The sequence below is a fragment of the Phoca vitulina genome, unplaced genomic scaffold, assembly GCF_004348235.1.
Source record: "Phoca vitulina isolate PV1807 unplaced genomic scaffold, GSC_HSeal_1.0 scaffold16, whole genome shotgun sequence".
NCBI classification, from domain to species: domain Eukaryota; kingdom Metazoa; phylum Chordata; class Mammalia; order Carnivora; family Phocidae; genus Phoca; species Phoca vitulina.
Genome location: NW_022589719.1, coordinates 4,636,573 through 4,708,661, shown reverse-complemented (window position 1 = coordinate 4,708,661; position 72,089 = coordinate 4,636,573). Strand labels below are relative to the sequence as shown.

Sequence of the window (72,089 nt, the reverse complement as noted above, 5' to 3'; positions counted from 1 at the left end):
AAAATAAGTTTCTGTATGCTAGGATCCTGTCATCTGTTACTTCTTAGAATGGGGGGCTTGACACATTACGGTTTGAGCATGAAAATCCTCTTCTTTAAAATACCTTCCCAGTGCCACTCTGTCTGGTTATGCTCAGTTCTCAGCCCCCCAGTTTGGATTATATAAGCAAATTGGAACATATTTAGAGGAGAGAAAAATAGAATGGTGAGGGAAGCATGTTTTAAGACAAGCCCTGTAAGGAAGGTTAATATTAACTAAGCAGAAAGTCTTTTACTATTTGAAGTACTGCCATGCAGAAGAGGCATTAGTCTTTATGACTCTCATACTAAGGGATAAAATAGAAAAAAAATGGATTAAAAATATAGGTTTTTATCTCCTGTATCTAATATATATCTCAACCTTACAATTTCAAAACTGAATCCTTGATTCCCTCCTGAATTAAACCTCATCTGATAGTAAAACTCCATTTTAGTAAATCGAATCAACATTCTCTTACTCAAGTAAAAAACTTGAGGCAACCAACCACTTACTGCCTTTTATTTTTCTTTCCCTTCTACATGCAATCTATGAGCAAGACCTATGAGTTCTACCTCCAAAACTGAGCCCAAGATCTAACATCTAACAACAAGATCTAACATCTAACAACAGCCTCCTACCTGGTCTCTCTATTCCATTCTGGCCTCTTATCGTTGTCTCAAAACCCAACATTGCAAAGTTGCTGCTTTAAACAACAGAAAGAAGTTAATGTCCCTTCCTTGCTTAAAACCATCTTCTTTTAGAAAGAAACTCTATCTCCTCAACAGGATATGCAATGCCCCTTAAGTCCCAGCACCCCTCCCGCCCTTCACATACAGCCACTCTGACTGGCTGCTTTCTTTACATACAGACCTGCTTTCCTTTTCTAGAATAGGTCATGCTTGTTTCCCACTTTAGGATATCTGCATGAGTTTATTTTTTCCCCCCTGCATGGAACATTCTTCTCCTTATCTTCACATATTACGAGTTTCCTGTCATTCTGGTTTTAGCTTAAATGTTTTTAGAAAGGCCTATAACCATTCAATTTTAAAGTACACTCCCACTCTTCATCCTATTAACTTGTTTTGGACTCTTCAAAGCCATTATTATTATCTATGTTTTCTGGTTTATTTATTTGTTTTTTATTATCTCATCCATTAATATGTAAGTTCCATGAGACTGATAAGCTTGCCTTCCAGCTTGTGGTTGACTCTTAAGAGCATGGAATGGAGCCTTGTCTGACACTAGTATAAAGTCAGAGGAAGGTCGCCCAATGACAAAAAGAGCTGGGATGAATTATTTGTCTTTGGAATTATTTATCCATAGGTGGACCTTAGGTGTTGTGGAGTGGAATTCAAGTGTGTGTTTGGGAACATTGTATGAGATGAACATTAAGGGTATTTGTAAGTATGTGACACTATGGTCCTGTGCATGGACAATAAAGGATATTTTTCATGTGAGGCTCTTTGGCAGTTCATATGAGCTGAAGAGAAATAAAGACTTCGGAGATAGACTGACCATTTATTTACTGTGTTTCTTGGTACTATTAATTTAATTTCTCCATATCCCAGAATCCTTATCAGTAAAATGGTATGACAATAGTAACATTTATCTTTTAGAGCTTCTGGGTGCACTAAACAGATATAATGAATACAATACAATTATAGAAAGACTGTCATAGTGCCTAGCATGTAGCTAATGCTTAAGGAATATATCGGTTTTCTTAGATTTATAGTGAAGTCATGGACAAAAGAATTCTCAAAAATGGCTTTATGTTATCATAATGGTTATATGGCCCCTGTGACTTTGAATATAAATAATTGTATCAACATTATCCCAAAGCCCTATTTCCACATTTGGTTGCCACATTTTTTTTTCCTTCCTTGGGCCCCATAGCATCCAGTTCTATATACTGTGGAGCTTGGAAAGTGTATTGGAAAATAAAGTATTTTTTTGTTTGTTTGTAATAGCAAAGACTCATAATATCTTCCAAATATTTATAAAGCTGAAAAAAACTTACTGATACTATTCTTCTAATAGTTTGGATATTAGTGGATATGTTTCTGGGGGCGCCTGGGTGGCTCAGTCAGTTAAGCGTCTGCCTTTGGCTCAGGTCATGATCCCAGGGTCCTGGGATCGAGCCCCACATCGGGCTCTCTCTCAGCGGGGAGCCTGCTTCTCCCTCTCCCTCTGCCTGCCACTCCCCCTGCTTGTGCCCTCTCTCTCTTTCTCTGTCAAATAAATAAATAAAATCATAAAAAAAAGAGGAAAATGTTTCTGATAAACACTAGCCCACAGGCAAAGGGGTAATAATTTATCAAGTCATTTTTTAACAGTAAATTGTAAAGACTCATTTGCAGAGGGAGAAAGAAAAATGATATGAATAGCCTGTATTCACAGGAGGGTTTGTTTGTTTGTTTTAATGGCTTCATTGTTTTCTAGATGAGATAGTGGATTCACTCTGGAATAAGATTCTGAGGTCTATTCTCAGTGAATGCTTCCATTCAGTTAAGGTCCAAGAGAAAGAAGGCATGACAGTTTACCCTTATGTTAATATTTGCATAATCTCCAGATGGTTTTGTGTTTAACATTCCAAAAGTAGAAAACCAAAATAAATAAATAAATAAATATACACATTTGAAATTACACACTTATATAACAGTATGAAATGAGTGTAAAGGGAAAAGAAGTTAAGAAAAATTAAAATTAAATATAAGAGCATCACTGTTGCTAGTGGGACATGCTGTTAAAATTCAAATAAATTTTGATAAGCTGTAGAGAGAGATTTTCAATGATAGGTCTTACATACTGATAGAATTAAAGTCTTCAGTTATATTTAAGTCTTCAGTTATATTTTAGAAACCAAAATATTCTGGGATGCTTGAATTCTACAAAGGGAAAATGGTTTTATTAAATGATGTTGAAAATTAGTTCATTTCAGTGATAATAAAAGGGATGGCCTATAAAATTTAAAATATACAAATAAAAGCAAAAAAAAAAGTCTTTGTGTATACTCAAATATCTTACTTATTTACTTGAGCCAAAAAAATTAAGTGTAAAACATTTAAAAATATAAAATATATTATTGTCAGATTATTACTTTTGTTACTTTAGGGTGCAGGATTACTGACTCTATTCTTTGGATTTATTATTATTTTTTAACAATTTTACTTCACTCAAAACAATGCTAGTCCCTGAGAATGCATCTGCGAATAATAATGTGTTAGTGTTTGTTTTCTCCAAAAGTTAAAAGGACACCAGTGTTGATCTAGTATTTTGGTGTGAACCCATAGAACCCAAATGTGTGGTTTTAAGAAAAAGGGAAACAAAATGATTGAGGACAATGAGGTGACACAAGAAACCATGTAAACTCTGAATACTTACCAAAAAATGTAATTGTTTGTTGGGCATTAATGCTCTGGTAAGGGTTTGAAGGCACTGAAAGAAGGTGATTATAACTGTTTTTATTTCTGGGGCGCCTAGGTGGCTCAGTCAGTTAAGTGCCAGAGTCTTGATTTGGGCTCAGGTCATGATCTCTGGGTGGAGAGATTGAGCCCCATGTCGGGGCCCCGCTCTGGCAGGGAGTCTGCTTCAGGTTCTCTCTCTCCCTCTTCCTCTGCCCCTCCCTCCCTCTCTAAAATAATAAATAATTAAAATAATGTTTTTATTTCTCAGTTTCAGAACCTCTTTTTATAGATCTGCTTGTGGCTATAATGCTAGAAATCTTTTATTTTAAATAAAGTAGCACCATGGTTAATTAAAACCCTATAAAATGATACCGCTGTACTAAACTTGGAAATTTTTTCTAGTATGTATTTTGGGGCTCCTGGGTAGCATAGTCAGTTGAGCATCTGGCTCTTGGTTTGGCTCAGGTCATGATCTCAGGGTTCTGGAATCAAGCCCTAAGTTGTGCTCCACACTCAGCATGGAGTCTGCTCCAGATTCTATCTCCCTCTGCCCCTCCCACCTCATGCTCTCTCTCTCTCAAATAAATAAATCTTTAAAAAAATATCATTTCGTGCTCGCTTCGGCAGCACATATAATAAAAAAAAAAATCATTTAAAAAAATTTTAAAAATTAAAAAATATTATTTTGTCTAAAGATCTGAGCTAGTTTTGTAACTAAAATGATTAAGCCATTTTTCTTCAATTTTGTGAGATATCAAATGAGATTTGTGAGATATCAAATGAGATGGTGTGAGATATCAAATGAGATTTGTATAAAGGGAAGTTTTACCTCAACCAATAAATGATACAACTTATTTATACAATGGAAAACAAATAGGTGAAATTATTTCTATAATAACCTCCAACTCCATTTTTTCATGTGATCAAAAAGAAAAAGCAAGGACTCTAAGATTTTTCCACATTACTAAGTTTATGAATTTTTGTCATCCTTTAAAAGAGTACAGTGTGCTGCTGTATTTGCCATTCTTCTTATTTTGCCATGTTTATGATCAGAATTTCTATTTATCATTTAAAATTAAACATTTATTTGACTTCTCTTAAATTAAAATAATTATACAGTACAAAGTACCCTAAATTATTAACTGAATTCTCCCTTAGATGTTCTGATTAAGTTTAATGCACACAAGAGAAATCTCCTCAAATATGAACAGTTATATAGATTCTATCGAAACTTGCTTTATCTGTTTAATTAAAGAAAAGCTGAATTATGTGGAAACAAACTAACATCATATGCCCCAGATTCTACTGGGAAACTAAGGTGCTTATCTTTAGAATAATAAATGTCAAAGTGAGAATTCAGTTAAAAATAAATTTATACTAAAAGTTCAGATGTGGCAGATGTGAGAGATGAGTGAATAGAAAAATACTCAACTATATGTAGACGAGCTCCAAAGCTTAATTGCCACCGTACTATTATATTTAAAACAAGTAGAAGAGTTTTAGAACCTGCCATTTTAGAACACTTTGTTCTGATTGAAGTTGGTTCAGTGCATATACATTTATTGAGAAGAGTTCATGATTCTTTTCTGCAGAATAGAGAAATTCTGATCAATAAGCAGTGAAAAATAAGCAGAATGGCACACGTAACAGCAACACCAAACTCTGTTAAAGGATAGCAAAAATGCATAAATTTAGTAATATGGAAAAAGCCCCCCACTTAGCCTTTTTGTGGGTAGCAGATCACAGAAAAAAAAAAAAACGGAATTGGAATTACCTATTGAAATAATTTCACCTTTATACTTTCTGTAATGGATGAGTTTACCAAAGCTCCTATACCAATGGGTCCATCAGGATGGTGGCATTATAGGGATAAACTCAGAGTTCTTTCCCATTAAACATTCTATGCATGTCGCCTACTTTCAGGAAACATTTATTACATTTTAAAGTACTTTGATGTTCTGTTTTAATGAAATTTTATGACATCTTTTAGATTCTTTGGACTGGTTCTAATTAGGAAGAAAAATTCAGTTAAATGTGAATATAATTCCCATAAAGGACAATGCCAAATATTGTCATCTCAATTATAGAGCAAAGTCAGCAGAGATGAAGAATGTTCTTTCTTTTTTCCTTTTCTTTTTCTTCCTTTCTTTCTTTCTTTCTTTTTCTTTCTTTCTTTCTTTCTTTCTTCATAGAATAAATACCTATCCTCTACTAATCTTCAAACAATTCCTCTTTTTTTCCCCTTCTCTTTTATGTATGTATGTATGTATGTATGTATGTATATATGTGACCATGGGTAGGCTATTTAGCTTATTAGAGTCATGCCTACCCAATTAGGAATGTTGAGAGAATTAAATGAGATAAACACACCAAAGTAGTTTGCATAGGACCTGGAAATAATAACCTTCAAGATTTACCTAGTAAAGTCATTTTATTATCATTTCTAAGGTAGAACTGGGCATATATATCTGAAAGATGGTAAGTAGACAAATTTGGTTGTAGAAAGTGCTCATAGTGGTGAGAAGACACTTACCTGATAAAGAAACAAGCTATTCTCCTGCTTTAAGTAAATAAATATTTGGGGAAGGAGGGGGAGAGTTGCATATAAGTGATAAGAAATGAATTCAGTCAGATTTCCAAAACTAATAATTAAATGGTTAGTTTATTTTTTCAAGGGTCTGATCCTCCTCCTAGATCATAACCATCTCTTTAAATCAGTAATAAATGATGTCTATATGAAATGTTCCTGATATATTTAAATAAATTAAGGTGACACCAATCATTTACAATTTTGTTTAGCATGATACAATGTTTAAGTATGTATTTTATGGATACTTATTAGAAAGTCAAAGAACTTTTAGGAGGGGTAGGAAATGATTTTTTTGGCTAGACTTTGCTATTTTTAAGAAAATTTCATGGAAACATTGAATAATTTAATGGTGTTTGAAAAGAAAAATATGTTTACTGTTCTTTATTCTCATTAATTTTTCTATAGTAAAAAGCTGCTGAAGATTACATTATTGATGTTTCTGGTTTTGAAAGATAAACGTACAAAAATAAAAAGGAAAATGAAATATCCCCGCCACCAACAAAATTACTTTTATTTTTTTCTATCTTCCTGTTGTCTCAATCTTGTAAGAAATGTATTTGTTTGCATTTGCTCTGATAATACCTTTAAAATAAAAGAAGCAAGCCTCATTTACACCAAATTTCTAATCTTTTATCTCCTAACCTATGATTACTTGACAATCTCAAAAAAAAAAAAAAAAAAAAAAAAAAAGGTAAGAAAGAAAACATCAAAAGCTTTGCTATGGATAATGACTAAACTCAAAGTCACAGAGCATTGGCTTTGATCTTGAATTCATAAGATCTGACTATTTCAATCACATCCTACACATTGCCTTATATTATAGCAACAGGCAACCATCTTATTCCTCAGAACACTATTTTCTCTTTAATCAGTTATCTTTAAAGGATTAAATTACACATACGCATGTTCTCAAATTTCAGAATTCCAAAAGTAGAAGAAACAAGGCAAAGTCCATCAGGAAGCTGATAGTCCCTTGGTGGTACTTACTGTCCTGTAATTGGGAACTACATGACTTTTGCTTTGCCATAGAGGGGTTACTTGTATTGGGTGGGTATTTAGGGTGGGGCCATATTGCAAAGGGTTTTGAATGTCAAGCTGAATTCTTTATGTGGCTGTCTTTTGGTAATGAGGAGATTTGAAATATCCTAATGAGGAAAATGCAGAATAAAAAAAAAGGAAACTTATTCTTTCAATCAACATCTTTGAAGAACCCACCACTTACTAGACCCTGTGCTTGGTCCTAGAGGAACAAAAATAAGACTGAATCTCTGTTATTTTGAGTACTCACTCTTGTCTGGAAGAAATCATATAATTGCATAATTTGGGAGAAGATGTGGTAAATGTTATAATATAGATATGGATCAAGAATATGATACACTGTAAGACACAACTAATTAATTCTAGAGGATTGGCGAATGATGTCCCATATTCAAGAATAATTTGTAAGTGATACAAAGAGTGGATTTAGAGGGAAAATAAAACAATAGTTAATTGCAATTATATAGATATGAGTTGATAGCTGTGTAGGGTTGTGGTGGTGGTACAATTATTTGATGAGAAATATGAGAAATTCTATTACTATTCTATTATGATTCCATCTTAATCTGAAGATGAAATTTACAATTCTTACTCTTCTTTACTCCATAAAATATTATCTTTATTAAAATGTCTTTAGTCTCATTGTGGTTATTAATTAAAAATCAGGAGTCATCCGTATGGGAAGTTACAGTATGGCTAGGTGAACCATACCACTCCATTTTCTGTGCTTGATTTGCTTAAAGGTTAGAGTAATGTGTTATTAGGATAAGGCCTGATTCACCTTTAAAATTCCAGCATAGAGGAACCATATTTCGTAATTACCCTTGCTGTGTTAGCCGTATCTTCCCCAGGGATCCAATCAACACTTTGTACTCCTCATTCATTATCTGATGTTTGCTGAGGGTCCAGGATGTGTCGGACATCCTGTTTAGGGGTGGGGATACAAGATATAGTCCCTATCTTCAATTGGTTGTAATACATCATATTAGAGGAGAGAAAAATTAACATTAATTAATTAAGCATCATTCTATAAAAGATGCATACAAGTATCTAAGATCATTATTTTGAGTGGAAAGATGTCTATCAGATGGGCCATTCAGGAAAGAAAACTATGAAGAGGTCACTTAAAAGCATGTGAAAAAAGAGAGAAAAAATGCCAGGAAGAGAAAGTAATTTGAGACTTTTTTTTTTTTTTTTCTGTTTGAAAAACTGAAAAATATCCACCCCAGTGGGAGCAGGATAAGAGGAGGGGAACAAGATAAAGGTTTTAAGATCTAGGTATAGATCAGGTGATGCAGACTCTTACAGGTAGAGTGATCATATGACCCAGATTGTCATGAAGAGTATTTATATCTGCTTTATATCTGTTTTTCTGGTGTAATTATTAATAGTGTCCTTTATTAGTTTCAAAGGTGGTCTAATTTGGAAAAAGTTTATATGGTCATTTTACATATTGGCCAAGATAACTTTGAAGTGTGTTTGAGGTACAGTGGAAAGACACGGAAGGTTTCAATATAACTTTTAAAAAAGATTACTCTAAAAATTATGTAGAGTTAGATTAAAAGGATAAATAGTGAAGATGGGTACAACCATATAGTAGGAGTGTGTTGACAGGCGAGGGATAATGATGACCTAGACGAGGAAATAACAGCAAATATGGAGGATATCTGGATATATTTGGAATACAATTTAGGAGGCAGAATTAATAGGCCTCGCTGTTGGATTGAATGTAGATAATTGACACAAAGATTTTTTTTTTTTTAAATTCTGAGTGCTTTTGTTTGTTCCCCGAACTAATCACCTCTGTGGAGATAAACAAAGATCACCCACATGAGAACAGGAATCATTTCTTGAGGGCAAGAGAGTCTGCGGGCGGCCACCCCCGCCTGGGTCTGGCAGAGACGCCAAGCAAATGCAGGCCAGGCAGAGGAGTAGAAAAGCTTTCTGGTGATTTTTAAGTATAATGATACTGACTCTTAGGACACCCTTTTGTAGGGCATTTTCCATTATCAGGTCACGGGGAGAAGTCCCAGAAGGAAAACATATTAGTCTTAAGTACCAAATCCTTGTGTGCCAGACCGGAAAGTCCAAGTCAGCATGGGTTCTCCAAGGGGAATGAGAGTCCTTCTTCAGGGAGCATGTTTTACTTATTGTCTGAGGAGCGAATTCAGAACACCAGAGAATTATTTAAATATGAAGAAAATGTGGCTCAAGAAAAAGATTGTCTGTCCATTCCTGTCATAATAGAGGTATGGGAGAACATTTTAATCAAGTCATCATTTTCCATTTGCACGTTTCTCTTTCTTCGCAGGCAGCAAGGACTTGCTCTGCAGCACCTGCTCTACTCCTCTGATTCCTCTGCACTCACGGTAAGCGGCTCTTCATACCTTCTTAGTCCCAGTGTGTTCAGGTGACTGGTTTCACCAGGATGCATTTACTTTTGCTGGGCCCGAGGCCCGTTTTCCTTATATAGGGTTTGGTAAATCTTGGTTGACGACTACCAGATGCTTGTTTACGTAACATCTTATCTTCTTGATCAGGGCCTCTTGGTCTATGAAATACCTTTTATTCGTAATGCATGTGCAAGAGAAATGATTTGCTGAGCTGAATACTGTGACCATGAATTTTACAAATCTGAGATTAATCATTTTTAGGCAAAGGCAGATGACAAGATAGGAATCCATAAGACATGTATTTTTCCCCCAATAATTATAAAGTTTTTGTTTGTTTTGAGTTTTTATTTAAATTCTAGTTAGTTAACATACAGTGTAGTATTGGTTTCAGGAGTAGAATTTAGTGGCTCATCACTTAACATGCAACACTCAGTGCTCGTCACAAGTGCCCTCCTTAATACCCATCACCCATTTAGTCCATCCCACCATCCACCTCTCCTCGATCCAACCCTCATTTTGTTCTCTATAGTTAAGTCTCTTACGGTTTACCTCCCTCTCTATTCCCCCCTCCCCCTACATTCATCTGTTTTGTTTGTTAAATTCCACGTATCAGTGAAATCATATGGTATTAGAAGACACGTATTTTTGAACCAATAGTCACCTTACTTGTCTTACCACTTTCTGATACTCAAGTTTTTTCTGGATCAAATAGGGAAAAATAACATCATTCCTCACCTTAGAGGTCTTTTTGACAACAATGTTATAAAAATAATATGAAAAGGTACTTTAAAACTGCATTGGACAGTTGCCCCAAAGTGTTTAGAGTGTTTTCATGCTGTACATGTATGAGGTTTAGCACATTTAGATGTTGAAGCTAAAGTGTCAGATTTGACTCACTATTCTACACAGTATTATTGCTCAGGATTAAAAAGTGAGATACAAACTACTGTTTCATAAAAATCATCTCATTGTACTGTGCAGGAAGTATTATGGCAGTATCTCATTTAATTTTTCATTTCAAGCAGGAAAGCCCTTTAATGTAACTGGGACTTTTATTCAATTTTCCATCCCTTTTATGTATCAAGGGGGGAAAAAGCTGGTATAAGTCTGCCCACGAAGCAGCAAATGGAGTTTTTTAAAGTAATGCCTCACAATTAGAAGTGAATGTCAGAATTACTCTGAAAGCTTCTTAGGCTTCACATGCCATGGACTCAACTGCTGGAATATAGTGAAAAGCAGGATCATCGGTCATTAAGAGCATGTGCTCTCAATTGGTGTATTCTTGGTGACTTTGTTGAACATTAATTGACCATAGGTGTATGGGCTTACTTCTGTTCCATTGATCTATGTCTGTTTTGTTGCTAATGCCATACTACTGTGATTATTATAGTTTTATAATATAGATTGAAGTCAGGAAGTGTGATGCTTCTTCCAGCTTTGTCATGATTGCTTTGGCTATTGTCATGTGTAGTTCCACATGCATTTTAGAATTGCTTTTACTCTTTCTGTGGAAAGTACCATTGGATTTTTGATGGGGATTGTACTGAATCCATAGACCACCTTGGTAGTATGTACATTTTAACAGTATTAATTCTTCTGACCTGAGAACAAGGAATATATTTCTATTTATTTGTGATACCTTCAATATCTTTTATCATTGTCTTAGAGTTTTAAGTGTACAGATCTTTCACCTCCTTGGTTAATTTATTCCTAAGTATTGTTTTCTATCCTATTGTGATTATTTTCTTAATTTCTCTTTCTGATAATTCAGCATTAGTGTATAGAAACAAAACTTACTTTTTAACACTGATTTTGTATCCTACAACTTTGTTTGAATTTATTAGTTTTAATAGTCTTTTTTGGTGGAGTCTTTAGGGGTTTCTGTAGATAATATGTCATCTGTAAACACACAGTTTTATTCTTCTTTTCAGATTTGGATGCCTTTTATTTTTTTTCTTACTTAATTGTTCTAGCTATTACTTCCAGTACTATGTTGAATAGAAGTGGTGAGAATGAGAATCAAATCCTTAATACACAATGAGGAAAGGATAGTCACTTTTTTTTTAAAATTTTATTTTATTATGTTATGTTACTCATCATACATTACATCATTAGTTTTTGATGTAGTGTTCCATGATTCATTGTTTGCGTATAACACCCAATGCTCCATTCAGTACGTGCCCAAGGATAGTCACTTCAATAAATGGTTTTGGGAAAACTGGGTATCCACATGCAAAATAATCAAGTTGGACCCATATCTTATATCATATACAAAAATTAACTCAAAATGGATTAAAGACTTGAACATAAGACCTGAAACCATAAAACTAGAAGAAAACATAGAAGGTAAACTTCTTGACATCAGTCCTGGTAATGACTTTTTTAGATTTGATCCAAAAGGAAAGACAATGAAAGCAAAATGAATAAGTGGGACTACATTAAACTAAAAAGCTTCTGCATAGCAAAATAAACTGTTAACAAAATGAAGAGGCAATCTATGCAATGGGAGAAAATATTTGCAAACTACACATCTGATAAGGGATTAATATCCAAAATATACAAGGAACTCAACTCAATAGCAAACAAATAGATAACCCAATTAAAAAACAGGCAAAGACCTTCAACATCATTGATCATCAGGAAAATACAAATCAAAGCTACAATGAGATATCACTTCATACCTGTCAGAATGGCTAAAATTAACAACACGAAAACAACAGGTGTTGGCAAGGATGTGGAGAAAAGGGAACCCTCTTGCACTGTTGGTGGGAATGCAAACTGGTGCAGCCACTATGGAAAACAGTATGGAGGTTCCTCAAAAAGTTAAAAATAGAAGTACCCTATGATCCAGTAATCACAGTACTGGTTATTTACCCAAAGAATACAAAAACACTTAATTCAAAAGGATACATGCACTGCTGTGTTTATAGCAGCTTTATTTACAATAGCCAAATTATGGAAGTAGCCCAAGTGTCCATCAATAAGTGAATGGATAAAGAAGTGGTATATATATATATATATATATATACACACACACACACACACACACACACGCACACACACACACAATGGGATATTACTGAGCCATAAAAAAGAATGAAATCTTGCCATTTGCAAAAACATGGATGGAGCTAGAGAGTATAATGCTAAGTGAAATAAGTCAGAGAAGGACAAATGCCATATGATTTTACTCATATGTGGAATTTAAGAAACACAACATGAACATGGGGGAAAAAGAGAGGCAAACCAGAAAACAGACTCTCAGCTATATAGAACAAACTGAGTGTTACTGGACGGGAAGTGGGCAGGGGGACGGGTTAAATGGTGATGGGTATTAAGGAGGGCACTTGTGATGAGCACTGGGTGTTGTAAGTAAGTGATGAATCACTAGATTCTATACCTGAAAAAAGGAAAAAACCATATAATTAGTAACTTAATAATCAACTAAATGCACTGCTGGTTCATAATAATATATTGAAATGAAGATATGCAAAATATTTATACTTGCATTATCCTATTTTTTTTAAAGATTTTATTTATTTATTTGAGAGAGAGAATGAGAGAGAGAGAGAGAGCATGAGAGGGGGGAGGGTCAGAGGGAGAAGCAAACTCCCCGCCGAGCAGGGAGCCCGATGTGGGACTCGATCCCAGAACTCCAGGGTCATGACCTGAGCCAAAGGCAGTCACTTAACCAACTGAGCCACCCATGCGCCTTGCATTATCCTATTATAAAATTTAATTATATGTTTATTTAAAGTCTGCTAACTTTATGGCCTTTTACTATTCAGAAATAATCCAGTTGTAATGTTATTTAAATCTCAGTTTTATGCTGTCATGGCCTATCTTTTAGGACTTTATTAAAGCAATAGTGAGACAAACAAACAAACAAAAATAACCCAAAAAACAAAAAACAGGCAAAGACTTAAATAGACTTTTCCCCAAACACACAAATGGCCAATAGGTGTATGAAAAGATGCTCAACATTGCTAATCATCAGGAAAATGAAAATCAAAACCACAGTGAGATATCACCTCACACCTATTAGAATGGCTATTAGAGTGGCTATCAGAATGGCTGTCATGAAGAAAAGAGATAACAAGTTTTGGCAAGGATGTAGAGAAAAGGGAACCCCTGTGCACTGTTGGGAATGTAAATTGGTACAGCTGTTATGAAAAGAGGATGAAGATTTCTCAAAAGATTAAAAATAGGACTCCCACATAATCCAGCATTCCCACTTTTGAGTATATGTCCAAAGGAAAGAAAATCACAATCTCAAAGAGACTATCTGTACTCCTCATGTTTATGCCATTGTTACTCACGATAGGTATGGAAGATATGGAGACAATCTGTGTGTCTGCCAGTGGGTGAATAAATAAAGAAAATGTGATATGCACAGACATGTACAATACACACTGGGAGATTATTCAGTCTTAAAAAAGGAGAAAACCCTGCCATTTGTGACAACATGGGTGAAACTGGAGGGTGTTATGCTAACTGAAGTAAACCAGACAGAGGTATAGATGCTGCATGGTGTCACTTATATGTGGAATCTTAAAAAAAAAAATGAAACTCACAGAAACAGACAAGAAGAGTGGTTGCCTAGGGGGGAAATGGCTAGAGTTTGGTAAAGGGTACCAATTTTCAGTTAAAAAATGAATAATTTCTGAGGAACTAATTTATACTGTGGTGACTATAGCTGATAATACTGTAATGTGTAATTGCGGTTTGCTAGGAGCGTAGATTTTGAGCATTTTCACCTCCCCACCCCGCCAAAAAAAGAAAGTGACCAGATGGGATGATGGATGCGTTAACTAACTTGACTCCGGGAGACCTTTCACACTGTATATGTATGTCAAATCATGTTCTAAAATTAAAATATTTTACCATTTTATTTGTTACTTATAAAAACTTTCCATCATCTTTTACATTAAAAAAAAAAAAAAAGCAACACAGTATGTGCTCTTAAGTGGGTTCACCCAGTTTGATTCCTTGTTTCCACATATATTAACTCTATGACCTAGGACAATTACTTAAATTCACAATGCCTTCATTTTTCAGTCTGTAAAATGAGTATCATCTACATCACTAGATAATTTTTGAGAACTAATCGTTAATTAATTTATTTCTTCCAAACTAGACATGAAGATATCTTTCAGTGAAACATTTTTCAAACCATCTTTTTAGACTTTATTTATCTGACAGAGAGAGAGAGAGAGAAAGAGAGAACAAGGAGAGGGAGAGGGAGAAGCCTGATGTGGGGCTCCATCCCAGGACCCTGGGATCATGACCTGAGCCAAAGGCAGATGCTTAACCAACTGAGCCACCCAGTGCCCCCTCTTTCAGTGAAGCATTTTTTAAAAAGAGATAAAAGAAAACCATTTTGGGGATGTACATGTGATTCTTTATTATATATTTATTTAATAATACATATTAGTATACATATGATAATTATAGTATATTTATAATATTTAACATATACTATATTAATACTATATATTATTATGAGTATATGCTATATAATTATAATAGTATGCTTATATAATATATACTATATTAATGCTATGTATTATATATGATTGTATATTAATATACAGTTACATGTAATAATATTTTACATATTATGATTATATTATATAATAATATGTTATATTAAATATATATATACAGTAGCTTTTTATTGGTATTCAGTTTGCTGTAACAAATTGTCACAAAGTTAGAGGCTTAAACAACACAGATTATTATTTTACTGTTCTGTAGGCCAGAAGTCCAACATGGATTTTAAGGGGCTAAAATCAAGGTGTTTGTGAAGCTATAGTCTCACTTGGAAGCTTTATGTGAGATTCCATTTCCTGGCCTTTCCAAGTTTCTAAAGGCCCACTTCTTCCATCTTCAAAGCCAGTACCATCACATCTCTCAGTATCTTTCTTCTGTGCTCATATCTCCCATTGACTCTGACTCCTATACTTTGAGTACTCTCTGATTGCACTGGCCCATGTGGATAATTCAGGATAATCTCTCTATCTTTACATCAGCTGATTAGCACCCTTAATTCCATCTGCAGCCTTAATTCCCCTTTGCCTTATATACCAGAACAGATTCATCAGTTCTGGAGATTAGGGTGTGAACTTCTTTGGAGAACCATGACTCTGCCTACTCTACTTTCTAATACAGGGCAAATCTTGGCACCCTAAGTAAGTTCTCAGCAGTTAGAAAGCATAGCATTTTTCTTTGGCAGAACACACAGAAAGCCAACACTAGCAGTTTTTTGAGAATTTGAGTGATCACAGTTTTCCAAAAGAAGGTCTTAGTGAACATCCAACTGAAACTTATGCAAAGGTTATATAACATGGGAGATTCTCATCAGCTTCTGTCCTCATATCTGCTTCATAAAGATCCTTACAATTTGCACACAGTCATTTCAGAATTCGTTGCTCTTAAGTATGTATAAGAAGTTGTGTGAAGTCCTCATCATAGGATTCTTCTATTTCATTGACTTGCTAACGCTAACCTTGATCTTCTCACATTCATGACATTGCCAGCACTTTGGTATATCAAGAAAACCAGTAAGGGTAAGAGGTAACACTTGTTTGGGGTTTACTATAAGACAGGCACTGCTCTAAGTGATTTGCATTTATTACCTAATTAAATTCTCACAACTCTAGATAAAGGTTATATATATATTTTTATATAGGTTATATTTTTATCACCATTTAATATGAAAACTGATGCACAGAAAATTTCCATAAATTAACCAAAGTCTCACAGCTTGTTCACTGCTAGCTGGGTTCCAAATCCTGGCATTGTGGATTCTGAGCCTATTCTTTCCATCATTACATTATAAACCATGTCAGTAGACTGTTGGACATCCTATTATAATTTCCCATAACTTAGAATATAAAATTTTCTAGCATAAATACAAGACTTTCCAAATCATGGCCCCTGCTTACTTCTTTGACCACATCTCCTAGAACAACAACAAACAGCATCCCCCTCCCTTACTTCAATTCTATTTCAATAACACATATCTTAGTTTCTTTATCATGCCAGGCTCTCTTCCTGACTCTGCACCTTTATACAGAAGAACACACACCCAACAAAGACATCTCCTTCAAAAATAGTTCTCCTGTTGAATAGAATTAACCAATCTTCTGAATTGCTATTTCTTCATTTTTTACCAAGTATTGGAATTTATTTGTTTGCATATTGATTTTGGCTAACAGATTAATAAAAAAATATGTCTTTATAATCCATCTTTGTATCTCAGTTGTCTACTCTGCAGCCATGCAAATAGTAGGAACACTGTAAGTACTTTAGTATATTAAAAGTGAATGAACATAACAGGAATTTTTAAGATTGCATCATTACCTTGGATATTAAGGTGCTGCCTTGATATGTGTATCTGTTTAAATGCAGATGGCTCCCTAGGAAAATAGATTGATTCCTAGAATATGCATTTGCTATATTCATTCTATTATTCATTTATTCTTTTAAAATATTTTTGAAATATTTACATTGTTCCACATAGAGTGACATGTAATTAGGAAGGTTTAAAATAAAGTCAAAAGCATTCCTTTCTCTTTGGGAATGCTGCAACACAGAAGACAATGTAGGCTATATGGAATGCTCAGTTTACATTCTATGGAATTTCTGAGAGGAGAGTGTTTTCTTCTAACAGAATGGGGTCACCTCTTTAACTATAATTTATTCTACAAAATGTACTGAAAGCTCAGGTCAATGCCTGGCATATTGGCATATTGTAGGTTCTCAATTAGTGTAAGTAAATGATTTAGAGACACAGTTATGCGGAAGAAAAACATTCAGTTCAGAAACAAAAACATTTAGAAAAATAAACTTCAGAAGCAAAACTATTGAGGCTTATATGGGAAACGAGGTTCATCTGGGGTGCATGTGCCTGTGTGTGTCTGTGTGTGTGTGTGTGTTGGGGGTGATGTTGTGGTGAAAGAGAGCAAGTAAGATGCAGAAGGAAGGAAATGCCCCTACAACAACTACTGATTTTCTGCCTAGATGTGCAAGTGAGAACACATTTATATGAGGTTTGAATCCTTATTTTGAATTTTGCAGCACTGTTGTCCAGTCCTACTCTTCAGTACAGAGTTTGAATAGATGTTCTTTAAGGGCTTCCTAATTCCAGAAGTTGTTTAATTCTCCATCTTAGATGTTCAACAGCCACAGCAGGTACATGAATACATATCACAAATGAGAGTCACCCACACACACATGTCCTCATGTGCACGCACACACACACACACAATGCAGCTTTCAAATGAGTTATAAGCAATAACAACAAAAGAGACACTTGAAATCTTGGCCCTCCTTTGCACTCAGAGTTTACAATTTGTGAACTCTAAACAGGATTTCAAAAACAGTTTGGGTCCTCAAGCCACTGTAATGCACTGTTGCACTTGTCTCCTTTTATATCTGAAATTCAAAGACCATGGAGCTTTGCTGAGAAAGAGCACAGGGGAAAGCTTTTATCGCTGGCATGTGACATGACAGGACAGCAGGGGAACTTGCAATATTAGGAAGCTATAGGAGGCCCTGGGAGGCTGTCTCATCTGTGACCTCCACTGAGTTTTGAAATGCAGGAGCAAAGATTCCTGGCAGCAGGCATTAACCTGGCTCTTTCTCCTTGGGAATGCTGTCAATTTAGCTAGTTCCTTAGGTTTCGTAGCTGACTTCCACAGCCCCACGTTTTGAAGATCTTTCAGAACTTGAGTTATTGTTAGGATATTTTCTGAAATTATTGGTGACATGTCCCTAGCACTGCTCCAAGTATCACAAACGTAGCAGTTAGAGTTTGAATAACACTGCAGGGAAAGTTCAGAGACTTTCTCCCTTGTTAGCTGTCTTTTATAATTAGTTGAATAACAGCACACGGCTTATACATAGCTAACCTTTACTGAACAATATTTAAAAGGAGCTAGATGCCGTGCTGAGTCACTTGTGGGCATGCCGTTTAATAATCACAGCGAGTCTGAGATATTGCTGTTGTGGGCCCTCTCTCCACCAGATGAGGGAAATAAGGCTTAGAGAGGTTAAATAAGATTTCAAGCTCACTCAGTTAAAATTTAAAAAAAGAAAAACACTGAGAGACTTAGGCAGAATACATTATGTAGGTATTTGAAATAATATCATTTTTCCTGATATTTATAGCATTATTCCTTTCCTTTGATCAAGAATTTGTCCGTTCTATGACTGCTACTTCAAGTCATGAATGAGATTTGGCAGAAAGAAAATACAGGAATTTTTCTGGGTTTTACAGCCCTGAAGTCTCAGGGAGCTCTAGGTAAGAGAGAGGTTTTGGAGAAACAGGAGGGAAGGTAAGTTTTCCACCACTGTCAGTGTTCCATTCCCTTAAAATAAAAGATTCCATAGGGTTATAGAGAAAAGAGAAAACAAATGGAGGAGTTATGACGAGATACAGTTATTGGTGGTAACGAAAGAGGGAAATTCTATCTGTCATTTCCTAAATAGAGCCCAGGGTAGCAGCAAGCCTTCTGTGATGAAATGACTGACATACACAGAACCATGTAGAAGTAGAGCATTTTAGATAGCCTTTACACATGTCCTGTAGTAGTCATTTTTTGGTAGCAAATTAGACTTGAGGCAAAGTCAGCCTTGGTGAGAGAGAGTCCATGTTGCTGAGACTGTGTTTAGATTATATTCCTGCCAACTGGCTACTTATTCTTGAGCTATTTGAATAAGCCCTGAGCTGGGTGGAGAAGGAGGCTAACAAATATCCAGAGATTAGATTAGCTTATCCTGCTGATTAGTAAGGGCACTTTTATAATAAGGGGTAGTCTTGTGTGCATTCACAAGATATATGAAAAGAAAACCTAATTTTAAAAATTGATTTAAAGGATTTGAAAAAGCACTTTGTAAAAGAGTTAAATTAATGATAAATGTATGAAAAGACACTCAATTTCATTAATTACCAGGGAAACGCAAATTAAAATAAATTGGTATCCCAATACCACCACACAAGGATGACTAAAATGAAAAGTTTTGCTATGAAACATAATACAGTAGCAGAGCATCTGGAGCGGTCAGATTTTTCATAATGGCTAATGGAAGTTTACATTAGTGCAACCAATTTTAAACAATTTGGCACTATCTACTAAAACAGAAGATATTTATGACTCATGATCCAGCAGTTCAACTCCTAGAAATGTCACCAAAAGAAGAACACAAGAATGTTCATTGCAAGACTATTTATAATAGCCCCAATCTGGAAACTACTCCAATGCCCATCTATTGTAGAATGAATGAGTGGCATATTCCTACCAGGGAATACTATACTGCAATGAGACTGAACAGTTTACAATACATACAACCGTCTGGGTGAGCCTCACAAACACAATATTCGGTGCAAGAAGAGACTCCGTACAAATGTTAGGATTGTTTGTCTAGGAAGGCAGACTCAAAAGAATACGTATTGTATGTTTCCATTTCTAAAAAGTACAAAAATAGGCAAAACTCACTGATGCTGTTCTAAGTGAGGAAAGTAGAATGACAGGGAAAGGGAAGTAATCCAAAGGAAACACTAAGGGAGCTCCTGAGGCTATCACAATGTATGTGTGTGTGTGTGTGTGTGTGTGTGTGTGTGTGTGTGTGTTTTAATGATGTCCTGGTTGTTAAAATTTATCAAATTAGGTACGCATAATATGTATATGTTCTTGTATGTACATTATACTTCAAAACAAATTCTAAAAATAAAACCTAACTCAGATAGCATTTATTCAGAAAATGCTGAATTTTCAATTCCAAAGTCCAAGAAGGATGGACTTGAGAACTTTCTAATCGTTCCCTTATACCTTCCCCCATTGACCAGCTGTCTATACTAGTATTCTATGTTCTTTGGTCTTAATATAAAATTAGAGCCACTACCCAGTAGTTCTCTGTAGGTACGGATTTTACTCTTTCTCCAGAACAGGAACACTTAGTCTGCATGTTCCATCAGTAAAGGCTAGAAGGAAGATTCACACGATGCACATGTGATATGCAGGGTCCCCTCTTAAGGGCACAAAGCCTCACCTCAGTCAGGTGTTCTGCGTGTGACAGATGAATGAAGGACCCAGCTTTCTAGTATGGCAGCTTACATGTTGGCCAGATACTCTTTTTAATTTGCCTATTGATTTTATCTTTTGAAATAACTTATTCAACAAACTAAACCGTGAGTTTTTTGGGGTAAACCAATCTCAGTAATCTGATTCTTTTGCTGACTGTGACGAGCACCCATTTCCACTTTATGATAAAAAATTGTAGCTATCTCTGCTTGGCAATTCTGAGCCCCTTCCAGCCTAGTTGAGAATAAGGAGCCTATTCTAATTGTAGATCTTCCCACCAGCATCAGCAGCATAGTAAAACGGCATGGAACTCTTTAAGATTCTGGCACACCAGTTGTGTCTCCAAGTCAGAATGAAAGATAAGTCTTCTCTTTCTTTTCTTTTTCTTTTTTGTTTTCCTTTTCTTTTCTTCTTTTTTTTTGGTCATTTTTAGAGGGAAGATAAGCACATGATGGATCCCAAACACTTCCACCTCCCACATTATTTAAATAGCTTCTTCTACATTATATGAACAGATGACTGTCCTACAGTATTTATAGTACAGAATTAGAACTAGGTTTGCATTAGCTCGGCCAGCAAGTAAAACTGCAGCTGTCTACTAGAGTTAGAATGTTGCATGCAGATCATCTTGTTAGGACACCTGTATAAATATTTCTGTCTGATCCAAAATTCAATTCAATCCTCCTTGGTTGAGCACACTCGAATTCTGTTTGCAAGATTTTAGATGCTATGGATGAACAAATACCTTTTGGGTATAACCCTACTCTTCTCTCTGTTATTTCCATTTTAACCCCCAGCCTACATTGAATTCAAAGTCCAGCAGTTGTTTGGGCAACAAGAAGTTGTACAAAATGAGGAAAGTTTGCATATTGAATTTTTATTCTTCATACATACTTGTTTTATCTATCTTACAATTTTATTCATGTCTTTTCTGGAGTGCTAAATTTTTCTGGGGATATTTACTTCTTTTCCTAGGGTAACATTTTCTTCCAACTGGCTTCTTTGTCTTTTGCATACAATCTTCCATCTCTCCCTCCTTTCCTTCCTGTCTCCCTACTATTATTCTTTTCTTTCTATCTGCCTTTGGTTGTGTTATGTTTTCTAATTTCTACATGAATATGTTAGAATAAAGCCATTGAAACCTGACTACACTTAAAAGACCTGTAATATTGATATAATAGGTAGACTTCAGGTAGGGACATCTAGGTCCTTCATGGAAGATACTAATATCAGGGGCTCTGGATTGGCTTCCTATGTATCAACTGGCTTTTCCCTCGTAGTTGAAAGATCAATTGAAGAATGCCAGGCACCATATACTCAAAAGAGCTTATAGTCTAAAAAAAAGGGATCAGAAAGGCAAATGTCTATTATATTACTCATGGGGAAGAAAGTCTTCCTGTGAAGCTCCTTGCATCTCATTGACCAAAATACCATCCCATAGTCACTTTCTAGCTACAATAGTAAACTAAAAATATTTTTGAAAAGGAACTAAAGCAATCATGATTCACTTTCTAGGCCTGGGCACTTGGCAGTGATGAATGAAATTGGGCTTTTCTGCAAGGTTGCAGAAATAGTGGGGTAGTTTCATAGGTAAACAATTAAAAGTGACTGCGACACTATGGCATTTATATTTGTCTTGTTCATGCAAAGGAGGTAGCAGGCAATGTTAAAAAACTGGGCAGACCATAATTTTATTTACTTGTATATTTATTTGCCTACCTATCACAATCTTCATTTGTTTATTTAGTATAATGGATTTGTGTGGGTTACTATCTAAAATTTTTTCATCTTCTTTGAAATTACTGACATCCATATACCTGCTGCCAAAACCATACTTGAAGAACTGGGTATTATTTTTTGTCCCCTTTACTGCAACTTGAGGATAAAGTTGAGGAGCGGCATGGAGTGAGTAGGTAGATTCACTAAAGAAGAATGCAGTTGTTCTGTGGAATCTGGGCTCTACAATATCCCTGAGGTTATTTAAATGCCATGTATGAAGGACTAACTTCTCCAGTCTGATAAAGCTTACTAATCCTCCCTTCAGTGCTCTTCCCTAAAAGGTAGTAAACATGGTGGCTCTTTCAATCCTGATGAAGTTCAATGTAGGCATGAAGAGGATTCACAAAATTTTCCCCTTGACTTTCCTACTAGGTTCTGTGTTGATAGGGAGAAGTTTTATGATACTGTTGGTTTGCCCATTTCCACAGTAACTGCTTATTTAAGAAGCCAGAATGAGGTTCACAGTTGTTCTGTACCACGTACATTATATAAGCATTTCTGCTTATTTCCTTGGCAAGAAGTTTGCAAAATTGTAGGCATAAGTTAATAAATATTTCTTATGGGGTTGCTCTTGTTGTTATTATGACTATTACATCACGATCATCATTATTACTCTTATTTTTTGTTTTAGTAATTCCATTAAATTAAATGTTGAGGTAAAATAATGCTGTCAACCTGATTTACAAAATAATCCTTAAAAAGTATTTTTTCTCTGACAAGATCATTTTTCTGTATGTTTTTAATTGCTAATGCAGTTGACCAAAGTTGCATGTTTGTTGGTAAAAGTACTTTATGTTTTTTAAAATATTTATTTATTCATTTGGGGGGGTTAGGTGGGGCAAAGGGAGAGAGAGAATCTCAAGCGGACTCCCCACTGAGTGCAGAGCCAGACACTGGGCTAGACATGGGACTTGATCCCACGACCCTGAGATCATGACCTGAGCCAAAATGAAGAGTCCGATCCTTAACCAAATGAGCCACCCAGGTGCCACAATAAAAGTACTTTAAATCCATCGCCTTGTATTCTTACTGGCAACATTCTATTCTAAAGATCCTTTACCTCAAAACAATATATGTACAATGACTTCATGAGAGCACTACATACTTTAATTTTTTTCTCATTATTCTTCAAAATCTGTGATCATTTTCATTGCTCACTGGATTAAATCTGACACGTGAATTGATGGACCCAAAACAAAAAAACAGAATAAAACAAAACAACACTTGTCCTCTCTAGTCTTAGCTCTTGTTGTTTTCTCCTCCTAAGGAAGGCAGGGAGATAAGAATTTGTGTGCCAACTCCACATTGCTGTGTTAAGTAGAACCTAGATAACATCAAGGCCTAGCAATGAGTGCTAGAACAGAGTTTTAACTTCTACTGAAGCTATATGAGACAGTGGTTCCACTGTGTTCCCCTATTGTTTGTATCTTGACCACTTAAAACCATTTGGTTTTCTCCCCATCAAGTATTACCTTTCCCCTAAAACATCACTTGATTTACATCTTTCTCGAAACCTGTTTGAATTGCTAAATTTTCAGTGCCATTTTCTAAATTTGATAAATATCAAATGGGCCCCTTATTTGATATGAATATGCATACATGGTCTCTTTTATAATATATATATGTATATATATATAGATAGATAGATTTGTGTGCTCTTTCTCTCCAGCTATGCGTCGTGGTCTTTTGACCACAGTACAGTGCTATGCGTCTTGCTTCTCTGTGATGTTTACAGGTCCTAACACTGAACTCTCTACATGGTTGGTGTGCAGTCAGATGATGAAGCTCGTATATATACTTGTATTTTTCTTCAGTTGGTGATTAACTATGAGACTACACCTCAAATATTTTGTAGAATGAGGTGGAATATGAACATGTTCATAAATAAAAAACACATCTGTGAAAACAGGTATAATGTCTGCATTAATAATAGGGCCTGAGTGGCAACATTCAACTCTCATTTTAACTTTTGGGACATCTTTGTCCTTTAAGTATGCTGGAGTTAGGAGGTAGTAGTTCTTTGAATCATATAGAATTACATGGGCAGAAAGCCTCTTGCTCATAATAAATGATAATAAGTATTTTTTCTTCTATGCTGGTGAAAGCACAGATCTCATGTGATTGCAAACTCAAAAATAACAAGAATTTCCTCATAAAATGCTTGTGAAGCATTATTGAAATACATTATAATGTGTCTAATGAACTATTCTGGTGATAAGTAAGAGCAAATCTTCTTTACAAAATGGATTTAGGAAATGATATAGCTATATCACAAAACTCAAAATAGGAAGAATAATTAAAAGTAATGAAAAACTAGAACTAGCAAATACATTGTTTAGAAATGTTTTTAATCTCTCCATTTGCCCAGATACACATGGACACATCTCTCTTCTTCTCTGGGTACTGGATTCATTCTTTCATGCTCTTCTGGTTAGCTCTTTGTGCTTCTTAGGCAGGAGAGATCCTATTTATCTCTTCTCAAAGTAAGAAGTGACTGAGGCCTGAGTTTTAATTTCAACTTTTCAGAATTGGAAGAGCTATCTGCCATTTGTGGGAAAAATTTATTTTCTAAAATGGGTATAATAAGATCTCCAATCTCATATTCTCTTTTTACAATGAGATGGTTAAAATATTTTCCATCAAGAGGTAGGGGGGTTATGTTCCATCCCCTTGAATCTGGGTGTCCTCATGACTCTTGTATAAATAATTCTATGTGACTTACAAGACTTGGTCATAAAGGACATACCCCTTTTGCTCTGGTTCTCTTGGCATGCTCACCCTCAGAACTCAGCGGGTATGTTTAGCTACATAGAGAGGTCACATCTGGGAGTTGTGCATGACAGCCCCAGCTGACCTCCCAGATGATAGCCCATTATCAAGCTCACTGTGTGGGTAAAGAATCCTTTGAAATGACTCCAGCCATCCACTGACCGTTGACTCATGAAAAACTTTGATGGAGAGCTGCCTAGCTAATCCTGGTTAACCTCAGACCCATGAGAGATAACACACAGTGATTATTATTGTTTTAAGCCACTGCTATATGAGATGAATACTGAGAAACAATTTTAACAGCAAGATTAGGTAAACAAGGAGGAGAAAGTTCTTACTCTATAATTCTTAAAATATAAACAAAGGTCTCATTCAAAGTTGACATCAATTCTCTGAATGTTAATTTCAAGATAAAGGAGAGCTTGAAATGGCAAGGCATCACAAAAGTTGTCTGCAGTACATATTGCATCAGTAATGATACTTGGTAATTCTGGGTCAACAAATATCTGAAGTAGTCAGAGCAAGTGTTAGTTTAGGCACAGAGATAGGACTGCTCATACAGTTGTTTCAAACTAGAAATTCATTTTGTGGAGTTTTTCTACACTCAGATCTTTGATCAAACAAAATTAACAAATGTTTACTGAGATGCCACCATGGACGAGGCAACATGCTAATCTCTGGGGGCATGGAGACAAAATGCATACTTCCTTTTATTTAGGGAGGCAGCTGGTCAGAAAACATGAAAAAGATTGATTCAATAAATTGTTCGAGATGCTGTAATAGAGGTAGTATAAATACAGGCACTAAAGAAGAGTTATTCCTTTTTAGTGGGTGTTGAGGGATGAGTGGAGGAGTAGGAAAGGCATCATGTAGAAGATAATTCCTCAGCCGAGTCTTACATCTTCAAAGTACTTAACGTGTTATCTGTGAGCTCTCTTTGACTAGAGTTTGTATCGCACATGCTTGATATTATTCATGATATTATTGCTTGATTCTGTGTATTTATTTTTACATAGAAGTATACAGCCATCATAGTTATTAAGACACGTCTCTAGTAGTGTACTTATATAGCATTATAGGATATTTTACACTCTTGCATCTATTTTTAAATAGCAATCCATATTTGAAACTTCATAGAAGTAGGTTTCATGACTGCTGGGATCTGTTTATTTCTGTATCTGTGGCTTCATATGGCAAAATAAATTAGGAAGAATCCTTTGCTCAATAAAATAAGAAATTATAGTGACTATATGGTATATGCCACACCATGAGACTAGAGAAGGGATTTCATAAAGATTTTGCCAATTTCAAATTAAAATAATTTCCTGTATCTTGACCTCCAGTTTTACCTCTCCTTCACATGATACTGCAAGTGCCCACATCCATAGCATTGAAAAGGGAAGGAGAACAAGAAACTTCTGAAAATTGCTTCATCCTTAATATTTTACTCTAGAAATTCTTTTTCACTCATTTTTTCCAAGTTAGATCTAACCATTTCCAATATCATAAAAACTAAATTCTAAACTAAATTCTATTCATCCAGGAGATTGAAACCAACATGTGTCATTTTTTATCTAATTATACCCTCCCCTTTATTACTAGCTTCTAAATGCTTTATATCCATCAGTGAGTCTTGAACAGAAACAGCATCTAAGAGATTATCTTCCCACATTAAAACAGAACTTAGAACCCACCAAGATTAAGAGAGATTTTTTTTAAAGAAAATCATGTCTTCAGCTTTTCATTTTACGTTTTCTTGGAGACTATCAAGATGATAAAAATATAAAGAAACTAATTTAGTAACTATTGAGATGGATTAATTCTTAGAATAGCTGCATGTTGATTTTTTATCCAGAATAGCTGCATGTTGATTTTTTATCCATGAGTGGGAGATGAAAGCCTCTTCTTTCCTATTCTCTGTAGATCCAGAGAGACATGTTTCCATCCTTTTTCTCTCTGAGAGGTAAAGGAAAAATAAAACTGTTCCTCAATTGAATGGCATTCACTATTATAACTTATTTGTGCATAAAGAATGAATTAAAAGTGAACATTAGATTTCGAAAAGCTGGTATTTATTTATACATGTAACTTAATGTTTTTCTTAACAGTTATTTACTGGCATATATTTCCTAAAGGAAAATAAGCTGGAAAGTGGAAGGATTTTATATGCATCTAATTTAGTGTCTGGTAAATTAGTAGTTCCTCATGATAATTCATTGTCATAGAATTTGAGAAAGAGCTCAATTGTAGAGGACATTAAAGAATTTTTTTAAAATTTCCATAACTTACGGTAATGCTGAAATATATTTTTTAAAGATTTTAATTACTTGAGAGAGAGTGAGCAGAGCGAAAGAGAGTGAGCAGAGCAAGAGAGAGAGCACATGAGCGGGGGATGTGGGAGGGGCAGAGGGAGAGGAAGAAGCAGGTTCCCTGCTGGGATGGAGTCCGACCGGACCCCGGGGACTTCTTCCCAGGACCCTGGGATCATGACCTGACCTAAAGGCAGATGCTTAACCAACTGAGCACCCAGGTGACCTGGTAATGCTGAAATATTAATGCTAAAAAATTCATTGTACATAAAGTTTGGCAGAAGAAACACAACTTTATTTCCATTATTGACATCTGATAGATAAACAAGCCACTTAGTTTAGCTAAACATTACTTTGATTGCATTCATAGTTAAGTTCATTTGCATAAAATGTTTATTTTGCCAGCTGTTGTATAGAAGTAAATGAACTTGAGTTTAATTATTAGACAAAATAATGTGATAGTGATAATTTGGGAATAAGAAAATAAATGGTGATTACAACTTAAAACCTTAATTTTTTCATTGACTTGTTTCTGATTAACCTCTACAGTTCCTCTCACCCTCTTTCCTTCATTTCCTGTTTGTGTTCTTTCTGAACTCCATCTTGTCACCTTTGATACAAAAGTAGCAGGTAAAAGTAGCAGTAATGTTGAGAGCATTAATGAAATACCTTTTGTGTGAACTCATCTGACATTGCCTGCAACCCAATGGAAGCCATTTTCCCATCCCTTCTGTCAATTCTAATTCTTGGTATGCTTGGGGGTATGATCTGTGGTACTGAAGATTTGGCTATGGTGAGCACTGTGAATTGTGCAAGACTGTTGAATCACAGATTTGCACCTCTGAAACAAATAACACATTATATGTTTAAAAAAAAAAAAAAGAAGAAGATAGCAGGAGGGGAAGAATGAAGGGGGGGAAATTGGAGGGGGAGATGAACCATGAGAGACGATGGACTCTGAAAAACAAACTGAGGGTTCTAGAGGGGAGGGGGGTGGGAGGATGGGTTAGCCTGGTGATGGGTATTAAAGAGAGCACATTCTGCATGGAGCAGTGGGTGTTATACGCAAATAATGAATCATGGAACACTACATCAAAAACTAATGATGTAATGTATGGTGATTAACATAACATAATAAAAAAAAGTGAAGGAGGAAGAAAATGCGTCTAGTGCCTTCTTTTCCTTATTTGTTCCTTAGCATTACTCTTATTGTACAATTTCTTTTTTTTTTCTTGTTATTTCCCTTACCCTCAATGGAAATATTAGGAACATTATTTTTTAATCACTGTTCTATGAAGGAAAAAAACCCATAATTTTCTTTGTTATGCAACAAATTCCCTTTAAAATGTCTTCCTTCATGTCATAGCAATTCATCTCTTTAATGGCCAAATAATCCTAAGAGGAAATTCAACTAATATACTGTAGTGATTTAGAAAAGGAGAGAAGGTGTTATATTGGTGGTGGGGAAAGATATGGGGGGAATTAGGAAAACATTATAAAAAGATATTAGTAGACATTGCAAACATTCTAAAAAGGCAAAATGAAGAAAAATTTAAGATCACACACAGGAATATATTCTAGCAGGGTTTGTTATAGGCTTAATTGTATCTCTCCAAAAATCCATATATTGATGTTCTAATCCCCAGCACCTCAGAATATGACAAGTTAGGGTCTTTATGGAGGTAACAAAGTTAAAATGGCATCATTAAGATGGGTCCTATTTCTATATGACTTGTGTCCTTGTAAGAAGAGGAAGTTTGGACACAGGCATGTACAGAGGGAAGACAATATGAAGACCCAGAGAGAAGATGGCTGTGTGCTAGGCAAAAAGAGTCCTAAAACAGATCCTTCCTTCCCAGCCCTTAGGAAAAAACAACCCTGTCAACACCTTGATCTTAAACTGTTAGCCCTTAGAACTGTGAGAAAACTTTCTTTCTGTTGTTTAAGCTGCCTAGTCAGTGGCATCTTGTTGCAACAGCAATAGCCAACTGATAAAGGTGCATTATGAAATGACTTGGGTTCATATATGGGTGATCATTTTTTATTCAGTTTTTACATCTTTATTTAAAGGTATATAGAAAAGTAAGGGGTGCCTGGGTGACGTAGTTGGTTAAGCGTCTGACTCTTGGTTTTGGCTCAGGTCGTGATCTCAGAGTCCTGGGATCAATCCCCACATTGGGCTCCATGCCCAGCGTGAAATCTGCTTAGGATTCTTTCTCGCTTGTCCTCTGCCCCTCCCCCTGCCGCAATCCCTCTTTCTCTAAAATAAATAAATAAATCTTAAAAAAAAAAAAAAAATCAATGAATAATTATTATTCCAAATAATAATAATTATTATTATTCCACATTTTGTAATTGCTTACTAGGCAATAGTAAATGAAGGCAGTGGGGAGGGAGGGATTGATCTAAGATTGTTATAAATACAAGTATCATATAACCATAAGAAAGATATTACATAAATATGAAACAAAGTTCCTCAGAGTGGTATTGGTAATTAATTTTTTTTAATTCTGGAAGAAACCTAAATATATTGAATGTAATTGATTGAAAACTCAATTTTGATTTTAAAAACAATACTGCAGGTAACCACAAGTAAGGATTTGTGATTTGTAGAAACACAAGTACGAATTATAAGCTCTGTGAATCTAGTGGGTACGTGTGAGATATTGGATTGAAGAGGAAACAGCAACTGACAAGTATCTGCATATGACTATAGTTATGATGCTGTTTGCACACTCTCATTAAGAGAATTTGTATTTATGCTTATTTAATTAGATGACATCAAGATATTTGAAAATATGTGAATTCAATGTCTTTAACTCCTTTTTTTTTTTTTTTGCTACATTACATTGCTTAGCACAATGAATGGATTCATTATCTCAAAAATGATTGAATTCAAGTATATCTAATTAATATGAAGAATCTACTGTATTGAATTACAGGAATAGGAGGTTTTCTTGAATACAGCTCATAGAGAACCTAAAATTCTGGGCCAGGCAGTATGGAGTTTATTCTTGTGGTCAATAATGTAGTTGAAGTTTTATAAGTAAAAGAAGAGCACATTTTCAGCTGAGGCAGGACATCTGTTGTAATTGGCCAGAGATCACAGAAAAGGAAACTGTAAGCCAAATGACAAAGAGAATATTGAATAGCATAGTCTAGAAGGAGAAGTTAGGATCATTGTTCCGATGGGAACATAGGTGACATAGTTTGGAAAATGCCCTGAGTATATGACATGCTTCTGGGGGTGGATGTGAACAGAATGTAATAGAAAACCTGTAATACCTGGCTTGGGAGATGGGAAGGAAAGGGGGAGAGAGTTCAGGGAGACCAAAAGAAGAACAGGGCAGTCCAGTCTTGTGCCTAGAGCTGGTTCTCAATCTACTGAAGGCTGATGGGGAAGTAAAACACTCTCTTCTCACTGTAATGCAAACTTAAAATATTTTCAACTTCTGTGATTTCAATGTTAACAAATTCAGTTCTAAAGGAAGAAGCTCCAGTAGAAGTTTTGTTGAAACACAAGCTCTGTGAATCTAGTGGGTACATGTGAGATACTGGATTGAAGAGGAAAGAGCAACTGATAAGTATCTGCATATAACTATAGTTATGATGCTGTTTAAGCACTCTCATTAAGAGAATTTGTATTTATCCACTTTTTTTTTTCACTTCCCTTAGATTTAGCAAATGGTACAGAGGGAGGATACTGCAAATTGTTATTTAGCATTTTCAATTCCCTCACCTCATATATGTGGATGACTAGTAGGGCTATCATTGACATTATCTCTTATGACTATCATTAATAGAAATTGTTTGAAATGATAAAAGCTAAGCTGTCATTTCCATGTTTCTTTTTTAAAAATGCAAAGTGGTTATTTAATATTTAAGTGATTACTAACAATTTCTCAAGTGTGTCATGGGAGAGATAAAACAATACCTTAATATGGCTATTAAAATCCAAAATAAAATTATATTGATAAATATTATCTGATGATAATAAAAACAGTAATACTTTGAAGTGTTACACATTTGCATCACACTTTACAATGCTCTCTAATTTTTTTTTTTAAGATTTATCTATTTATTTTAAAGAGAGAGAGGGAGAGAGCAGGGGGAGGGGCAGAGGGAGAGAGACTCTTAAGCAGACTCTTCACTGAGTGCAGAGGCTAATGCAGGCCTTGATCCCATGACCCTGAGATCACGGCCTGAGCCAGATGCTTAACCAGCTGTACCACCCAGGTGCCCCTATAATGTATTTTCATTCATGGCTGATTTAAATGTAATATTATTAATCAGCTGCTTATGGGGACCTTGAATGTTCAAGGTGAGACATGTTTGAAGCTTAATGATTATCTGATAGATCTAGGAATCAGCGTCTTCAGATATTTGAAGGAAATAGTGGAGAATATTTTGATAGATCTTTCAGAAATTTTAAGTGACTTGACTATTTTCAGTTCTCCTGGGTAATATTTAGTTGATTACATAGAACCATGGTGAACATATATAGACATATTTTCACTAAAATAATTTTCTTTGGATATTTTATTGCACTTATCACTTTCAGTTAGAGTCTAGTTGACAAGAACAGTTTTAGGTTTGTGCAGCAGGGCATAATTTGAATCTCACTCATAAATGTTTTTAGACATGTTTCTCATGTAGCTATGTAAAATATAACAAAAAGACTGAGCAGACCCATCTTGGGCATAAATTAAAGCCAAATCAATAGCTTTCTTCTTTGCGATTTATATATAAGTAATTATGCTAAAATTTTATTGTTCTAGGGATATTTTTCATATTTGGAGTTGATTATGCATCTGTAGGGATTCTTGTCCTACTTTATTACCAGATGTTCAACCTAAGGCAGAGTCTAGCCTACCAAGAAAATGCAGCCATTTCTAAATTTCTTAATGTGTTATAATGCACCTCTCATTAGAAGGTCAAAAGCATTATAGTCAAGATGTTTTTATTGTTGTGAAATGACTGAAATTATTTTTATATGTTTATTATTATTTATTGGATTCTTTTAATAGTTCATTTTATGTGTCAACTTGACTGGTCCAAGAGATGCCCAGAGAGCTAGTTAAACATTTTTTCTGGGTGTGTCTGTCAGGGTGTTTCCAGAGAGATTAGCATTGGAATTGGTTGACTGAGTAAAACTGATGGCTCTCCCCAATGTGGTTGAGCATCACTGAATCTGTTGAGGGCCTGAATAAAACAAAAAGGCAGAGGAAAGTTGAATTTGCACTCTGGCTAACTGTTAAAACTAGGACATCAATCTCCTTATGCTCTCAGTGCTCCTGGTTCTCAGGCCTTCAGACTTGGACTAGGATCTACCCTCTCAGCTTTCTAGCTCTCACACCTCCAAACTATAGCACTGGCTTTTTTGGGTCTCCAGCTTGCAGATGGAAGATCATGAGACTGATATATATTGTAAACACAGTGTTAGATACAACATGGCACAATATAGCCAGACACTGTTCCTGCCTTCGTGGAACTTTCAATCTAGTAGAGAATAAGACATCATATGAATACTCATAAAACAAAGTATAATTGCAAATTTAGATAATTTCAGTGATACAAAAGTTCAAGAATTAAGTAAGATTGAGGAAGGGTAGGAGAGGTCTAACAGGGAAGACATGTTTGCCTAAGTGATGTTTAAGCTGAAGCATAAAGGAAGCACTTGTATTAGTTAAGAAAAGAGTAATGAGTAGATTATTTCCAATAAAGAGATTAGTACATGCAAAGACCCAGAGGCTGAAGAGGCCTTTACTTGTTGGAGAAACTAGAAGGCCAGTATGGACTAGTGTGTACTGAGTGAAGCAGAAAGCACAGCAAGATGAGGATGGTGAATAGGCATATCCTTGTACAACCTGTGAAGGAATTTTAACTTTGAAATGCATTGAGGGTGATTCCTGGATTTTTTGATATGGGCAGCCAGGTAGATATGGTGTAATTTATTGAGAAGAGACACATGAAGAGGACTGTACACACTAATCATAGCCAACTTTCACATAACTCTCATAATCAAAGACAAACCAGGTATAAAAGAACTTACACAGATCAAACCCTAAAATTTGATGATAGAAGATGCACCTTCTAAATGAACCTAGGCTATGCATAAAAATTGAGTACATTTTAGACCACACACTAAACGCCAATAAACTGCCAGGAATAAAATTAACAAAAGCATCATTCTCTGCACCTAAGCATAATACTAAAAATTAATATAAAATTTAGAAGGTCCTTGTGAGTTAAAAATAATTTTAAAATAAAAGCCCACTGTAAACTAACTGTTGAGTCAAAGAATCTATACAAAATAAAATTTCAAAATTTCTTGAAAATAGTGATAATGAAAACAAAATGTATCAGAATCATGGGATAAAAATAGAGTACTGGTAAAATAAAATTTATAGCATTAAAATACCTATGTTAATGGAAATGAAATTCAGTGAGGTAAAGTCCAAAACCTCATTAAAACAACCAAAAAGTTGAACTAAAAGAAATGACATAATAAATACAAAATCAGAAGTACATCAAATAAATTGATAAATGTTCAATATTAGTGAATAGAACGCAGGAGAAAATTAAAAATTATACATCATGACCAAGTAAATGTAATTGTAGAGCACAAGGGTACTGAGATATAAATTTATCAATTAATATATTCCTTCATATTAATAGACCCAAAAGAAAAAATTGTATGATCATCTCTATATATTCAGAAAAGATGTTAGAAAAATTCAACACTCATTAGACAATCAGTAAAATAGGAGTTTATGGATAATTATTTAACAAGAAAACTGCATAATAGCAAAGGAAACAGTTAACAAAACCAAAAGACAACCGACAGAATGGGAGAAGATATTTGCAAATGACATATCAGATAAAGGGCTAGTATCCAAAATCTATAAAGAACTTATTAAACTCAACACCCAAACAACAAATAATCCAATCAAGAAATGGGCAGAAGACATAAACAGACATTTCTGCAAAGAAGACATCCAAATGGCCAACAGACACATGAAAAAGTGTTCAACATCACTCAGCATCAGGAAAATCCAAATCAAAATCTCAATGAGATACCACCTCACCCAGTCAGAATGGCTAAAATTAACAAGTCAGGAAACGACAGATGTTGGCAGGGATGCGGAGAAAGGGGAACCCTCCTACACTGTTGGTGGGAATGCAAGCTGGTGCAGCCACTCTGGAAAACAGTATGGAGGTTCCTCAAAAAGTTGAAAATAGAGCTACCCTACAACCCAGCAATTGCACTACTGGGTGTTTACCCCAAAGATACAAATGTGGTGATCGAAGGGACATGTGCACCCCAATGTTTATAGCAGCAATGTCCACAATAGCCAAACTATGGAAGGAGCCCAGATATCCATCAACAGATGAATGGATAAAGAAGATGTGGTATGTATATACAATGGAATATTAGGCAGCCATCAAAAAAAAAAAATGAAATCTTGCCATTTGCAATGACGTGGCTAGAACTAGAGGGTATTATGCTAAGCAAAATAAGTCAATCAGAGAAAGACATGTATCATATGATCTCACTGATATGAGGAATATGAGAAACAAGACAGAGGATCATAGGGGAAGGGAGGAAGAAATGAAACAAGATGAAACCAGAGAGGGAGACAAACCATAAGAGACTCTTAATCTCAGGAAACAAACTAAGGGTTGCTGGAGTGGAGGGGGGTGGGAGGGATGGGGTGGCTGGGTGGTAGACAGTGGGGAGGGTAGGTACTATGGTGAGCGCTGTGAATTGTGTAAGACTGAATCACAGACCTGTACCCCTGAAACAAATAATACATCATATGTTAATTAAAAAAATTTTAAAAAAAGAAAATTGCATATACTTCAGGCAGCATCTTAAATGAGAAATTAAGGATTTCCCATTAAATTGAAGAAGAAGAAAAAATGTCCACTATTTCCACAATTTTTTAACATTGTGTTGGAAGAATTTGCCAAGGCACTTGGAACAAATAATCAGTTAGAGGCGTAACAATCTGAAAGGAAGAACAATTTTTTTTTTAAAAGCTCCTTTTATAAAAGGTCAAATAGCTATAGAAGATAGTAAAATTAGTATACAAAATCAATAGCCTTGTAAACATGTATACATATACAAATAATAATCCGAAGATATAATGGAAGAGAAAGCTCAGTTTATAATAGAAATAAAAATAAAACACATATAAATAGCTTAACAAGAAATATTCAAAACATACTTGAAAACAAATATATAAAATATTCCTGAAGTACTCAGAAAAAGAATCGTCAAATGAAAAGATCTATTACATTCATAAACAGAAAAACAAAATATTATAAAGATGTCAATTTTCATTGTTATATTACATTTGAATCGGTTCCAGTAAAATAATAACACATTATTGTAAGCTAGTCACTATGATTGTAAATTCATTTAGAATAAGCAACAGGCGGGGTGGGAGGATGGGTTAGCCTGGTGATGGGTATTGAGGAGGGCACGTTCGGCATGGAGCACTGGGTGTTATGCACAAACAATGAATCATGGAACACTATATCTAAAACTAATGATGTAATGTATGGGGATTAACATAACAATAAAAAAATTAAAAAAAAAAAGAATCAGAAAAAAAAAAAAAAAAGAATAAGCAACAGGCAAGAATTACCATGAAACTGCTGGTAAAAAGAAGAGCAATTAATGGGGAGCAGGACATTAACATACAAAAACTCCCCATAACAAAAGTGGATTTACTGTTATTACATGAATAGAAAGACAAAGCAATGGAATTGAAAAATAATTTCATGAGCAGACCAAATTGAATATGGCTATTTAGTATAAAATAAACGTGCCACGTGAAGTCAGCAGGAAAAAAGATGAACAAGTTAACAAACCGATTTAGGATAACTAGAGAGCCTTAAGAAGGCAGATAAAATTGAATCGATTTTTAAACCATATATGAAAATAAGGAAAAAAAAAGGAAATATATCTCAACTGTATGAATACAAGAACTAGATTTCCTATAATGTCGCGATGTATGCCATTTTATATTGGAATTATATATATTCTTAAACATATGCTTGCAATTTAGGATGTCTCAGTAACACAAATACTATTCAAACCTTTATTTAATCAGGTTAGGCCTGAGGTCTAAGGTTGTCTCTTTGCCAAGTAGTTAAGGTATTCTGAGGGGTGCTAGGTGGTGAGAGAAATCTCAGAGTAAACATGATGCACCTCCCTGATTTGTATTTTGATCTAAGATTTTATTGGAGGTTATTGTTGGTAATGTTTATAATTCACATATTTAAACCATTAGTTTTAAACTCAAATGAACATCTATGCTATATAATAGAATATAAATTCTCTTGCTTTTAATGATTAAACTTGAGAGTTCAAAGGAAGTCTGTACTTGAGATGGGTAACTTCAGGCTATGCCCCCAGACTCACAGGAGGGTACGTCTCCACTCCTGTCTATTAGCAGTAGTTCAAGGGAAAAAATTGGAAAGCACTGCCTTCAGTTCTTATTTCCTTTCATTCATCTTCTTCCTCATTTCCATTTCAAAGCAGACCCTTCCAGTTTTTCTATTCCTGGCCTGTGGGAGCAAGGATCTGTACCCTCAATAGATGAATTGCTGAAATGCTGAGACTTTTAACCAAAAGGGTTGGTAAGAGCAGGAGTGAGCAGAAGGTAACCAATGGAAGAGTTGATACTCCAGCAGCAAAGAAATGAGAAAAATGAAGATTCTGAAATATTAAATGGTGATTTATATTTATAAAGGGTTTATCTCTGGTCAGAAAGATAATAATCCCTTGTTGACTAAATGTAAGCTCATATATCAACTGTGCCTTAAAAGTTTTCAGTGACCAGATGTTTTTCCCTTGTCCCCTCAGTGCATTTTTTCAAATGTACTGCAAGTCAAAGGAAGGAAAAAGTTTATCTTCTCTCCTTTCCCCCTTCCCACAGTCACATCAGAACTTCAGGATGGTGGAGATTCTTCAGACCACAGGAGGAGCAGATCATTGGTCGTTTGATTCATGGTGTTTGGGTTTAGAACATAGCAAAGGGAATATTTCCGTAAAAAAAAAAGAACTTAATAAGTAAATAGCTACCCAAATCAGGTGAAGTATTCTGTAAATTCAGTAGATAAGAGTAAATTCAGTTAAGTGAGCCTGCTGGAGGGAACTTTACTTACGGGTAGGAGTAGGTCCCTCTTGATTATACCATTTTTGTCTCTGCGCATTCTTGCCAATCCCTTCTCAATCCAATTTTCCTCCTTGATTGAAAGTAGTGAGGGAACACTGGCTCTCTGCTCATTGTGCTAATTATAGGAAGAAAGATTAAGACCACTGTAGAGCTTTGGAGAACAGTCAGTAAAGCTGGGGCTTGTTAAGTGAAGTGGAGAGTGGAGGGATATGGGTTGTGGTCAGAAGATGGCGAGAGGGAAACAGATATGTAGAAAATGGAATTTACAGTATTGGTAGAAAATGTATGTTTCCTAATCCCTTTTTAAAAATATTTTTTATGTGATCTTCAGCATAGGAACATACACCAAGCTCTTTCAACTGTATAATTTTCATTTAAGTAATGAGAATACAGTTGATTCACAAGAATATGATCTTATCCAGTATACTTTGAATTTGAATGAGAAAGTAATTCTCTTCCTAACAATCCTGCATGTCACTCCAATACAAGGTTCTTAACTTTTCGGGAGATGATGTGTAGATATATGCAGTAAAGAGACCCAGGGGCTAAATTTCATTTTAACTCTAATACGTTGAGATGGACTCTGCAGTCTTCTATTGTCATTATATAAACTATTTCTAATACCATTATTGTTTGTATAGTTTTCCTTTAAAAGAGGTCTCAACATATTATTATTTTTGTATGTATATTTTTATGTATGTGTATATCTATATCTATCTATCTATATACACACATATTTCCACTACTTTTATAAAATTTAAAGATTATTTCTTCAGATAATGGGCTGCTTTTTAAAAATCTTTCTAGCTCTAGAGCCTGGGAAAGAGCAAGTGGTTAATATATGCTAAATAAATATATGACTTAGAGGCAGATGAGTAGCTGCATAAAAACAAACAGAAAAATGAACGTGTAACTGCTCTGCATTTCCAGACAAGCACTGTTTGCTTGGTGTTCATTAAATGCTTTCTCTATATATTACTAGTAAGAATTTTGCAACTTTTTTATTCCTTCAGTATTTTTATTATTTTTTCAATATAGAAGACATGGTACAAAGTTATAACAATCTTCAAAGTTAAATATGCACACTATTCAAAACTAGTTTTTGTTGAACTATTAAATCACAGAAAATAATAAATGCAGCATAATTCAGTGTTATTTCCTTTAATTATTCATTAAGTGGATATTTAGTGCTTACTGTGTCACAGGTCCTGTGATAGTCATGCAAAGGTAAAAAGACTAATTTACTCCTCTCAATTAATTTATGGAATAACAGAGAGAAAATCATGCAAACAAGCAGCTTCAGCATAATATCCTGGGGGTGGAGATGAGGTGACACATAGAATTAGACCCATCTAAAAGCAGCCAAGTGACTAGGACTCCAGAAGTTAAGTATAGTAGGATGGGCAAAGTTTAGGAAATATGTGTTGCTGGCTGTATCTCTGTGTCTGGGTCAATACAACTATCTCCATCTTCACTCTACCTTACCTGACAACCAGCGGAGATGTCATGAACAAAAAAGAAAAGGCTTTGGGAAGGCAGAGTCTCTGGTATCAGATAAATGCATAATGCACAAGAAGTCAATTTTAATACAAATTGAGGAAAATGGATGACAAGATGGTGTCTGTAAAGCTTGTCTGTAGAAAAGGTAGTTCTAACAAGGCTCTTCCAGGACATGCACCAGTGTTAGGACTAAGAGGTTGTCAGTTCACATATTAAATATTGATATTTAAAAAAAAAAAGAAATGAAAAATGAATGCAGGGGCACCTGGGTAGCTCAGTCGGTAAGCATCTGCCTTTGGCTCAGGTCATGATCCCGGGGTTCTGGGATCCAGCCCCTCATCGGGCTCCCTGCTCGTGGGGAAACTGCTTCTCCCTCTCCTCCCCGCTTGTGCTCTCTCTTGCTATCTCTGTCTCTCTCTCTCTCTCAAATAAATAAATAAAATCTTTTTTAAAAAAATGAATACATTTTCAGCACTTGTTTATCAACATTGATATTTTAAACACGCTACTCGTTAAACCTAATACAAGTGAACTTATATTTTAGAGTCGGTGTATGTTTCATTCTGTATCTTTCTATCTAGTTATCAAACTTACTGTAGAAAACTACTAGATTCTATTTGGGTCATTCACCAGTTCTTCTATTTAATTTATGATAATGAACTAATTTATAAATGTTAAAAAGAAATTCTTTCTTAACAAATTCCATTTACATGAAAAGATTGAATTTAATTTAAATTAATTATAGCTCAAAAATTCTCAAAATTGAACAATTTGTTAAACATAGAAACCCTTGTGTTACATAGGAAACTGTATTCTCTCTCTCTCTGGAAGAAAGAATGGAAAGAGGGAAAAGGACTAAGATGAGAAAAAGAAGGGAGGAAAAGAGAAGAGGAGAGACAGAGACTAAGAGACAGAGAGAGAAGGGAATACACATTCAAACTGGGAAAACTTCATTACTAGAAGGATTTTTAAGACTTTTTTGGTTAACCCTCTTCTCTCATTTTACAGAGAAGGAAGATTAAGCTCTGGAAGATTAAATGGTTTATAAAAAGACCCAGAGTGAGGTGGTGGCAGAACCAGAGCTGGAAAGCTTTCCTATTTTTAGCTGAGTGTTCTGTATTCCCAGGAACCAGATTTTTTTGTTGTTGTTATTCTAGCACTCCACTACATAATTATTCCTTGCCCAATTTGTATTTTAATTTTCTGTAGGTCATTGAAAACACTGTAAATTTTGTCATTATTCAATAACATTTTACAGTTCGGTAGCTCTAGAAGACACAGACTGATTAGAATTGACAAAAACCTATTACTTCACTTTAGCAACATTTAAAAAGTTTTCTCTGGCAATACAGTGGAGCAAAGATAGACTTTTCAACAAGTGGTGCTGGAACAACTAGACATCTACTTCCAAAAAAAAAAAAAAAAAAGATGAATTTAGGTATTTAGAGACCTTACACTCATCACAAAAACTACCTCAAAATATATCACAAACCGAAAGTAAAACACAAAACTATAAAACTCCTAGAAGCTCACATAGGAGAAAACTCAGATGACCATTACTTTTTAGATTACAGCATCGAAGGCACAATCCATGGAAAAAACAATTGATAAATAGACTTATTTAAAATTTAAAAAATTCTGCTCCATGAAAGGCAATGCCAAGAGAATGAGAAGACAAGCCACAGACTGGGAGAAAAATATTTGCAAAAGATGCATCTAATATATGACTGTTATCCAAAATATACAAAAACTTTTAAAACTCAACAATAAGAAAATAAACAACCAGACTTAAAAATGGGTCAAAGACCTTACATACTTCACCAAAGAAGATATACAGATGACATATTAGCATATAAAAAGATGCTCCACGTCATATGTCAGCAAGGAAGAGCAAACCAAAACAATGAGATAGCATTACACAACTATTAAAATTTTAGTCCAAAATCTAGAACATGACATCACCACTTGCTGACATATGTGGAGCAACAGGAACTCTCATTCACTGCTGATAGGAATGCACAATACAGCCACTTTGGAAGGCAGTTTGGTGGTTTCTTACAAAACTAAACATATTCCAACAATTATTCCCCTTAGTATTTGCCCAAAGAAGCTGAAAAGGTATGTCCCAACGAAAACCTGCACACCATGTTTATAGCAGCTTTTATTTATGATCGTCAAAGTTTGGAAGCAACCAAGATGTCCTTTGGTAGATAAATGGATAAGTAAACTGTGGTACATCCAGACAATGGAATATTATTCAGTGCTACAAAAGAAAGGAGCCATCCAGCCATAAAAAGACATGAAGAAAACTTAAATGCCAATCTGAAAGAAAAACTTAAATGCTAATCTGGAAAGAAGCCAATCTGAAAAGGCTACATACCATATGATTCCTATATGACATCTTGGAAAAGGCATGAAAAATTCCTATATGACATCTTGGAAAAGGTAACAGTAAAAACATCAGTGGTTTCCAGGGATTGAGGAGAGGAAAGAATAAAGGATTTTTAGGGCAGTGAAAATATTCTATATGATAACATATGATGGATGCATGTTTTTATATATTTGTCCAAACTCATAGAATGTACAATACCATGAGTGAAATGTAATGTAGACTATGGACTTTGGGTGACTATGATGTGTCAATGTAGGTTCATCAACTGTAACAAAATTGTCACTCTGGTGAAGGATATGGATAATGGGGAGGCTATGCATATGTGGGGGTAGGAGTATATGGGAAATTCTCTACCTTCTTGATTTTGCTGTGGACCTGAAATGGTTCTAAAAAAATAAAGTCTAAAAAATGTCTTGTCCTACCATTTTCAAAATATAAGGGTGATCATTTCTTTAATGTAGTATAAATATAAATGATGGAGTTTGTCAAGTGGTTTCTAAATGGAACCTCGCTTAGCCTTGAAATGTTTCTTTTAGCCTCTACATTTCTCTCATTATTGTTCTCTACCTGTTACTTTGAAAACTGTGATCAGTTTTGGGGAATTCTGTCCTGACTCTACCCACCTTCACAACAAAAAGCTTTCAAGTTGTTGTTGTTGACTTTTAATATATGCTTTGTTTGTCTTTATGTAACTGTGTCTCCTGAGGCTGAATATTAAGATATAATAAGAGAAAATCCAAAGTATTTGGCACCTGGCCAGCATAATCTTTCTAGTTTAAGGTTACGTCCTCTTCCAGGTTTGAGTTATGAGAGAAACCAATAAATGCACTGCCCTGTTTTTATTGCCCTAAAAATCTTCATAAGACCATAAATATTTTAATCTGAAGTTCTTGCAACAATACCTGACATTGGAATTTATCTGTTCATTTGTCAAAGGTATTGCATCAGTGTGTTCTGTATCAGCAACAGTTTAACTCTTCACTGGCACATCTTCTGTATCTTAAGGGCGTGCCTTAAAAATGAACATCTATAAAGTAGAAGCAAATGCAACAGTTACTCTTAAGTTATAATAGAAGTTACTAAAATATGAATAATCAATATATTAATTAATGGATTATATTTTCAAAATGAGATATGGTCTAAGGTATTATATTCTGAATGCTATCTCCAATTGTATTATTTTTCTTTCTCAGAAATGACTTTTTTTCAGATAATGCATAGTTCTCTTCCTTTGGAGCAACATTTATAAGAAACGTAAGAATCTTTGGAGCCAGATTTATTTGCGTGCAAATTCAAGATCATTCCTTTATTATTATTTTTTTTAAGATTTTATTTATTTATTTGAGAGAGCGAGAGAGAGAGCATGACCACGAGTGGAGGCGGGGGGCAGAAGGAGAGGGAGAAGCAGACTCCCTGCTGAGCAGGGAGCCCCACTAGGGTCTCAGTCTCAGGACACTGGGATCATGACCTGAGCCGAAGGCAGACATTTAACTGACTGAGACACCCAGGCGCTGCAGGATCACTCCTTTAATAACTGTGTAACTTTGTTAAGTTCTTTTAATTTTCTAAAACCTACATTCCCCTACACTTAAAATGAATATTTTATAATCCCTATGTGTTTACTTTTTATAATGTACTATATATAATTAGAAGTAATAATGTGTGTTCTCTAGTTTTTGATGCCAGTTCTGTGTTCCTTTGATCAAATTGTTAATTATTCTTTTAATTCTAAATTATTATTAATTTTTAACATTTTAAAAAATTTTAACTTCTTGGTAGGATTTCATGGGTTTGTAAATTTCTTCTAATATTTCTCTACATTTGAGCTTTAAATATTGTTGAAATATAATTGACGTATAACATATTAGTTTCATGTACTATAATGATTTGATATTTGTATCTATTGTTAAATGTATTATAAAAAGTAACCACATAGGGATACTGGCTGGAAATACAAAATAGAGCAACATTAATGGAAAGGAATTTGATAATACCAAACTGCATTTATCCTTTGACCCAGAAACTTCATTTCTAAAAATGTATCCTAAAAATATATTAGCAACAATATGAAAAAATATATACTTAAGGCAATTTATTCCATTTCAATTTGTAATAGCAAGAGAATATAAAACAACCTCGTGTCCATGGATAGGTTACTGGCTGAATTAATCATGGCATATCCTGATCATGCAGCTGTAAAAAGAAGTGAGGAATATCCATATAGTGATATTCAGCACATACATTTTTCGTTTTATCTTTCAGAATATATTTTAAGTGAAAAAAGTGAAGTGAAAATAAAGCGTATGTGTGCAATGCTAACATTTGACTAAGAATGTGGTGTTATTTTTATTTGTAACTAGCTATATCTATATCTACCTATTAAAGGAAGAATAAAATAAAAACTTGTAAAAGGTTGTGTATAACCTAGCAATTCCACTCCTACACATATACCCAAGAGAAAGGAAAACACAGTATGTCCACACAGAAACTTGAACATGAGTGTTCACAGCAACATTATTTGTAATAGCCAAAAAATGGAAACAACCAAATGTACATCAACTGATGATTGAGCAAACAAACTGTGTTTTAGCCACACAGTGAAATAGTATTCAGGTACAAAAAGAATGAAGTATTGATTCATGCTACAAAAATCAGTGTACCTTGAGTACATTATGCTAAGTGAAAGAGGCAACATAATTGTATTATTCCATTTATATGAAAAGTCCAGAGTGGGCAAATCCAGAGAGAAAGAAAGTAGATTAGTGATTGTCAGGGGTTTGGGGTGGGGGTGAAGAGGAGGGAGAAATGGGGAGTGACTGCTATAATAAGTAGGGGGTTTCTTTTGGGAAAAATGAACTATTCTGAAAATAGATAGTGACGAAGGTTGGATAACTTTGTAAATATACTACAAACCACTGAAAAGCACTCTTTAAAAGGGTGAATGTTATAGTATATCAACTATATCTCAATAAAAATTTTAACCTAAAAATGGAGATTTTATTGCTTACATTAAGGAGCTATTCTGTGGATGAGATAATATTTGCAAATTAAATAGCAAGATGGTTAATATGTAGTAGGTGCTTATTTAGTGTTAGTTTCCCTTCCTATATGATGTATGGTAATTATACTTTCACTTGTGATTGTGAACAGCTTGTGTCTTTTTTTTTTTTTTTGATGCATCCCTTCTTTGCATCTTATAGGTCTTTGAGCTTACTACCTATTCTTGGCAGTAATTGCATATATAACATCCCAAACTGTGTAGTCATTTCAGACAATCAATCAGATGTCTGTCTGCCGGATGCTGATCAACAGTTAGCTAAATCTGATATGTTTTTGGAATCAAAAGGACCAAAGAGTCTTAAATGAGATGGAAGATTCACAAATAACATGAAATTGGTACCTAGCCCTGCTGAGGATTTAAATACTGAAAAGCCTGTCTTATGGGTGAATTTTGCATTCGGAACTAAAATTGCTGTTGAAATCATTTTAGTAATGGCAATTCCTCACATGTGGTCTGATGGAGGGATAGTGAGAAATAAGGCTGGAGAAGCGAGTAGGAGTCAACTTGAAAGATCTTCTAAGTTACATCTTAGGGAAGTTTATTAAACTAATGGTTAAATTAATTCTATTTTTCTCAATTTTCCAAGTTCTCTGAATGAAATTTTGACCCCATTGTATCTGTTTCTTCCAGAGACTAATACAAAAGACCTCCTGCAGGGAGGATAGAAGCTGGAGAAAGGAAGTGAAAGTTTGCTTTATGTTCTGGAAATAAGAAACCCTTTATTAGATACATGATTTAGAAATATTTTCTCCCAGTCTGTGCCTTGTCTTCTCATTTTCCTAACAGTGACTTTCAAAAAAGCAGAGATTATACATTTTGGTGAGAATTTATCATTTTTTCCCTCTTTAGATTGTCTTTTTGTGTCATATCTAAGAAATCTTTGCCTAACAAGATCTTGAATATTTTTCTATGCTTATTCTAGAAGTTTCACAGTTTTAGCTCCTGTATGTAGGTTTATCATCCATTTTAAGTTTTTTTAAAATTTCATACAAAATAGATTGTCCTTTTTTCTCAATTCATGTCCAATTGTCCAAGCATCATTTATTTAAAACATTCCTCTTTCTTGTCAACCTAGACATCCTTGTCGAAAATCAGTTCATTATATGTTGAGGTTCAATTACTGAACTTTATTTTTTTCATTGATTTATGACCACATTTTTCACTAATGTCACACTCACTTGATTGCTCTTAAATGAGGTAGAGGGAGTCATTGACATTTGTTTTGTTTTAATTTTGGGAAATTAGAATTCCTTAGTTTCTATATAAATTTCAGAATTAGATTGATAATTTATACAAAAACTTCTGGAATTTCAATTAGGTTTGGGTCATATTTATAGGTCAACTTGAGCAGAACTCACATATTAATTCCATGAACTATTTTGAGCCATAAATATGGTATATTTCTCCAATTATGAAAGTACGATGGAGTCAATGGTAATACTCAGCTTATTGGCTTGGGTACTGTGTTTTAGGCCTACCAAGTATCCCAGTTTTCCTTTGTTGCTTCCATGACCTGGATTTTGTTTCAGTTAATAATGTGCACAACTGAAGACTTGATTTCCAAGACTCCCATATAGGTAGCTATAACCAACTGGCAGAATTTTTGTCAAAGAGCTATATTAAGTGTCTAGGTGTGGCTTCTAGAAAAGCTGTAGCTTTACTGCTTAGAAGAAGAAGGTGGGGGGGGAAGGGGAGGGGGAGGAGAAGGAGGGGGAGAGGAAAAAGAAGAGAAAGAAGAATAGGATAGAATGGTCAAAAGTTAACTGCCTTATTACTAATTTTTGTTACATGAAGCCACCTAAACCTCCATTTGTTTAAGACTTTGTGGGCAGATTTTCTGTTACATACAGCCAAAATTATTTCAGACAAGCATCTAGAGAAGTGGGTGTACCATTCACATATATGTGGAATAAAGAATAAGGAATAAATGTCTATCATTCTATACTCCATACCAGAGTAGATATAAATATCCTATTCATGGAAGTGTAATTTAGAAAAAAAGAAAAGATGTCTCTTGCTTTAGTTTTAATTTTAGAGAAGTAAATTGGAATACTACTGTTATACATAAAGTTTTATAACTTTTGTACTAGATGTATATTTGTTAAAGAGTAAATGATTTAAAAACCCTACATTATACTTTGGAGATAATGAAATGGTCTCGAATTTGTCATTTTTTGTTGAGCCACTTTCATATATAGGTCTTATGTTCCTTGGCAGAAGAAATTATATACCTAGCACACATTTGTTTTCTGCATATTATTGAGTCCTATAAGTTGTGAAGGTCATTGTGAATCATAAATATCTGTGCCTTAAAAATCAATACTTAATTTTTTTCATAATACTTCACATAATATGTAAATCTTAGCTATACACTTTTGGGCTACTGCTGAAGTCACTTTTATATCCTTCCCAGCATCTCATCTACAGCTTTATACTTTCAAAGTATGATGTCATTTGTCTTACGAAATTTGGATTCTAAGAAATAAATGTTAGGTTTTGCAATCTTGAATAATATTTTTTTAGTAGAGATTTAAAAGTAACAATTTTAGAGGTAGGAAGAAAGTGACAGACACAAAAAATCGGATGAACTAATATCAAATTATTTCCAAGAATTCTATGTGCAAAATGTATTCTCTCATCCCAGGTATTGGAAATTAAGTACAATCATCATCTGGATATCCAATTAAGTGAAGGTGGCGCTAGCATAATCTAACTATAATTCATGCTTAATATCAAGATAAAAGTGATATATTGTCCCATTATATTTAGTTTTTTAATTATTTAACTTGGCTTAGGTTGATGGTAAAATGAATCTTTTTAGTCTAGAATGACTTCTTGGTTATTTTTGCCCTTCAAAATATTTCTCATTGCCTAGTGCTAAGCCCCTATGCTATGAAAACTTTCCTCAACTCCCAAGTCACAATCATCTGTTTTTTCTTTAGTATTTCCTTAGGTTATGTCTACATTTCTGCCATCCTCTTATTACATTATGCTTTGTATAATACTTAGTTGTGCATAAAGCTTTCTCATTAGGAAATATGTTACTTCAAGGCAGGATTATGGCCGCCTTCTTCCCTTTCTACCTTCTGTTTCTCCTTCATTTCTTCCTTTTCTTGTTAATAATTATAGCTAAGAGAACTTGATAGATTTTATTCTCTACTAAATTTACCATTATGCATGGTACAGATAAACATAATAACATACACTTATATGAAGTGCTTAATATTCTCATAAGCATTGTTATTTTGAAATGATATTTTGTATCACTGTATCAAAGTAAAATAAGAAATTCTGTTATGGTCTTCAGAATCAATAATTTCCACATCTAAAGAGGATATAATTATAATCAAAGAACTGAGGTAAAAACTACAGTATGCAAATTAAATTGGAAATATTACTTTAGATGCAACATTTTATTTTTTTATTTTTATTTATTTATTTATTTTTTGTTTAGATGCAACATTTTAAAACATTTATTTCTTCAAACCCCTTTCACTGAGATGGCCTGGACACAATATTGTTCTAGTAGAAATGAGTGTCTCTAACCTCACAGTTGTCTTCCCTAATTCCTTCCACTAAAAGAAACCAGAATTCCTTAGAGAAATGTCTGATTTTAGAGGTGATTTTTCCCTCAGTTCTATTGCAAAGGCGACCTCCTTGTATAAATGTTTACCTTGGTTTTACATTGTGAGGCTCTAAGTCTCAGTGGATTTTTTGTCGTCACTGTTTTTTTTGTTTTTGTTTTTGTTTTGTTTTGTTTTTTAAAGGTTTGCCTGCTCTGTTTCAGTGTTTCTTTAACTCCAGAACTGAGTCAGGTGCTAAAGTATCTTGAGTTCTGACAAAAAAATCAGGTGGTACATGGTGCAGAAGCTTCTGCTCTTTTGGCTTTTGAATGAATAATCAGTTAATCAGAAGAGCAAACCACTTTTCCTCCACTTAGCTTCCAGGATCTCAGGTTTCCTGATGAAAGCATCAGTCTCTTTTCCAGTATCAGTGTTTGAAAATACTTCATCCCATGGATCCCACACCACATAGACCCAAGGGGAGGTATGAGGCAGGGGAATTGGGCAATTTCTCCCTGGAGTAAACTCTGGGCCTGGGCACACACAGAGTTTCTCACAAGGGACTTACAGGCTTCTGTAGGCTGAGTCTCCATCAAGAAAGCACAAAACGTTCATCTTCACCTGAGACCTAAGGAAAGACAAATATCTCCGTGGCTGGTCTGTCTCTTTGTAAACCTGAAGAACACAGTTTCATATCTGTTCCCAGCTTGGCAACACCAGACACCTAGGAAGAATCCTAAGCTTGTGATGAATGCTTTTAGTTTATTCCACCAATGTGCCTGTCCCCATTCTCAATCCCCACTCTCTGTGGTGTAATCACAAAGTGAAAGTGAGAGTGAGACCATCAAAAACTTAAATTCAATCTAGGATTTTTCAAGAATTCTCTAGGTACTTATTGAAAATGTGTAGCTTTTTCTTCATCATATAAAACATAGACATACATTGCACACTTATTGCTATACTTTGTGAATGTTGGCTTTCAATATTGCTGATCCTTGTTCTATAGGGATAATGGCGAAAGCACATGTATGTAAATCCACTCTTGAGTGCCGGTCACAGATTGATTCAAGGGAAAATAGCAGACGACTGTCTAGATTTTAAATTAACTCTCTTCACCTGGCTTTAATCTGGCAGACAACTTCCTGAGGCTCTAGAGAAGTGAAATGGAGATAAATCAGTCATGACTAAAGAAGTAATCTTAGTTAAAACTAATGAGGAAGCTAATTGGAGTCATTTATCTTCATGTCAGGTTCATTATTACACTGTGGCTCTTCTTTGTGTTAAAGTGGTCAAAGTGTCCATGTGAATCAACAAACAGGTTCTTGCATTGTTGAAATAAGGGGATTAAAATGGGGGTTAGAGTTTGTTAAGAAATCCCTTGATTTTTCACTCCTTTAAGTGAAACTTTGTATTTTCTACATACTTTCTAATGAGGTATGTAATTGAATTACTTGGGTTATATGACTCCGTGGAGCCGTTTCTCCATTTCAGGACTGTTAAAATCATTCTACTGACAGACATTATTTCTCTCCTATTGAAGAAGTTTATTTATTTAGTATTTGAATGAATATCATGAGATCAAATTTAAATTTGGTATGTTTTGTTTCATGCTTTTATTATATATCAAAATAAAATATTTAAAATTTTGATTATTAAAAAAAACTCATCCCCTCAAATATCACATACCAGTATTTGCACAAATTAAATCTCTCTCCTGTATTTTTTGCCTCAGCTTTTTAAAAAAAGGAAACTTAGAGTAGCACTGCAGATCATCTAGTATAGTGGCTCTCAATCTTAGCTGTACATTCAAACCAGTCAATCTGGAAACTTCATTTTTAATTGGAAATCAGGTGTGCAGAGAGATTAGTGATAATCCTTGGTAGTGGATACATGGTTATCTTTGGCCTACATTTATGTGTTTAATTTGCTAATATAATGAGTATTACTAAACTCACCATTCAACGTTTTACCTACTCCTATATGTGTATATAGGCCTTTCCTATCCTAAGTCCCCTTCTCCTCTACAAATGAAACCACTATTCTGACTGTATTTTTTTGCGGATGTATATTGTATGCCTAAATAATGCATCGTTTGTTTTATGTGCTTTTGAGCTTTATAAAAAGGCAGTTGTATATTTTCCTTACTCATCATTAGATCACTAAAATGTATTCATGTTATTGCACGTAAAAATTCATTTTCACTGGCATAAAGTATCTCATTGCGTAAATATATCACAATCAATCTACCGTATTATTTTTTCATCTGTGGGCATTTTCAGTCTTTTTGTTAACTTTTCTCCTTTTCTTTTCTCTTATTTTTTAATCTGTTCTTACTTCTTTTTTTCCCCCCCAATTAAGTAGTGCTACTGTGAACATTCTTCAGAACATCTCCTCTTTAGAACTTTAATTTGGGAATACACAAAGGAGTCAAAATGCTTCTCACCAGGAAAACTTCTATGACAGCAGAGGTGCCAGAGTAGGATGAATAGAATCAAGAACAGCTGGTAGGAGCGTAAAATCAGTATCAGTTGTAATTTCAGGATAAACAGCAGTAGTCAGGGATCACTCATCTTTCTATATTCCCTACTGTAAATTTTGCCCCAGAAATTGTGAGGGAACATCATCTTGAAGAAGCCTTGGCAGGACACGGTGTACTTAATGTGAGATGGAAGTGCATCAGAGATGCAAAGGGTGGACCATAGCAAGTGCAGCTGTCCTCAGAGGAGCGCTCTTCAGCTACTCCAGCTACATTTTTCTATACATACAAGGATCTAGAAGTGCCCAAGTTTGCACTAATCTGGAGAGGTGCTAGTGCAGAAGTAATAAAACTTAGTTCACATGTCCCCAGTTGGGACCAAATCTAAGGCAGAATTTACCCCTAGAAATCCCAACCATGATGAAGCTGAGGCTGAGATTTTGCTTGAAATTATACCTTTACTTAGATTCCTCTCCTCTCTCCTGCTTCCCTCACTCTTCTAAGTTTCTTACGAGAGCACTCAATAAATTGCTTGCATTCAAGTCCTCACACTGTGGCCAGCTTCTGAGAAACTTGATGGGTAGAAATATGCTAAAGAATGGATCCAGAAACTCCATAACCTAAATTTTCAAAGCTTATAATTGAGTGGTAAAGAAGGATTCTACTTCCCTCTTTAACTTTCCTGAAACTTTGATTTCAGGCTTCTGGCTTCCAGAACTGTGAGAGAATAAATTTCTGTTATCTGAAACCACCAAGTCAGTGGTAATTTGTTAGGGCAGCCCCAGGAAACTAATTTAGGTAATTTAACAGAATATTACACAGTTCTTAAACATACTATTCTAAAGAACATAAAAAATATTATGGGGCGATATTAAAGAATAAGGAGGCTGAATATCATTACTAAAATGGTGACGTAGGTTGTTCCTGACTTTGGTCCTCCTCACAAGAACAACAAACATCTATTCAAGAACAAGGCACCACTAAGAGAATCCTAGAGGCAATGCGGAAGCACCCTCTTGCACCTCAGAGACAAAGGCAGATCACATTAGAATGGTAAGAAAAGCAGCTCCACATTGACCACATTACCCCTTCCCCAGGCCAGTGCAGCACCATGTGGAGAGGTCTCTGAACCTCTAGTTCCTTCAGTGGGAAAATAGAACTCAGGGGACACATCCAGCTCCCCCCTTGCAGCATTGTGGGTCACTTTGTGGGAGACCCTACAATGATCTTTCACCATGGGAATTGTAGGGGAATTTGTGGGGCAGATTCCACTGGGAATCTGACTATGACAGAGAAAGTGGGGCGGGGCTTGTAACAACCAGCTCACAGATCCCTGCAGACCAGGTTGATACCCCCAGGGCCCAAGCAGTAATCCCAAACAGCGGCTTTGCTCATCTGCAAAATTAAATCAGGGACAGACTCTGATCAGGGAACTCAGCAAGGTACTGATTGGCCTGATTCAGATCCTGAAACGAGGAGTGTTGCTGACCCTAAAGCCCTGTTTGCCCATGCTTAGGCAAGGTGCTGAGCATAGCCCCACCCCCTGTGAAGAATGTCTTCAGCCCCACGTGATCAGAGAGCTCCTGAGCAGTCCCGGAAGCTGTACAGTCTAGCAGTGCTCAGGCTGGGCAGGCGGAGCTGATCACCCCCAGAGCAAAGCCAGTACCAGGCATAGAAGCTTCCTGTACTGCATGCATGCAGGAGGACTAATTCATAGCCAAGGCTGAGGGTCCTCCCAGCCCCTCCCAACTAGAGAGACTGCTCGGGGAAATAAAAATAGCCTGAAGTGTCCCCTCCTCTTTCCACTCAGGCGGGGGATCTGTTCCATTACCTTACCCGTGGTGGAGACTGTATTCTGGCTCCATTTGACCAGAAGGGCTGGTGAAAACACTTGAAAGTTGTGCAGCCCAGGGGTGCTCTAGCCGAGACAAGGTTTGCAGAGCAAAGCCTGTGGCCCTGTTGAGCCAGGGAACTTGGGGGATGGATATGTTACTTCCACTTAAAGAACTTCCTTTAGCATTTCTTGTAAGGCAGGTCTGGTGGTAATGATATTCCTCGGTTTTGTTTCAGAAAGTCTTTATCCCTCATTTGTTTCTGAAGGACAGTTTTGCTGGTTACAGAATCTGTGGTTAGCAATGACTTACTTTCAATATTTTAAACGTCACCCCTTTCACCCTCTGGCCTGAAAAGTTTCTGTTGTAAAATCTGCCAAGGGATACAAATGGATTGTTACATAATATATAACCATGACCATGTCTGTGAATGCATTAAGAAAAACCTGTGTTTTTTTTTGTTTTTGTTTTTTTTTTTTTTTTAAGATTTTATTTATTTATTTGACAGAGACACAGCGAGAGAGGGAACACAATCAGGGGGAGTGGGAGAGGGAGAAGCAGGCTTCCCGCTGAGCGGGGAGCCCCATGTGGGGCTCGATCCCAGGACCCTGGGACCATGACCTGAGCCGAAGGCAGACGCTTAACGACTGAGCCACCCAGGCGCCCCAAGAAAAACCTGTGTTTATAGCTTGTCATTTATAATGCAACATAATCTATCCTACCCTCACCAGTAAAACCTCCAATAACACAACAGGGAAACTGAGAAAAGTATTTTATAACTGAAAAAAAAAATACTCTTTTACATGATTAGATTAAATGGATAGAAACCATAATCACAAATGTTCTGAGGTTTAAAATGTATACAGATTTTCTGGTAAAGTATTAAAAGTCTATTTTTTTTTCATATTTTGTAGTTTCTCTAAATCCAGGTTGATTCTGTCCAAGGACTTGCATTTGTCTATTTGTTCTACTATGACATGTAGTAGAATCACCTTGAGTGTTATATGACTTCATTTAATACTAGTAGTACTTCTGCATGTCATTGATTTATTTATTATTTCTTTTATTAATTTATTCACCAAATATTTATTGCATATCTGTCATGTGCCAGATACTATTCTAGGCAATCAGGATACAATAATAACAAAGCTAATTGCCATTTGTTGAGGACCTTAGTTGTGCCAGATAGTACTTAGAGTATTTTATTTATATAATTTAATACAAGTAGTGAGATGTCTGATTATTTCTAATTTTTTTTACATAAGAAAACTGAGGGCCTACGAGGTTAAATGAATTGGATGAGGTTACTTATAAGAGGCAGAATTGGGATTCCAACTTTTGTTCAAGTACAAAATACACTCACTAGTTTGCTTATGCACATGTCCCAGTCCACTCAGGATTATTCTGGTTTACACCTTTTGTCCTAATATAATTACTAATCGTGCTCTATCCCTCTCAAATGTGTTCTGATTTCTGAAGATAACTGATACTGTCACCTTAATATCACTACATTGTGACTCATGATCTTTGGTCAGAGTGTAGGGAGGAACAGTGCCTATGTGTGTTAAGATATTTTGAGATGATCAATGTGAAAAAGAAACGGCATGTCCAATAGACCTTCCTAACTCTTTATTAGTCTGTGTTGCAGACTGTTTTGTAAAAGATTGCTTTACAAAACTACACTGCAGTTAGAAAAAATTTACTTGTGTTAATATTTAGTGACAATCAATATCTGAAAGGCCAAAAATTGTGGTATTTTATGTTTTGGAAGGCACACTACTGTATTTCATAGTGTTAAATTATTTAAGCTTCTGTTTTCTCCATCACTGGATTATGTAAGGGTTCCCATAGGGTGAGCTCAGACAGTAGTAGGAAATACAGAGAATATTGACTGCAAAGTGGAATATCCCTCAGTAAATAAGCACAATCGATCCCATAAACATTTCAAGAAGACCGTTCTGTGCAAATTTATTTTGTGGCTATAAACATTTAGTTTTTCAGACTATGAATCATTTCTGTAGTAATACCTTGAAATTGATGGGTGTTTTTGAGGAAAGTATGAGATTTACATAAATGTGACTCTCAGATACTAGAATATATTTTATTTTGAAGTAAACTCAATAGATACTACATCCTTTTTAAACATCAAAATGAGGGTCCAACTCTAATAAAGGAAATTGAACTTGAAGAGCTGTAATCAAGGAATAAGAACCAAAGATCCTCAGCTGCACTTGAACAGATTTTGATGATGAGATTTTGGACCTTCAGCCTAAGCCTAATACCATCATAAATGAGACTTCGTGAGATATCTTGAGGGAATTTTGCACGTGTAAAGATGATAAACTGCTGTGGCTAGAGGGCAGACCGTAGCAAATCTTACTTCCCACTAAAGTCCTTGAAAATATATTTTATCCTACATAATCGTCTTAAAAGGTGATATTGATATTCTTCCACTGATTGATGAGATCTTTGCTTTTTGCCTTTCAATATGGGTAGGCCTGTGACTACAATAAAATTAACACCATGTACTGCTGAGGTTAAGTCCAAAAAAAGGTAATAAAACTTATGCCCAGTCCTCTTGAGATGTCTCAGGAAGAATCCAGCTACCAAGCCATTATGAAGCCAAGTAGGCACATCAGAAAGACACTTTTAGATGTCTTGTTTACAGCCTCAGCTGAAGTTCCAGTCAACAATCATCATCAACTACCAGACGGATGGATGACCAAGCCTCCAGGTGATTTCATTCCCAACATTCAAGCTATCTTAGCTGATGCTCATTTGCAGTTTAAAAAAAAAAGAAAGAAAGAAAAAGCTGTTTTACTGAGATCTGCCCAATTTGTAGATTCATGAGCAAAGTATTATCATTGTTTTGAACCACTATGTTTTGGGTTAGTATGATATGATATGCAGTAATAGATAATTGAAAAAGATAGTAGGAGCAAAAATATCTGGCTAATAAAATGAAAAGATATACTAGGAATTAAACAGAAGATTTTGATGTGATCAGTCTGTCAATATGAAAATTCCTTGGTAAAATAGTAAAATCTGTACTACTTATTTTAAATATAAACTAAGTTCCTTTGGAGTTTTGGAATAAGAGATCCCTTGCCCACCAGACAACTGCAATCATGACTCTATACTGTTGTTCATTTATCTGTTGATTAGTAATAATCATAGCCAATATTTCAAACACATTATTGGTGAAGTGTTGTAATAAACACATTTCAAAGATGAGTAAACATTTGGAAGTACATGGTGACATAAATGAGAAAGCTCTTCTCCTCTTAACAATGAAAAATGATCTCATTACTAAGAGGTCCTTTGAGTTTCAGGTTGAGCACCCCTCCACTGAGCTATAGTCTTGGAGTCACACTTTGAACCTTATCCCTGAGTGGAATAAATGCTATACCTGTCTAGGAGCTAAAACACTCAGCCAAGGATAGTTTCTGTGCAGTAGACTGCATGAGGTATACCTCTCTTCACTAATTAAAGTATGATAAAATTATTTTTATACATGTCACTATTAAAAACACTTGAAAGTTGGTTCTATTGCTAAAAAGCAATCCTGATACAATTTATATACATACATCTTATACATATTATTAAGAATATGATTAACTGAGATTAAGCACAATGATAATATAAAAAACAAATACAAAATTAAAGAGACTCATGGACAGACTCTTTGATAAACCCTAAACAACAAGGAAAAAAAAAGGAAGGAAGGGAGCAAAACCAGATAGCGTAATTCTCTACCTTTGTAGTAGAAAGATCAGTGACCTGAGATTCATGAAGCTGATTTTCTGGTGCTAATTAGCTGAGTCACCTTTGTCCTGCCTTTATACTGTCTGTGATTCCATGTTCCGCAACGCCACCCCCCCCCAACCTTCTACTGAGAAAATTATCTACCTATCCTGAGTAATCTATTTAGACGGCTGTGGGAGAAGAAAAATAAATGTCAGCAGGATTTGAAATGGTAATAATAATATCACATATAGAGTAGTAATAGCTAGTTATCTTACCTGATTGGTTCAACTAAAAGGGAATACATATTCGCAAAGAGGGGATAAGATCCCATCCAAACTGTGTCACCATCACAAGTACCAGCAACATCTGTTAGGAATTCTTTTAAATTTGGTTGCTTTCAATAGCTATCTTATTTTAGTATTTACCTCTTCTGGTTTGTTTTCTTTCCTCATGTCTCTTTCTCCTCTGTCCCTATATGCAGATTAATAAGGGAAGATGAATATATTTAAAGAAAAATCCAAAAAAATGCATAACTACTTTTAACAGGCAAAAAGCAAGCAATTATGCAAACCTAGTAAATATGGTGAATGATGAATCTAAGAAATGTAATTTTAGGGGTGCCTGGGTGGCTCAGTCATTAAGTGCCTGCCTTCGGCTCAGGTCATGATCCCAGGGTCCTGGGATCGAGCTCCGCATCGGGCTCCCTGCTCGGCGGGAAGCCTGCTTCTCCCTCTCCCACTCCCTCTGCTTGTGTTCCCTCTCTCGCTGTGTCTCTCTGTCAAATAAATAAAATGTTTAAAAAAAAAAAAAAGAAATGTAATTTTAGATGGAAATCAAAGTGACCCCATAAAGTAATAATATTAATTTTGTATTTTGGATCATAATCTAAACATTCTCATTGCAAAATGGAGTTGCAATGTGGTCTTGATAGAATGAGTCGAATGTATCAATTGTTTAAAAATAATATATATCAAATATATTAATTATTGAATAACCAATAAATATGTAGGTGCTGCTATTATTAGCCGATGACTTTGTCAAAGGAAATACTGATTTAGAGGAATATCATCATTTCTTAAGTAAATCATCCCTTAGTACTCATCTTTTTAATCTCTTACGCTTGCTGTTTTCTTTGTCTTCCTTTGTGCCTCTCTCTCAAATGTAGTTCCTTTGAACTTTTTCTAGAAGCAGGTTTCCTGGTAGACAGTCTCTTCTGCAGCTTCTCTGAGATGCAGGACCTTCCCAACCATCTTTGCAGATACCTGGCTCTCTCCAGGGGCACAAGTTTGTTTTAAGGTTCTCCACAGAAAACAAGGCCTGAGGTGGACTCTCCCTTGCCACTTCCTAGACAGAACTGCCATGATGTCTGGTTTAAAATATAAAGGACAGAGCTTGGGTGTGAATTCAGATCTGTATCGTTCTGGAGCCTGCCTTAATCATTGGGCTGCCCTGCCCTTCAGGAGGTACCGTGACATAACACGCTCTCGGTGGTGCCACACGTCGTGCTACTTCCTACTTCTGTGCGTTTGACGTTCTTCACCGGGAATGACTTTAAATCTCCTCTACCCCACTAGTTCCCATTTGTCCCATTTGAAACTCAGTATATCAACCATTCCCTCCAGGAAGGCTTCCCCAGATCCTCAATCCAATTAGGGAAGTTTCCAACATTATGCTTTCCAGGGCCCACAAGAGCCCAGCACACAGTTTGTGTACATTACAGATGATACCTATACCAAGAAACAGGTCCTGAGAATGGAGCACCTAGTTTTGAAAGTGCGTGCTTTTGACCTAGCTGCACCAACAATAAATCGGTTTCTTACCCAATACTTTCTGCACCAGTCGTCTGCCAACTGCAAAGTTGAAAGTTTAGCAGTGTTTTTGGGAGAACTAAGTCTGATAGATGCTGACCCCTACCTAAAGTATCTGCCATCAGTTATTGCTGCAGCAGCTTTTCATTTAGCACTCTGCACAGTCACAGGACAGAGCTGGCCTGAATCTTTAGTTCAAAAGACTGGATATACCTTGGAAAGTCTTAAGCCTTGTCTCATGGACCTTCACCAGACCTACCTCAGATCACCACAGCATGCACAACAGTCAATAAGAGGAAAGTATAAATGTTCAAAGTATCATGGTGTTTCTCTCCTCAACCCACCAGAGACACTAAATGTGTAATGGTGAAAGACTGCCTTTGTTTTCTAAGATGTAAATCACTCAAAGTATATGGTGTACAGTTTTTGTAAGATTTTAATTTTACAATCATTTCTGAATAGAGTTATGATCAAGTACAAATTATGGTATCTATTACTTTTTAAACGGTTTTAATTTGTATATCTTTTGTACATGTAACTATCTTAGATATTTGGCTAATTTTAAGTGGTTTTCTTAAAGTATTAATGATGCCAGCTGTCAGCACAGTAAGAATAAGAACTAATAAACGGATTTTGGAAAATAAATAAATAAATAAATAAATAAATAAATACCCCTCACCTTCAGCTATCCATCACATACCACAGACTCTATCTTTGTGTTCTCCAACTGCAATTTACTCTACATTAGGGAACAGATCCTGTTTCTCTCTTTTCCCATGGTAAGCACTCAGTATAAGCTACATGAATACATTCAACTGCTGTGAACCATTTCCCCCCTGTGGGGCAGTATCTTTTCTGTTCTAAGGTCTATATAAAGTCTTACCTTACAGAGTTTAAGTTCCATGTGACAACAGGATTACAAAAATTGCTTTTCCAAATGACTTTAAAAGTTTTCATAGGATGTTCATATATATTTCTATCTTTATTATTTTTTTACATCAGATTCATTTGTTTTTTCAATGACTTAGCTGTTGTATTCAAGTTTTCCACAACTGTTCAAATGAGTCATCGTAGATTTCTTTACACTTAAGTGTGTTTTGTGGAAAGCTGAACAATGCCATTTTTTCCACATGCGCAATGGTTGCTTTGCATTAGCTATTTCAGACATCTCTTCTAAAGTTTGATAATGCTGTCCAATTGCTTATTAAACTACAAGCATAAGAGTGTTTCTTTTTATCACTTCTTTCTTAAAGTATCTATGTTTTTTTCTTCCAGGAAAATATAAAACTTTTTTTTTTTTTTGAAACTTTAAAAGTAAGTGCAGAATCAGATTAATATCTTAAAATCTTAGGAACCTTTAGTTGTCTTAAAATATTTAATAGACTAAATCCAAAGTTTATACTTAATATTTAATTATCTTCCCTTTCTTGATTTAATCTCCTTGTTTAGCTTAACTTATTCCGTTTATTCAAGGCTACCCCACACAGGAATCAAATGGTTCAGTTCTAATGCCCTAAATCCCTTATCCCCATCTTTCTTTCTGAGTCCGCTCCTGTCTGGAACATCCTTTCCTCTTGAAATCCTTTCCATTCCTTAAGGTTCAAATCACCTTCTTCATGTAAGTTGTCTCATCACCAAAACATGATATGAATTGTCACCCTCCCAAACTGTTGTTGTTTCTCTTTTTCTCATTATATTCCACCTGTAATTTTTTTTTTAATTTTTTATTTATTTGAGAGAGAGAGCGAGCAAGAGAGCACAAGCAGGGGGAGCAGCAGAGGGAGAGGGAGAAACAGACTCCCTGCCAAGCAGGGAGCCCTATGGGGGGCTAGATCCCAGGACCCTGAAATCTGACCTGAGCCGGAGGCAGACGCCTAACCAACTGAGTCACCAGGTGCCCTCCACCTGTAATTTGTATAGATGCTCTGCCTTCAAATTAAATTCAACAAATATTTTTCCGAAAAGCCCACTTATTTGTATACTAAGTTTTGTTAGAAAGGTTTTTATCTTGTCATTTTTAAAGCAAGGGTGCTATTTTAATGCACACAGGGCTAACACAATTAGGTAATGCCTCATGAAGTAAATGACCTTCAGAGATTTTAGAATGAATATTATTTGAACATCAAAATATTTAATTTGGGGTGGGCATTGTAAGCAAGAAAAAAAGATTCCAGGAAGATGGAACAGGACACAGAGGCAAGAAAGTATGGTGCCTGTTTAAGGAATATTGTGTTCTGGTTTTGCTGGGAGAGTCTGCCTTGGTGAGTCCACTTCAGCATCATCTGATTCCGTTGAAGTCCATTATTCTTCCCTCTGAATTGCCTGAAGAGCTCTGTTCCAAGTGCATACTGAGAGTGTCCAGAGCACTCTTCATTGCCAAAGGGACAGATGCAAAATTGGCTGGCCCACTGAGCCAAGTTCCTCTGTTGCAGATTCATTTGGAGTTTTTCCCTTTGCCTGTAAAGAGTTGTTCCTGTGGTGTGTGCATCTGCCTCTGATCCCATTTTGTTTGAGATTATTTAATTGTTCCACATGCTGGGAATGTTTATTTATTTACCCACCAGACACCTGCACCTCTTTGATGCTGTCATTTTGATTTGTTTATAAATAGAAAAAAGAAAATCCCATTGAGGGTGAAACACATTTTATGTCCAGTGAAAATGTTTAGCAATCACAGTAGAAAGCACATTGTTTTAATTTCACAGTCCGTTGGAAGCATTAGCTCATTAACAAACTAATTAAAAATAAAGGAAAGAGAGGTGGTTTGGGATAGAGAATATTGTTTTCTCTAGTCAGCATGCATTAGCAGAGCTCATAGATCTTTAACTGTTAAGCACATATCAGATCTCTGCTTAACCTCCTTGGGCACCTGACTCTATTAGGTTTGTACTTCTCTCTCTCCCTTCTGTGTCACAGGAAATAAAATAGTTTCCCTGATTGGAGGTGATGGGGTCAGTTTCATATTTCAGGTTAGTTTTGTGTCTTGAAAATTGAAGGGAATGATAGAAAAAAAAATGCATTCTTTACCGCTTGTCCTCCTTCTTTAAACGTTTCATAAGTGTTTACTAGGTGTGAGCCATAAGCAAGGTGTAGCATCTGACTCTCAAGATAGCTTTTTAAAGAAACTGTTTACAGTGCAGCGTGATAATTGCAAAGATAAAGTCCTGTATATCAACACAAAGGAGTGGGAAGAGGGAAGATGGTTAGGAAAGGCTACCTGTTAAGCAGACTATTTAAGTTAGACGCTCTATATTCCTTTTATATACCACACAGAATTTATGAAAGAATGTGTATATTACATTTTTCTGTGACTACAACTCCATGAGGAGGGATTAAGGAAATAATAATAATAGCTGACATTAATTGATTGTTTCCATACTTGTCTTACGCGAATTAATTTACTGAATCTTCACAACAACCCTATAAGGCAAGTAGTGTTTCCATCACCTCCATTTTGGAGAGGAGGAATCAGAGGCTTAGAGAGGTAAGTAACTTTCCCAAAGCATCACTGAGAAATGAAGTAGCAGAACCAGAATACAAACTCAGGCAACCTGATTCTTATGCCTTTGATTTTAACCTTGTGTAATATAGAAAAAGGAGCTTCTGAAAAAGGGAGACAGAAGGCTTCAGGGACATAATATCTATCACAGTCCATTCAGGAAACAGCACACCAATAATTTAAGCAGGGGAATTTTCACATAAAGAATTATCAACAGTAAAGAGGAGATTAATTTGTAAAAGAGGCAAAGACAGCTCTAGAGAATACAGGAATAACAGACAGATATAGGGAGCCGCTACTACATTTAAAGCTAAGTGAGAGAATCTAAGGAAGAAGCCAGTTAGGAAGGGGACCTATCCTACACCAAGCTTAATATATTTACTTTATTGTAAATTTGTTGTGTCTGAGGTCCACTGGATGGAAGAAAAATTCTCTGAGACCATAGACTGGAGCTGGGAAACCACCTCCTGGGGTTCATACACAGCTCACAGAGAGGGTACCTGCTTTGCTGCAGGTAAAACTTTCTGGGGTTGTGCACCATATGTTCTCTTGCACACCACTAGCCAGGAAACTGTCAAAAAAAAAGCTCTAAACTAGGTTAGAAAAAAAAAAAAATCCTTTCCATTTGCAGTGACTTTTCAAGAGCCTACTGTTAAAGGTAACCAACAAAGCAGAAATGTTACAAGGTCCAGCTACGGTACCATAAAACAGGGCAAAAATGGGTAGATTTAGAGTTGAGACACAGGAAATAGAAGATTTTTTTTTTTTAAGATTTTACTTATTTGTCAGAGAGAGAGACAGAGAGAGGGAACACAGCAGGGGAAGTGAGACAGGAATCAGGCCTCCTGTTGAACAGGGAGCCTGATGCAGGGCTCAATCCCAGGACCCCAGGATCATGACCCGAGCCAAAGGCAGACGCTTAGACTGAGCCACCCAGGTGCCCCTAGAACTGAAGATTTTTAATCATGTAAAAACATGGTGTCCAGGGCACCTGGGTGGCTCAGTTGCTTAAGCAACTGCCTTCAGCTCAGGTCATGATCCCAGAGTCCCAGGATGGAGTCCCATGTCAGGCTCCCCGCTCAGCGAGGGGCCTGCTTCTCTCTCTGACCCTCTCCCCTCTCATGCTGTCTCTCGTGCTCTCTCTCTCAAATAAATAAAACTTTAAAAAAATATATGGTGTCCAGTCATATGCTATTCAAAATAAAGCAATGATACTTTATAAAAAATTAATGACATAAGAGAAAGCCTTGGATTTACCCTAATGCCTGGATTGATATGTTCTCTCTTTCCACACACATGCACACACACACACACACACACACACACTTCAATTATCAAATTATTTCAAACAAATCTTGTGTGCCCATTACTTAATGGTAACAAGAAGTACATGCTTTGTTTTTCTTTTGGGAAATTTAGCAATGGAAGCATCTCCTCACCAATTTAAGGGTTTGCAGAAAAAGAATGTAATCCTTGTAAAATATCCCTCCATTTTCCTTTTTGTTTTTATTTTCTTTTTCCACATCTAGGATATTTTTTTTTTTTTTTTTAAGAGAGAGAGTGTGTGCACGAGTTAGGGGGTAGGGGGGCAAAAGGAGAGGGAGAGAGAATTTTAAGCAGGCTCCATGACCAGTGCGGAGTCCAACGCTGGGCTCCATCTAATGACCCTGAAATCATGACCTGAGTTGAAATCAAAAGTTGGACACTTAACCCACTGAGCCACCCAGGCGCCTCTAGGAGAATTTTTTTATTATTAATCTTAAAGTTTGAATTAGATTTAAGTATTGTCCCTCCCATATCACAATGTGAATGTTCTAAATTGGAATTCTGAGGCTGAGACATTCTTTTGTATTTATGTACATGTTGTCCTGTACTCTGTTAAGAGTGGGGATCATAGGGCACCTGGGTGGCTCAGTCGTTAAGCGTCTGCCTTCGGCTCACGTCATGGTCCCAGGGACCTGGAATCGAGCCCCGCATCGGGCTCCGCGCTCTGCGGGAAGCCTGCTTCTCCCTCTCCCACTCCCCCTGCTTGTGTTCCCTCTCTTGCTGTGTCTCTCTCTGTCAACTAAATAAATAAAATCTTAAAAAAAAAAAAAAAGAGTGGGCATCATAGGTTGTCTTTTTTCCCCTTAAGCCAATCTAGACAGGCTAAAAATATTTTAAAATATATTGTGACTTGTTCTTATCTACTCCCTAGAACCTTAATATCTCCCTGATGATAACCCCAGACTCTAAAGGAACACATTTGAAAAAGGAAAAGAAGCAAAAAGACACAACAACACACTTCATTTCTATTATAATTGATGACTTAGTCTTTTCTTAGCAAGAGTCCAGTCTTTGAAATTAGAAAAGCCTTTAGGTTTGTTTGTAATTCTGAAGAATGTCATTGACCTTTTCTATTTTGTGGGGGGAAAAGCCCTGTAAGAAAAGTATGCTATATCAGCAAGTTGGAAGATAGAAAACCTAATTATTATGTCATGGTCTATATTCACTACAGAGAGAATAGGAAGAATATGAATTTAATTATCCAAAAAATATCCATTAATTGTTTTGTTTTATTTTTTTTAATTTTATTTTATTATGTTATGTTAGTCACCATACAATACATCATTAGTTTTTGGTGTAGTGATCCACGATTCATTGTTTTCATATATCACCCAGTGTTCCATGTAGTACGTGCCCTCCTTAATACCCATCACCAGGCTAACCCATCCCCCACCCCCATCCCCTCTAACACCCTCAATTTGTTTCTCAGAGTCTCTAGTCTCTCATGGTTTGTCTCTCCCTCCGATTCCCCCCCTTCATTTTTCCCTTCCTTCTCCTAATGTCCTCCATGCTATTCCTTATGTTCCACAAATAAGTGAAACCATATGATAATTGGATATTATTTCACTTAGCATAATCTCCTCAAGTCCCATCCATGTTGATGCAAAAGTTGGGTATTCATCCTTTCTGATGGCTGAGTAATATTCCATTGTATATGTGGAGCACATCTTCTTTATCCATTCATCTGTTGAAGGGCATCCTGGCTCTTTCCACAGTTGGGCTATTGCAGACATTGCTGCTATGAACGTTGGGGTGCATATGGCCCTTCTTTTCACTACATCTGTGTCTTTGGGGTAAATACCCAGTAGTGCAATTGCTGGGTCATAGGGTAGCTCTATTTTTAAATTTTTGAGGCACCTCCACACTGTTTTCCAAAGTAGCTGTACCAACTTGCATTCCCACCAACAGTGTAAGAGGGTTCTCCTTTCTCCACATCCTCTCCAACATTTGTTGTTTCTTGCCTTGTCAATTTTTGCCATTCTAACTGGTATAAGGTGGTATCTCAATGTGGTTTCGATTTGAATTTCCCTGATGGCTAATGATGTTGAACATTTTTTCATGTGTCTGTTAGCCATTTGTATGTCTTCTTTTGAGAAGTGTCTGTTCATGTCTTCTGCCCGTTTTTTGACTTGATTATTTGGTTTTTGGGTGTTGAGTTTGAGAAGTTCTTTATAGATCTTGGATACCAGCTCTTTATCTGTAGTGTCATTTGCAAATATCTTCTCCCATTCTGTGGGTTGCCTTTTTGTTTTGTTGACTGTTTCCTTTGTTGTGCAGAAGCTTTTTATCTTGATGAAGTCCCAGAAGTTCATTTTTGCTTTTGTTTCACTAGCTTTTGGAGATGTATCTTGAAAGAAGTTGCTATGGCCGATGTCGAAGAGGCTACTGCCTATGTTCTCCTGTAGGATTTTGATGTATTCCTATCTCACATTGAGGTCTTTCATCCACTTTGAGTTTATCTTTGTGTATGGTGTTAGAAAATGGTCGAGTTTCATTCTTCTGTATGTAGCTGTCCCAATTTTCCCAGCACCATTTATTGAAGAGACTATCTTTTTTCCATTGCATATTGTTTCCTGCTTTGTCGAAGATTAGTTGACCAGAGAGTTGAGGGTCCACATCTGGGCTCTCTATTCTGTTCCATTGGTCTATATGACTGTTTTTGTGCCAGTACTATGCTGTCTTCGTGATCACTGCTTTGTAATATAGCTTGAAATCAGGCAACTTGATACCCCCAGCTTTGTTTTTCTTTTTCAACATTTCCTTTGCAATTCGGGGTCTTTTCTGATTCCATACAAATTTTAGGATTGTTTGTTCCAGCACTTTGAAAAATGTTATTGGTATTTTGATCAGGATGGCATTGAAGGTATAGATTGCTCTGGGTAGCATAGACATTTTAACAATGTTTATTCTTCCGATCCCTGAGCATGGAATGTTTTTCCATCTTTTTGTGTCTTCTTCAATTTCTTTCATAAGCGTTCTGTAGTTCCTAGAGTATAGATCCTTTACCTCTTTGGTTAAGTTATTCCGAGGTATCTTATGGTTTTCGGTGCTATTGTAAATGGAAACGTTTCTTTAATTTCTCTTTCTACAGTTGCATTGATATGTATAAGAAAGCAACTGATTTCTGTGCATTGATTTTGTATCCTGCCACATTACTGAATTGCTGGATGAGTTCTAGTAATTTGGGGGTGGAGTCTTTTGGGTTTTCCACATAAAGTATCATGTCATCTGTGAAGAGAGAGAGTTTGACTTCTTCTTTGCCAATTTGAATACCTTTTATTTCTTTTTGTTGTCTGATTGCTGTTGCTAGGACTTCTAGTACTATGTTGAACAATAGTGGCGAGAGTGGGCATCCTTGACGTGTTCCTGATCTTAAGGGAAAGGCTCTCAGCTTTTCCCCATTGAGGGTGATATTCGCTGTGGGTTTTTCATAGATGGATTTTATGAACTTGAGGAATGTTCCCTCTATCCCTATACTCTGAAGAGTTTTAATCAGGAAAGGATGCTGTATTTTGTCAAATGCTTTCTCTACATCAATTGAGAGGACCATATGGTTCTTCTGTCTCCTTTTATTAATGTGTTCTATCACATTGATTGATTTGCGAATGTTGAACCACCCTTGCATCCCGGGGATAAATCCCACTTGGTCGTGGTGGATGATCCTTTTAATGTATTGTTGGATCCTATTAGCTAGGATTTTATTGAGAATTTTGGAATCCATATTTATCAGGGATAAAGGTCTGAAATTCTCCTTTTTGATACGGTCTTTGCCTGGTTTGAGGATTAAGGTTATGCTGGCCTCATACAATGAGTCCGGAAGCTTTCCTTCTGTTTCTATTTTTTGAAACAGCTTCAGTAGAATAGGTATTATTTCTTCTTTGAATGTTTGGTAGAATTCCCCAGGGAATCCATCAGTCCCTGGACTCTGTTTTTTGGGAGGTGTTTGATCACTGCTTCAATCTTGTTAATGGCTATTGGCCTATTCAGGTTGTCGATTTCTTCCTGTTTCGGTCTTGGGAGTTTATAGATTTCCAGGAAGGCATCCATTTCATCTAAGTTGCTCAATTTATTGGCATATAGTTGTTGATAATAATTTCTAATAATTGTTTCTATTTCCTTGGTGTTAGTCGTGATCTCTCCCCTTTCATTCATAATTTTATTAATTTGGGTCCTTTCTCTTTTCTTTTGGATGAGTCTGGCCAGTGGTTTAGCAATCTTATTCTTTCAAAGAACCAGCTTCTAGTTTCATTGATCTGATCCACTGTATTTCTGGTTTCTAATTCAATGATCTCTGCTCTAATCTTAATTATTTTTCTTCTAATGTGTGGCTTAGGCATCATTTGTTGCTTTTTCTCTAGTTCTTTAAGGTGTAAAGTTAGTTGGTGAATTCAGGATTTTTGTATTTTTTTGAGTGATGCTTGAATGGCTATGTATTTCCCCCTGAGGACTGCCTTTGCAGTATCCCATAGGTTTTGGACTGATGTGTTTTCGTTCTTATTGGTTTCCATGAGTTGTTTAAGTTCTTTGATTTCCTGGTTGACCCAAACATTCTTGAGCAGAGTGGTCTTTAGCTTCCAAGTGTTTGAGTTTTTGCCAAATTTTTTCTTGTGATTGAGTTACAGTTTTAAAGCATTGTGGTCTGAGAATATGCAGGGAATAATCTCAATCTTTTGGTATCGGTTGAGACCTGATTTGTGACCCAGTATATGGTCTATTCTGGAGAAAGTTCCATGTGCGCTCGAGAAGAATGAGTATTCTGTTGTTTTAGGGTGGAATGTTCTGTATATATCTATGATGTCCATCTGGTCCAGTGTGTCATTCAAAGCTCTTGTTTCTTTGTTGATTTTCTGCTTAGATGATCTGTCCATTGCTGAGAGTGGAGTATTGAGGTCTCCTACAATTAACATATTGTTATCTGTATGACTCTTTATTTTGGTTAGCAGTTGGCTTATGTAGATGGTTGCTCCCATGTTGGGGACATAGATATTTACAATTGTTAGATCTTCTTGTTGGATAGACCCTTTAAGAATGATATAGTGTCCTTCTGTGTCTCTTATTACAGACTTTAGTTTAAAATCTAATTTGTCTGATATAAGAATTGCTACCCCAGCTTTCTTTTGAGGTCCGTTGGCATGGAAGATGGATCTCCATCCCTTCACTTTGAGTCTGGATGTATCTTTAGGTTCAGAATGAGTCTCTTGTAGACAGCATATGGATGGGTCCTGTCTTTTCATCCAAACCCTGTGCCGTTTTATGGAGGCATTTAGGCCGTTCATGTTGAGAGTGATTGTTGAAAGATATAAAATTATTGTCATCATGTTGCCTGTGAAGACGTTGTTTTTATAGATTGTCCCTGTAAATTTCTGTTGTATATCACTCTTCGGGTCTTTCTCCTTTTATAGAACCCCCCTTAATATTTCTTGCAGGGACGGCTTAGTGGTCACATATTCTTTCAGTTTCTGCCGGTCTTGGAAGCTCTGCATCTCTCCATCCATTCTAAAAGACAGCCTTGCCAGATAAAGTATTCTTGGCTGTATGTTCTTCTCATTTAGTACCCTGAATATGTCTTGCCAGCCCTTTCTGGCTTGCCAGGTCTCTGTGGATAGGTCTGACGTTATTCTGATGTTCTTCCCTCTGTACCTAAGGAATCTCTTCCCCCTAACTGCCCTTAAGATGGTTTCCTTGGTTCTAAGATTTGCAAGTTTTACTGTTGTTACATGCCAGGGCATTGGCTTGTTTTCCTTGATCTTGGGAGGGGTCCTCTCTGCCTCTAGGACATGAATGTTTGTTTCATTCCCCATATTGGGGAAGTCCTCAGCTACGATTTGCTCAAATATATCTTCTAGTCCTCTCTCTCTCTTCACCACCTCAGGGATCCCAAAAATTCTACATTGGAACGTTTCATGGTGTCACTTATTTCTCTGATTCTATTTTCATGGATTTTGAGTTGTTTTTCCCCCCCCGGCCTCCTCTTTTCCCCTCTTGTCTATTAATTGGTCTTCTAGATCACTAATTCGTTCTTCTGCCTCGCTTACCCTAGCTGTTAGATTATCTAGATTGGATTGGATCTCATTGATAGCATTTTTAAGTTCTGCCAATTAAGCTTTCATATCCACCTTTAGAGACTCTATGTTGCCATTAATCGATTTCTCCATTCTAGCTATCGTCTTCACAATTGCTAGCCTGAATTCCATCTCTGACATCTTGGTTATATCTGAATCCATTTGTAAATCTGTGGCATAAGTCATAGTCTCTGAGTCTTTCCTATTTGGGGGGTTCCTTCTCCTAGTCATTCCATTGAGGGGTGGTTGAGGGAATGTATAGAGTCCAAATTATTGACCACAACCCAAGCAAGGTGCATCTGTTTTATAGGGACCTTAGGGTTGCTGGCCTCTTTTTCTCCCAGCCTGTCTTCTGGGGGAAGGGCCTGCCGTGCTGTTACTCAGGAAACCCTGTTTGGGCAGAGTTGTCCTGCCCCACTGTGGTGGGGATGGGTCAGTGAAAACCGGTTTTTTGGGGCTCTTGTTCTCTGGCAGCTTTCCACTTCTCTTCCGAGAGTCAGAGCAGAAGAGACCTTTTCCAACCCTCTGCCTCAGAGTTGAGAGATTGCAGTCTGTTCTTCAGTGAGCTCTCCAGGCCACACTATTTCCGTTTCTGTCTGTGCTGATATAAACTGCAGCATCCTGGGTTGTGCACCCCTCAGCAGTGCTCCCAGTCCTCGCCTCCAGGTCGGGGCACGTCTCTGCCCTTTGTGCTTCTAAAACCGCCAGCTGCCCCCAGTTCACATGTGTGGGCCCACCACTCTGGTTTCCATCTAGAGTCCTTTCCCCGCCTCTACCGGTCTGCAAGTCTGTGCCCCAAAAACAGTGGTGGGAGGCTGTCACTCACTGGTGGTGTAGGATCCCTACAGCTTGGCTCCCTCCCCCTTCCGTTTATCCTCCGATATCTGCCCGCAGAATCACGGCTCCCCGCTTTGTACCTCGAAACCAACTGCCTGGGATATTCTGTTTGTAGTGATCCAGATCTGTCTTCTTACATCTCAGGCTGATTTCGTGGGTGTTTAGAGTGGTCTGGTAGTAATCCAGCTCAATCCCGGGACCAGTTGGAATAGGGTGCCCTACGCCTCTGCCATCTTTTCCAGGTTCCTCAATTGTTTTGTTTTAAATTTCTGGAGACATCTAACATTTTCAAAGAAGAAATGGCTGGAACTAATCCATGTTAAGTCTTTTCTAGCTCAATTTCTATGATTCTCGCACAGTGATGGGTTAGAGAAATTTTTCAAATAAGAAGATAATACAACCTAGTTGTATTTCAGTTCCTAAATACTATGCAAGATTTGGGACCCTGAAGAAACATATCTTTGATATTAATTTTAATATCTTTATTATGATATAGAAGGAAATTAATAAAATAGTACAAAATATTTTTCTGTTGTTGTTTTGGAAATCGAAGAATATGGCTTTTTTTTTTCCAGTATCAAAAATGCTACTGTGCAGAAACAGAACTGTACTTTGATATTCAACAGTTTTCTCCAAATTTAGAAATTTAGTGCACTAAATATATCATAAACTTTTTTAAGTCTTTTTTAGCCAATGCATAAGCACTTAGTTTAAGTTCAGTGTGTTATTTGATAATGAGAGCAAACTTTTGGAATAAAGACTATACAGTACATTTTTCAGAGGAAGGAATTACACTTCAGAGAGATTAAATAAATTGCTTAAGTTTGCTTAGATCACAATTTGTTGTTACTATTCAAACCTAGGATGATTGATTCCAAATCTTATAGTCTTCTCACTATACCAAATTGGCTTTCAAAGTCTGCATTTTAAAAAATGTCTTGAACATGTATTCCATGAAGATAAAAGAAAAATTTTGGTATATAGTCTCAAAATCCCTAAGAAGTAAATTATCAACTTCTCTAAGAGTGTATCAAAGCATTCACTAAAAGATAGAATGTTTTCAGGGGCCCTGTAATGTCCTACCTTATGACAATAGCAATTGTTGCAAAGGACAGAGTGTTTCTAATGAATTACATCACCAAGAAGCAGCATATTACGAGATTTAATCCTCACTCCATTATTCCTTATATTTCAAAACCCAGAAATATATTTTAAAATAACAGTGAAAATTCTTAATGTTCAGTAATCTGTACTTGCAATCAACATGTTTAATTTAATTAATTAATTCTTTGGTCTGCCTCTTGAATATTTTTCTAGTGTTATCTAAACATATTTTATAAAAATCAGGTCAGACATGAGGTTGTATAACAAACAAGCTCTGTTTAAGAAAGATTGTATTTTCTATTTAATCAACTGTGTTGTATCTGGGAAATATTTATCTTCAAATTCATCTATTGTTAAGATGGACATATCTTCTGCCTTACGTGGTTAGTTTGGTAAAAGTCTGGAATCTCAGTTCAACAGATTCTAATTCCATTATTTATCTTTGGTGTGCCATGACCCTTCCCTTGTCAGATCTCGCTATTCAAATTCACGCTCAGTTGATCTGATGAAAAAGGACTGTTTATTTAAAATGACCAGATATCCCTAAAAAGAGATAGATTTGAAATAACTGTTTGTTTCAAAGAACAGCATGGATATTGGTCTGAGGCTATTCTTACCAAGTAAAAACACATAGTCTTAGAGATGGTTATCTCTAGGATTCAGAATACCATGTGGAGTTATTCCTTCTTAGCAAGAGGTTACATCATATTCAACAGAAAACTTTCATGGATTTTGCAAATATATATATAAAAAAATTATTTGTTCAGATACCTTTTTCCATGCTTTAACCTTGATATCTACTACACAGTTTTACTCTTTTGCTCTTGGACCTCTCTTAGAGCTCCTAAAACACCACATATCTTTTAATGTAATAATTAATGATCTAGAAATGATTAGTGCCTAGTTTTAATTCAGGACTTAGAAAATGCACAGTGAATAATATATAAATTTTAAATAATGATAAGTTTTAGAAAACTGTTTTAGAATTCTAGGTCTAGAGTGCTGAAACATTTAAAAATGAAAACTATTGAAATACAAATATTAAATATATTAGCATTTACAAATAATTTCTTATGTTTCATACTTACTAAAGAAATGTGTCATATATATCCAGATAAAAATATACTAGTCACTTATTTATTTTGGATGAAAATGTAAGAAACTCAAAATACCTAAGAAAAATACCTAAGAAAATGGCATACACAAAATTGAAAAATAAAATAGCATAGGTAAATAATCTAAAATATCAGGAAATTGAAGTTCAATTCCCACACTTATTAAGATAAAGTTTATTTTAATTGGTAT

The 72,089-nt window shown here is 35.8% G+C and overlaps 1 protein-coding gene across 1 annotated transcript; it reads left to right on the top strand.

The window, feature by feature from the left end:
- Window positions 1-49,104: 49,104 nt before the first annotated feature.
- Window positions 49,105-58,320, top strand: LOC116638599 (cyclin-A2-like). Its single transcript, XM_032414718.1, has 2 exons — window positions 49,105-49,119; window positions 57,829-58,320. Exons 1-2 carry the CDS (start codon window positions 49,105-49,107, stop codon window positions 58,318-58,320), a joined length of 507 nt encoding a protein of 168 aa, XP_032270609.1.
- Window positions 58,321-72,089: the final 13,769 nt, after the last annotated feature.